Genomic DNA, 72089 nt, shown 5'->3' on the forward strand with positions numbered 1-72089 from the left:
GCTGGAAGAGAATTCAGCAACATACATACTTGTTTTTCATCTTTCATTACTTCCTCCATATCAAGCAATTTGCAAACCAATTTATTAAAGTTGCTGATGCAAGCCTTCAGATCTCCATTCTCTGTCATCTTGAAGTTATACCACTGCCACTTCAAGTGTAGGTAATTTTCAGAGAATTTTTTCGTATAGACATCCTCTAACTTCACCCATAACTTAGCCGCAGTTTTCTCCCTCATGACGTTGTAGAGAACCTCATCCGTGAGACATAAACGGATCGATGATAAAGCCTTCTTATCAAGAGTATTCCAATCATCATCAGTCATAGTAGACTTTCGCTCATCAAGAGCACCATCTTCGCCTTGCTTGATTAAGGAACTCATCATTTTGATCTTCCATAGCTCAAAATTATTTTTCCTTGAGTACTTCTCAATCTCATACCTAGTGTTTCCCATTATTACTAATCCCTCAGATTTAGATCTGTGCCCCAACGATTGCTCTGATATCACTTGTTAGCATTTTTGCTGCGAAATCATACAGATCTAAATCTAGGATAGCAGTACAATGGCACCAAGCAAACACAAGAGCATACACAGATTTAACGTGGAAAACCCTTTCGGGAAAAAACCACGGCATAAAGCGACAGAATTCCACTATGAAAGCATCAATTATAAAGAGAGAGAACTTACCTGATTCGAACAACCTCGAATCTCACCCTTGCTACACCCTTTGATAACCCTAAAACCCTTTAGAAAGCCTTAGAATGCTTTAGAATAACCCGAGGGACCTCTATTTATAGTTTAGGAAACTTCACTTTCGCACCCTTGCGAAACTGCCTTAAATTTCCGCAGCCTGCACAAGATCCGGACTCGAATCTACGTAACCTCGACTGGTCGAGGGACCCCCTCGACTAATCGAGTTATTCCCTTGACTGGTCAAGTGGCTCGGACACCAAAAATCATACAACGCTGGACTTTGAGTTGAGCAATCCTCGACTAGCCGAGATGCCCACTCGACCGATCGAGTCAGGCCCTTGATCGATCGAGAGACCCAAAACCCTTTTAAATTGAAGGCTTCTAACAACATCCTGCACACATGCTTGGTTAACTGGTTTTTTTAGCGGGCTTTCCCAACAAGCTGACCTTGTGTGCATGCACGAGCCCTACAACATAATATCACATTCTTTCAAAACGTCATTGAGTAAAATACTTTACAATCACTTCACACCCTTTCCCCTATCCAAAATAGGACAATGTTTTGTGCTATGAGTGTGAAAAAAAAAATGCATTTTTTAATATTTTCTCTTATTAAAATTTCTTTTTTCTTTAAATACTCCAACACATCTCGCATGTGCATGAATAGGTGTGATCTTCATGTACACCAAAATCATAGATTTTCATTGAAAAGTAATTTCACTTTTTTATTTAGGACACTAAATCCATGTTTGATAATCATATATACATGAAAAGTATAAATATTCATTGGTTCTAGACAACCGGAGTTGACAAACCATGAACACAGCTTTGTCAAATCCAAAACAATCTCTAAAGTAGCTGGTCCTAAAATAATGACTCCTTATTTTAGCTTTATCGATTTTCTAGGGTACTAGTCATAAAATAGTAAAATTCATAAATTTATTATTGTGGACATACCTATAAGAGAGAATACTGAATTGCACTATAGCAAGAAAAGAATAAATGAAAAGAAAATTAATACCTACATCATACAATCAAATAATGGCTAGCCAATGTTTAGATAGTGACCCAATAACATGTAGACAAAAGGTGGAGTCTCCTTGAGTCAATGGGAGGGGGGGAGGATCATCTTGCATTGTGCAACAATACCTTTTCAAGGCAAGTTGCTAACCCTATTTTTGGTAATTCATTAGGCGGTTGGTAGATAGATTCATCGGTCTAATTCATACGAATATTGCCGAGATTTTATAAACGTATTATCATGAGATTTACAAAATCTTGGCATATTTTAAAATATATCATTTTATTATGATAAATTAAGAAATTTGTTATATATATTTAAATTTTAAATTTATTTAATAATTCACAATATATATGTTGAAATTTTTTTTCACAAGATATTCTTAATAGCACCCTAAGAAAAACATCAACTTTTGAAAATCTGCCCAGAATTTTCGAAGTCGAGAAATTGTTGACAATGAGATTTGTCACTAATAATTCGTAGAGGCCAAACCGAGGGATTTAGAGAAATTAAATGCCTAGATTGGCCAATTCATTGATGGGCCCTCAATGTTTCCTATGTTTATTTTCTATAATTAATTTGAAATAGATCGAGATCATAAATGTGGAGAAAAATAGGTGGTGGTAGTTGTCCCGACATGTTACATTGATGGCTCTCGTACTCGAGAACAATTTTTGTACAATGTACAACCCATTCATAGTCGAAAGCTTGTACAAGTGGGACCCATGGTTCAATGATCCAAACTAATGGTATGTGATGGGTTCCATTATGGATGGCCCATGCATTAAAATACAACTAGATGAAAGATACAGCCATGAAGTACTTAGTCCTTTTCATGGTTGAATGTGAATCATTGATGCTTGCTTTTCATGCATGGCCTCTATTTCTTAGTCACCTATTGAAGGGTTAGGACTTTCGGACAGATGGGATTTTTAGAGTATAGACCACTCTCAATGTGATGTATAAGGTCACAGACACTTTCATGGTAAAGATGGACTAGAGAAGGCCCAATTGAAGGCGGAAACAATTCGGACCATAAGAACCTTAAAGCAGTCGTATCTCATTAACCAAGATGAGCTTTTTTATATATTATATATGATTTTAGGGTAGAAGGACCTACTTAAGCCAACCAACCCTATTGTGCTGGGTTTCCTATGCCAGATTTGTGAGATTCCATCAGATTCGATGGTCCAAGGTCCCGTTTAGTTTCATTTTTACTATAAATAGTAAGTTTTAATTCAGGTATAACTTTTGATCATTTGAGTTGTAGATGTTGTGCCCGACATAAAAAGGACTTAGAAAAGTTAGGATAATAACGTGATTGGGCCAAATTGGACACTAGTTATTTTTTGCCGAAAATCACGAAGTCTAGTAGGAAAAAAGGCAGTCTGTAAATAATAATTTTACTATTTATAGTAAGTCATGTTTTTTGGGTGTTTGAGTTGGAGTCAATGTGAAACTCCATCCTAGATTTGAGTGCGTTATTTCAAGAGTTGTAATTTCATTTTTATCATCAATCACATTATTTCAAGTTTATTAGGAATTATTCATGCTTTTAATCCCCTTGGATTCAAAAAAGCTCTACTAGGAGTCCAAAGATCTTCGTAGATTTGGGAGTAATCATCCTCTAAGGAAGATGGTATTCATCGTCCTCATCAAGTGCCTCCCTGTGCCACGATGCAATTGGTAGTTATATTGAAGGTTTGATCGACTAAACCATGAGCTACTAGCGATGACACATTGTTAAGTGATCCACACTTAGTAGTCCTTGTGCCAAAAATCTGAAATACCTACCTTTCAATAGGTAGCCAACAAAGAAATATTTAAGAAAGAAATGCAACAAAGATTCCACTAAATTAATTTAAAAAAGCCAAATACTCAAAAGCTAGGATCTTTTGTCTTTGGCGACTTTCGATGATCGTCGTCATTGATGGTGAGTTCCACCATATCAGTCTTTTAGATATAACTAAACCATGGGCGCCACTCTTACGAACCTATTTCACAGTATCTTCACTAGATTATTGTATTAATCCTCACCACAAAGTAGGGGTGGAGGGGGACATTATACAATGTTGAGCCCAAGTGGTTTTCATGTAAGTTTTGGTTTTTAAGTTCTTACAAGTGGGGTCCATTGTTCAATGATCTAAATCGTTTTGATATTGTGGGCCAACCATGAATTGTCTACGTACGAAAATTTTGGAAAAATCCGGACTCTTTGATTAAGTCACCAAAAAGTGGTTAAGAAAAGGAAATACACAAAATGGTTTCTATTCAACTAATACAATGTCTACGGTCAGGATCTTTCAATCAAAGTTATATAATTAGGTGCATGGGCCAGCCCCTAGCTCTAACCGGGTTGAAAATGCTCTGGCCCTACAGTGCGAGAAGGCCAGCTGGGATCTTAAGGTAAAGATAAAGAGTAATAAGGTGTGTCCCATATCCGTGCATGATCCTAGCCATTCCTCATATGGGTCCCAGAGTGTAGATGCAATGTTGAAAAATTCATTTTAATTTACAAAATTATATGGGCCACAGTTCATAGAACATCCAACGGATAGTGCATGTCTCAGTTTCTAGGTGGGACCATTCATCATCGGTCTGACCCCACCTGATCATCAAGTCATTCTTGAACCTCGGACTAAGTTCAGGAGCCCAAGCCCTGCCCAGTAGGATTGGGCTGCTGCCTAGCACATTGCCAGGTCTGCATATCAGATGGACCATAGTACAGGAAGCAGTTGTGATTGACTATTAAAAACTTCTTGTGAGCCACAAAAGCTTTGGATCAAGATGATATTTTGTGTGGTCTCTTTATCTAGGTATTTGTGACCTCATCAACAGGTTGGATGGCAAATAAAAATTTCAACGGAATCTACGAAGTTTTTAATGGTGGGGATTCAATCGCAACTGTTTCTTGTGGTGTGGTCCACCTAAGATTTGAGTCAGTTTCATTTTTGGGATCATATCCTAAAATGAGGTTTCAAAATGGTTGGACGGTGTGGATTTAAGGCACATACATCAGTGTGAGACACATATTCAGGGTCCCACCCATCTCGCCGCTTCGGGGGTCTTTCCTAATCCGCTCGCTATCTAAGACACACACATATATATAGTAAAAGAGGGCATTATTTACATTTGATCTTTTCTTTGGAGGAAATTGTTACGTTTGAGCTTTTTTTTTAAAGGAATGTGTTAAGAACCTAACTAATACGGCAAAAGCTTGTAAGGTTACGCTCTTAAATCCTTGGGATTGCTACATTCCACCGCGCTCCATAGCCAACATCTATTGCTACATACTCTGTAGCAGCCATTTGTAGGACATGGTGGTTGCACTCTATGATCCACACGTAGCCACTCACTCCCGTCTCTTTTTTAAGTAGCCATTTGTAGGATATGGTGGTCGCACTCTTGTGATCCACGTAGCCTTTTCATCTGGTAGCTACATTCTAATTGCCTAAGTAGTCTTTTCCATGCCATGATGGCTTTCACTCTATTTCATGATGCCTTTTCACTAGTCATTCCTTTCGTGACTTAAACACAAGACGTGCTATTAGTTTCGATACCAATTGTTAATACATTAAGGGAGCATTTGGGCCACGATATTAGATGGGATTAGGCGGGATAGAAGTGCATTTGCTCCCCTGAGCAAATTCCATCTAGCATTTGGGAAGAATATGAAACGGTAGGATTAGGTTAAATGAAATTGCATTTGTCTCTCTTAGATTATGAACAACATAGCATTGCTTCCATGTCAACAAGTTTTTTAGGTCCCGCCATGATGTATGAGCTATATTTAAACTGCCCACCTATTTTTAGATATCATTTTAGGGCATGGATGCAAAATCAGGCAAATCCAAAGCTCAAGTGGACCTCACCATAAAAAGCAGTGCGGATTGAATGCCTACCATTAAAAACTTCTTGGGGGCTAATGAAGTTTTGGTTCAAGCTTATATTTGTGTTTTCCTTTCATTCAGGTTTGTTTGACTTTATGAACAGGTTAGATAGCTAATAAACATCATGGTGGACCCTAAGAAGATTTTAACGATGGATGTCATGTCATTGTAGGCAATCCATTCAATCGTGAACAAACTAACCACCTAATGCTGCCATTACATAAACACGCTGTAGAGTTATGTTTATCTCATGGTATCCCATGGTAACGGGAGACAATCACTATCACATGTAATAATTATAATTTTTTAATCCAATGCCACCTAATTCCATCATTGCTATGCGCCAAACACCCCCTAACTAATATACCAAAAGCCTTTGGCCTGATGGAACATGGAAAGTCAGGCTTTTGAAACCCTTGGAATTGTAATAAAAAGACATATACAATGTGCACACATGACAACTAGTCACATGTCAAAGGTCACATGCTTGTTGATTGTATTAGTTGACCACTTGAGCATGTCAAAGTGTTAGCAAGTGAACTTCACTTAAATTTAAGGGTCCATTTGTTTTACTAATTAACAAGGTAACATACGAAAAATTTGCATTAATTACAAATTTATTATCTTTTGATAACATTTGTATTTTATTGTGGATTTCTGTGTTTAGTTTATCATTAATTTACTTTAATGTCAAATCATTATCAAAATACAATAATATCAGTGTTTAGATTTGAGATTTCTATAATAATACTAAAAAAAAGTATCATGATTGTAAATTTATTTATCAGTCTTCTAAATACATTTGCATTTTACCGGCAATTTTTACGTTTGTTTTAACAATGATAAAATCGTAACGTATGATCAATTACTAAGGTAGTTGGCAAAATAAATATGAACTAAGCGTTTAAGCTCACGAGGTCCAAAATAAGAAATATTAATCAATATTACTTTATTCTCTTTTTTTTTTAATCATTTAGTCAAACTTAGAACATTAGTTATGCTATATTTTGCAAATATCATTCCAATTAGAAGCAGTTTAGCTTCGCATGACCGCTTCCATCCGTTGCTTAATTTTCACGTGGTATAGCGCACGTGTAAGAGATCTAAGTCATTCATTACTTAAAGCTATTTTCATGTGGTATAGCGCACGTGTAAGAGATCTGAGTCATTCATTAATTAATGCTATTGTGACTGTTCGGAAAAGGTGCAACTCATGATTCTACACCCTCGGAAAACAAATGTGTTGTTTTATAATTCAGATGGGCTGCAGAGGAAAAGAGGGGAGGAGTCACCAACCATAGTATTGTTTTTGGAGCCAATCATGGTGTGTATACTCCATCCAAACCGTTCATCAGGAGCATCTCACTGAGATGAAAAGACACACCAAAAATCATCCAGAGCCAAAGCTTGATTATCAGAAATATACTAGCAGTTTTAAGCATGTGTTTACATTGTTTATTGTGATGTGGCCCCACCGGAGTTTTGGATTTGGTTAATAATTAAGATTTACGGTAAAAAATAAGTTCGCCAACTTAGATTTACGGTCAAAGATCCAACGGTTTCCCACAATTGGAAAGATTGCACTGGACTAGTCCAACCTTTAATCATCTGACCAGATCTACTATGGGCCATCATGATGTATCTGTTTATCTACACCGTCCATCTATTTTCTCAGCTCAAGTTAAGGCATGGACCTAAAAAATGCGGCAGATCCAACGCTCGAGTTGACCACACAGAATAATAAGCTTGGTTGCATTAAATGTAAGAGTCATCTCTTATATGGCTCACTAGGGCTTTCGATCTGCCTTATTTTTAGGCTCATTCCTTAATATGATCTAAAAAAAGGGATGAACGGTTTGGATAAACAGATACATCACAGTGGGCCCACACAAATCTGGTCGGAGGCCTAAAGATCCGACCAGGGGTCGGTTTCCCTCCGACTGCAACCACGCAAGTCGAGTAAGTAGTGTAGTTTATCTGCCCAAATGGGAACATAAAGAAACACGCTAGAGAATAATGATAGTTTACCACCATTTCCAAAGAGACAGTGATTCATCAATTATTGCCTGCATGTGAGGAATCCGACGGCTCCAAGTCCCCCAACTCGCTGATCCGAGAATCTTAGCCATTAGATATCCGACCATTATACTGTCAACTGTCCACTTGATGGCTAATTTCGATAGATCATTTGATTAGGATGCGGATTGCCTAGGACTCTCAACCGTCAGATCTCAATCAATCAGAAGCTAGGTGGGGCCCACTGTGATGATTATGGGAAATCCATCCTGTACATATGTGAAGCAGATTGGCCGGTGTGCCACATACCACTGAGCTAGTTGGTGTGTTGATGTCACCAAGTTCTATGGTCCCATCACAAGGTATATATTATAACTAAAACTGTCTAAACATTTAGCGAGCTAGTCATAAGCTTGTGCCAAAAAATAAGCCAGACCAAAAGATCAAGTGGACCACAATGTAAAAAGCAACTAAGGATTGAACATCTCCCATGGAAGCTCTTCTATGTTTACATGAGTTTTGGATCAATATGATATGTGTTCTTCTCTTCATATAGGTTAGTGTTACATTATGAATAAATGATATGGCAGGTATATAAGTGTTTTAATTATTGTCCCATTGCTATTTGTGGTGTGGTCTAATTTTTCTTTTATTTTTTGTTAACTTGTTGGTACACTCCACTATGAGTTCACAGGTCACGGTTTGCTACTCCGACTAGGGATTGAGATTTGGATATTACATGATACAAAATGATCTCAACAAATGAATAAATTTTTGTCGATATAATAAATATATCATTACAGGGCTGGGGCCATGTAACTTTGATTTCATTTGAATCATTTCTACAAGAAATAGCTTTTGGAGTGTCATCCCTTGTCTTCACATAAGATGTGCTCACACCATTTAGGGAAATCGGATTGCATACTGGGTTACACTCTTATTGTACCGAGTAAACTTAGTTGGGCCCACCTTGAATGTATGTGATTTAGCCATGTGGTCTATTCATTTTTCCAAATCATTTAAGGGGTTGATCTCAAAATTGAAGCATATACAAATATCAAGTGGATTATACCATAAGAAAAAATGGAAATAATGACTTCCACCGTTGAAACCTTGCTAGGCCCCACAGTGATGCTTATTTGTCATCCAACTTGTTTATAGGATCATACAAACATGGAGGAAGGGAAAACATAAATATAAGCTTCATCCAAAACTTCTGTGGCCCCCAAGAATTTTTCAATGGGAGGAGTTCAGTTCACACTGTTTCTTGTGTTGTGGTCCAATTGATCTTTGGATATACTTCATTTTTGGATGCAAGCCATAAAATTAGCTTATAAAATAGATAAACAGAGTGGATTAAATATATAAATAATGGTGAACTCCAAAAAGTTTACTCAGTATGCTAAGCGTACTGAGTTAGTCAGTACGCAATCCGCTTCCCTCGGTAGGTGGTATGGTAAACCAGCCAACTAACACATTAGCCTCATAAACAATGGAAAGCTTGTGTACAGCACACCACCAATATAGCTAAGGTATATATTATATCCAAACTATCAATTAAATTGGTAAGACTGTCATAAGGCTAGAGCTAAAAAATAATATAGATCCAAATATTAAGTAGACCACATTGCAAAAATGTAAGTGGGATTGAACGTCTACCATTGAAATCATGTTGGCGTCAAAGAAGTTTTGCATCAATATGATATTTGTTTTTCCTCTCCATTCATATATGTGTGACCTTATGAACAGATCGGATTGAAAATAAATATTATGTGGGCCCTATAAACGATTTAACATTGAGAATCTTCCTCCCATTGCTATTTGTGGTGTGGTCCACTTAAAATTTGGCTATGACTCATTTTTGCACTCATGAGCTGAAATGATCTCTCCAAATGGATGAACGGTGTGGATATAATAAATACATTACTATGTGGCCTGTGTAACTTTGATTTCCTTTGAACCGTTGATACAACTCAGAACTTGAGGAATGTTAGCACTCGTCTGCGCGGAAGCGGATTGGCTGGTGTGGTACGTGTCGTGCGAAGACGATCAGACGATCAGTGACGCTCCCTGAGCTGCGAGTTGTCCCAACGGTTCATAGCCGATCAAAGTTACATGGGCCCAGCACTGATGTATTTATCATATCTCCACCATTTATATATTTTTAGAGATCATTTTAAGATATTATCTAAAAAATGAAGCATATTCAAGGATCCTCTGGACCGTATCACAAATAGCAATAGAGATAATGATTTTCTCCTAAAATGAAGTTCATTGGGCCCTAGCATAACAATTATTTTCCATTCAATCTATTCACAACTTCACGTAGAGTTGAATGAAGAGAAAAATAGAAATTTATATTAATCCAAAACTTTTGTGACCTTAAAAAGGGTTTCAATGGTAGACATTTAATCTTTCACTATTTTGTGCAGTGTGGTAATTAATAGTTAGATCTGTCTTATTTTTTATCTTAGGCTTCATGACAAGGATGAAAGGGCTTTAATATAACACATAATCATGATCAAACCTAAAAAACTTGCTAACATCAATACAGCATCTACGCAGCGGATGTGAGGTACGCCAGCCAGTCCGCTTTCTGTGCACGGCATGTATCCACACCAGCCATGTAAGTGTGGTTGGTACACCAGCCAATCCTGACAAGGCATATTGGAAAGTCAACAGCTATGGCTCCGGCGACATTAAAAAAGCCAAAATCGTTAATAGGAACCGTAACATATATGATATATGATGATGTGGCTCACTTACACAGCAAACGTTATTTGATTTTCGTTTCACATGCCAAACCTAGACTCTGACACGATGAATCGGGGTCGTAGGCAATACGCGTCCGTTTGATCACGTGATTTTATGCTAGGCTATCAAAGGTCACGGTTTGAAGGGCCTGTATCTCCCTCCATGATGACACGTGTACATCAGTCTTCCTGTAAACGACAAAGAGAGCATGGACCAGTTCGACAACTCTGACGACATTCCAGCCATTGATTATATCAGAGGCACGTGATATGAGAAGAAAGACGATTTCACGTAATACGAGTTATTACAACGCAGCGGGAATTTCTCTCGATTTATCGAAACCTCATGATACATTAGTGATATTTTGACGAATTCTTACATCCGATATTTAGTTGAGATAAAGGTCTCATTCTCAAGCTATTAAATTCGTAGGTTTACTAGCTTCCAGACGCATCTTCACACGCTTTTATTTATACACCTCCATCGTACTATAATGGCATGTATAAGGAAATCTAAACCGTTAATAAGATGGGCCCAATTTTTTAAATAATATTTAAGAAATTTTATTAATTTATACCTATCCACAGGCCCACATGAATACGTCCAATTTGGACAGATGAAAAGTTAATTAGGTCTGTACACTTCTCGAATTAAAATTTGTTCATAATGTTTCATAATATCGTTTAAGATGTGGGCCCATCTTACGAACGTATCAGATTTTACATAGTTGTTTTATTCTCATACGTGTGGATATAGCGCGTGTAAGGTCAGGAAACCACTATCATTTTCATATCCGCACTAAGTCTACGGCTGCCTTTAAAGGACGCTGGGCACCTACTTTCCTCCATCTGCGACCAATGCAAACTAAGAGATTTGGTAGAATAAATGCCGATGTATTGAAAATAGCATACATCCGTACTATAGCCGTTGGATATAAAGTTCTTTTCAGCGATCCAGAATGTTCATTTCATCGTATTTACATATATAATCTCTTTTATTAAATATGAACACTGTAATATCCTCAAAGTTAGATCAATGTCCAAAAGAATATCTAAGACGACAGTTTATTTTCAAAGAAAATAGTTAATTGATAAAAGAATTTATAATATTTTATTCTCTGATTTTAATTAATTTATTTACCATATAAGTTAAGAAACATCACGTAGACGGTTTGGATTAACAAAATGATCCAAGATCCAACGGTTTCTGTCTCAGTGTATCTCACTGCTACGCGTCAGGCTGTATTCTATCAAACCTCTGTGAAATAAAGCGTCCGCTTATAAATACTCCGGACGCGTGGGCCCGCTTTCAGTCGTTTTCGATGACTTGAAGCGGAGTTTCGCTAATTGAGTCCTACACATTAGACGCGGTGACACGTGGCATAATGTGAAACGGATGTAAGATCTGACCTTTCCATCAGGTGAGATGCACTATTTAGATCTTATATAATGAAAATCAGACCATTTAGCACCGTACATGGTCACATCTTATCAAAACAAATCAACGGCCAGAAAAATAGTTACTAACCGGTAATTTATTTTGTACGCTGTGGCCCACTTGAAGAATGGATTTCCATGGTTTTTTAGTCAGATGATCTAAGCATTAGTCTAACCTTGTGGAAAGCTAAGTCTCGTACACGTGTTTCATATCTGTGAGTGTGAGCACGTGTGGATGTGTATAGGTCTACATGCGTGTGGAATCAGCAAACCTACACTTTTGGCAGACGGTCTGTCTCAGTTGCGTTGCAGTTGCCCCATCCATGGTGGGCCCATTGCGGCATGGTCTGATGATCTGGACCGTGCATCTGATGGGCCCTATTTAGATTGATTGATGACTACACTGACATCAAACTAATAGGACGACCCATCTGTTCTTTTTGTTTTCCAATGTGGATTGTTGATTGATTTAATTTCTACCGTCCATTTGGATAGTTTGATATGTCTGGGTTGACGTGTTGGATTGTTTCCCACCCATTGGGCTAACTAAATGGACGGTACGGATTAACGGAGGATGTAAGCAAATTGGAATGGACGTGGATTTACTGCAAAAGCTTTTGCAGGAAGTTCCTGTGCAATCGGATGCTAGATGGGGCCACCAAGATGGTTCTGAAAAATCCACTCCGTCCATACGTTTTTTCAGATCATTTCAGGGGATGATACAAAATAAATCAGGTGATGCGAAACTATAGGAAGTAAAAGTGAAGAAAGAATTGCCTACCGTTGAAACCTCTCGGGTCTCTACCTTCGATGTTTATATGCCATCCAAACCGTTTATAAGTTCAATACCACTGAGATGAAGTGAAAACAATAAGTTCTTAGCCACATACGAAACTTTTGTAGCCATATGAATGTTTAAACGGTGGTCACTAAATCTCCACTCTTTCCTCTCGTGCGGCCCACTAAAGTCTTGGATCCAACTTATTTTTGTATTCTTATCCTTAAATGATCTCTAAAAACGGATGGACGGTGTGGATTCTTCAAAAGCATCATGGTGGGCCCCACATACATCCCGTGCAGGAAATCTGCGTCATGATGGAATGTAATCTCAACAACCGTTGACACAGAACGACCACTACTTTGTGGTCTCTTTTGTTTGGTCAGATTCTAAGGAGAAATGACAAGGCAATGAAATCGGTTTGCGTACCGAGTTATTCGGTGTGCTCTCATGTACTTAGTAAACTCAGTTGGGCCCACCTCGAATGTATGTCATCTATCCACGCCGTCGATCCGTTTTTCCAACTAATTTAAGGGGTTGAGCCCAAAATTGAAGCATATCCAAAGATAAATGATTTCCACCGTTGAAACCTTGCTAGGCCCCAAAGTGATATTTATTTGTCATACAACCTGTTCATAAGATCATACAGGCATGGATGAACGGAAAACAAAAATATATGCTTGATCCAAAACTTCCGTGGCGCGCAAGAAATTTTTAACAGTAGATAGACACGTTCAATTCAACAGTTTCCTTCGGTGTGTTCTATTTAAACATTGTATGTGCTTTAGTTTTGATATAAGGCCCTAAAATTATCTGAGGAAATGGATGGACAGAGCGGATAAAATACATAAATCATGGTGGACCTCACAGAGTTTACTCTGTACGCTAAGCGTAGTGAATTACTCACTACGCAAGCCGCTTCCAAAGGGAATACGCGGGATGGCCCGTCACCGTACATGCGCCGTTGCAATTTGCAGGTGTGAGATCCGAGCCATTCCTCAGGCGGGGCCCACAATAAAATGGGATGGTCCACTCATCAGGTGGATGCCAGCAAATGCTGAGCATTGCTTGACAGTCGCTTTCCTTCTAAACATCCATTTCCCACGCCTGACCCACCTGTTTGGTGGACGAGTCTCATTCATGGTCATGGGCATAATAACTGTGGTCCCAGCAGATAAATGGCTTGGATCTAGCAAAGGTGTAACTAGTGTCTTATTCTAAGTTTCAAACTCTCCTACAAAGAGTCTTCTTTGAGAATTTCTCTCACGTCAGTTAGGGGTGTACATCCAGTCGAACGACTGGGTTCAGCCGGACTAGGCTCGGCTATTAGCAGACCTTGGAGCCCACTTGAGCTAAATTTAAGATCCCATTGGACAATGCGCAGTTGGAACTAGGATTACCTAGTATAGTACACAACACAAGGAAACACTCTACGATCCCATCATGATGTATGTGTTTTATTCATGCCCGTCGTCTATTCGACTGGCTAATTTTAAGCATGAACCAAAAACATGAGTCACATCTAAATTCCAAGCAGATCACATCCTCCCAAAAGATTTTAATGGTGGGTTGACGCAAGGATGAACATGATGAGGATAACTACTCCGAATATATGGAGCTTCTCTGGACTCCTCATAGAGACTTCTCGAATCCACGAGGAAAGAAAGCAGAAAATAGAAATAAATTCTAATAAATTCGAAATTGATTAATTGATGACTAAAAATGAGTTCACGACCTTTTAAATAGGGGTACCAAGCAATGGGAAAGAAATTAGAATCAAACTACAACTCAAACTCCTAGAATCCGCGACTTACTATAAATAGTAAACTTATTATTTATAGACGGTCGTGATGTCTACTAGTGTGCAAGGTTTTTGGCCAAAAATAGTAAGTGTCCTATTTGGCTTCAACAAACCGTTTTCCTAATTATTTTAAGCTCTTTTCACTTTCGGTACAACTCCTAAAGCCCGACGGATGAAGAGTTATAATCAAACTAAAACTTACTATTTATGGTAAAAACGAAATTAAAACAGGGAAACGATCGTCGATCCAGCGGTTTTTCACAATTCTAGGCTGCGCAACCCGGTATAGCAGGGTTGGTTGGCTTCAGTAGCTCGTTCTACTCTAAAATCATATATTTTACGCCAGATAACTCATTCTGGATTGCAAGATACGCCCGATTTAAGGTTCGATGGTCTGGATCATTTCTGTCATTGACCGAGCCTTTTCTGATCCATCTTAACCATGTAACTGTCTGTGACCCACTCTACATCAGTGTTTAATTAATTTATTTTTTTTATGGTGTGGCCCACATGAAATTTAGATATGCCTTATTTTTTTTAGCTCATTTTTGGGCACAGTAAAAATGGATATGTGTGTGTCAGGTGCGTGTGTTAAAAAAAAATTAAAAAAAAGAAAGAAAAAAAGGATGAACTGCCTGATTAGAACATACATGATTGTGGGGCCCTATAGTTTTCCAATAGCACACGCCCATGGTGAGTTCTACCCCATGCAATCCAAGCCCTGTGCAAGTGGCATGTCATATGTAATTGCGGTATTATGAAGAGTTTTGCTAAGCTCACATGTCGTGTGCAATAAATAAAGCTCAAATACACACCATACATGTGCCAGCATGGTATGATATGTTTGGGATCCAATCTAACCATCAGAACGGAACCATTGTATTGATGCCATAGCTGAAAGTTCAGGTTAATCCACTGGTCAAGAGGCCTCATTATTCAAAAAATACATGATTCTTAAAAATCTGGCCGAAGTTTACTGACTCATTGACTTGATTTCAGTTTTAGAAAACATGAAGAAGGTCGTAAGAGTCTGATTAACGGATTGGATCTCGTACATACGTACCATTCTATCACATGTGTGGAGTGTACATTGGCATATACACACGCGCGTGGATCTAGTGTGAATTTCTTCTTCAACAGACCAACGTCACATCCCGCGCCAACTACGGTGCTAACGGTCACAGCTCAAAAGGCCGGGAGCGGATTAGGTGCGGCCCAGGCCTCACCCAAGACGGTACGACCCTTACCGTATGGCCCACATGGATGTATATATTCTATATCCACTCAGTCCATCCGTTTTTACATATCATTTTATTAAATAGTCTTAAAAACATGAGGCAGATTCAATTCACAGCTGGAATATACCATAGAAAAGTGTTTATTGACCATTAATGAGTCAAAAAAGCTTTGAATCAAGCTGATATTTTGTTTTATCCCTTCATCCAAATTTATTTGACCTTATCAACTGGTTGGATGGAAAATAAACATTACCGAAACCTTATGGTGATCCCTAGGCATTTTTTAATGGTAGAGCTAGTTTCCTATAGTATGGTTCACCTGAGATTTGAAATTCTTCATTTTTTAGGTCTTGCCATAAAGAAAAAGATGAACGGTGTAGGTATAGATTAAATACATCAAGGTGGGCCCCACAGTAAGGGCTGCACCGTCTTCCGTAAGGTCGGGCCGCACCTAATTCACTACCCAGAAAGTCAACCCAGAACGTCGATCAACCGACTTCCCGCATTTTGAATGTTACATCCAAATCTGAGGTGGATCACATTAAACGAAACAGGGGTGAGTGAATGCCCACAGTTAAAATCTCAGGGACCTGGTTGGGCGGACGGATCCCATGGGATTAGGAGGGATGGGATGGATTTTAAGGTAACGGTGGAGGTGTCAACCAATTGGTTTAAGATCCATGGGATTGCTATATCCCAGGACACGTCCAACAAGTATGTTTGGCACGCCTTGCAGATCTCGGGATTTGACCTTTCAATCCTTCTAACCAAACACACCCTAGGTGCGATTGAATGAGATTAGGAGGATGGGATGGATTTTAAGGTGATGATGGTAATGTAGGTGGATTAGTTTTAGATCCATGGGTTTGCTATATCCCGAACAAGTTCATCGGGTCTGTTTGGCTCGTTTGGCATATCCCGTGATTTTACCTTCCCTTCCTTCCTAATCCCTTTTAATTTGCCCGGCCAAACAGGCCCCAATGGAGAACATAAAAGTTTTCAATAGAGTTCATATAGTTTTCTTACCCATGTGAGCAAATTAATATGAGGTTGGATGGCAAATAAATGTTACGGTGGAGCCTTCGGAAGTTTTTAAGGGTCGACATTCAATCATCACTTTAAAAATAAAAAATAAAAAAATTTCAGTGGCATAATCAATTTGAGATTTAGATCTATTTCAATTTTCAACTCATGCTCTAAAATAATGATTCAAAAGTGCAGGAGAACGTGACTAAAACATATACATCACAATGGGGCCCACAAAGTAGCATTTAGTAGCGGCATTGCTATTGGCAGTGAGTGTCGGTATGCAATCCATGTCCCATTTGAACGGCTGTTTTGGGATGGAACTAATTTAAGAGTTTTAGTTGATTTTCACGGAAAATCTAATCCATCAATTTGTTGCTTCATCTCATTTTACCACATAGGTTCAAAAGTAGGATTATCCAGGACTCAAACAGGCCATATCACATGAAAATGTGGGGACAGCAAAATCTACTGCTGAAACCGTCACCATATCCACCATGATATTTACATACCATATGACACATTGGTAGGGCTTGCTTGATAGCTTGAAGTTAGAAGTCATTGGTTTCTAATTTACAATTATATTGAATATGTGCGAATTGGAATGCTTAGTCATGTTTGGCAGTCTATGGAAGAAATGTGTAGACATTTCACCCAAAATGACAATAAATTACTCTTCATACTTTGGGTGGGCTTCAATAAAATCATCTTTGGATAACTCAAAATTTGTTGAAAATTCAAATTGAGCATATGGGTAGGACCCTTGGCATGTTGTGAAAGCAATCAACGATCAACGAACTTCATGGAAAGATTCAAAACCATACAAATCAAATTTTGGTTGATCATTCAGACTTTTCGAAAAACTTTCACAAAGCACTTCTTCGATAAAGTTGTTTTGGCCGGTTGAAGAAATTAAAAAATTTCCAGACAAGATAGGTCCATAAGGTTCCTGACTCCTTTCAGAAACAATTGATGGCCTCGATTAGCCAATCCCAAATGAACTTGGCCAAATATTAGACAATTATCCAGCTCCTCCAAGAAAATGGATAACCCCTATACATGATGGACCACACACACGAAAGGACAAATCAAACCCCTAGTGGCAAGCCGACAGTCTACATGGCTCCGGGATTTAGATTGTCCTGGGAATTTCCGACATACAAAGGTGCTACCCAACTCAGGAGAATAATTGAAGAGGATATAACCCACTGAAAAAGCCACCAAAGTTCATAGTGTGGTTGGAATCAGGGATATTCAACTATCCATTTTATTGAAAAATGGTATTTAATCTCTCAATTTCTTTCTCACATCTCAATCAAACTCATGTCGCATAATTCCAAGCATATCTAAAAGCTCACACTTTTATTTTCTTTTATTTGCAACATATTCTCTCTTCCACTTCTTTTTACTTAATTTACTTGCGTAAGTTTTTAAATTCCATGAAGTAAGGTTGGTACTACATTTATATCTTATTACCTACCAATTCCCAAACTATATGAAAAAAGGTTAGGATTGTATTTTATTTTATTTATTGCATTTTTACTTTATGTTACCTATCCATAGCTATTTCACTCCATAAAGAAAGTCTAAAACTTTTTTATTCTACCCATCTGACCTCTTGTGGGTTTGTAAAACACGATCAAATATGGAAGTACCGAACTTATGTTAATTTTTTTAAGAAACCCTAAAATCTTATGAAACAGGGATCACACTTTTTGTGTGCAAAAGAGGGTGCCTAACCCCATTCTCTTCTGTCTCTAAGACCAACTGCTGTAGTTAATTGAGTTGGGGAATTTTTCCCAACCTTTAAGCGTTTTTATAGCTTCTAGTCGGCTGTAAAATTTAAACTTCATTTGGTTAATAACGTCCAAATTATATGCAATTTTACATTTGAATCAATATCATACATTATATTACGCAATTGAAAGAAATAAGTTGGCGCATGCCCTATGTAGTTCACAAAACATACTAGAATTTAAAATTTGTATTAAGTGCCTATAATTAGAATGTATAGGAATTCTTCGATATATTCAAAGGATATGAATTTGATTAACTAAATTAACTTTAATATTCTTAACATATGTGATACTTGATTAAATGATTATAATAAGCCCATTGAAATAAATACTTTTATCAAAATTGAGGAAATTCTGAGCCTTGGATGGTAGCCTAATGACACATTTGTTACTCATGCAACTGTGGGAGGCAAAAAAGCTATTTCTTACCAATTGCCTTTAATTCACAATAAAACAAAGAAATCCAAAAACATATTAAAAATTAGGTTTTTACTTATTTACTTCCTATTTCATTGCCTTCAAATTTATGGTGCCAAACTCTTGATTTTGGTGGTTATTATTATTATTATTTTTAAATCTATGTAAATACTTGCAAATAAGTAATAATTACATACATAAGTAATTCCAGTGGCATTTTCAACGTTAATGCTGACAAGTTATAGTAGAAAGTTGTCCATTGATAAAACCCGAAAAGGTTTAAAAACTATGGGCCATTGTGATTTTTGGACTTATCCATGATGCGGTTCTATTTTATCAGCTCATTTTATGGCATGAGCCAAAAATAATAATGTTGCGCCATGCTGGAAATGGATCACAACATTGACAAGAGTGGAAATTGAATGCCCATCGTTGAATACTTCTCAGGGCCATAGAAATTATAGACAAAACTGCATCTTGTGTTGTACTTCTATCAGTATAAAAGATATGATCTTATGATCAGGCTCCATGACAAATAAACATCACTGTAAGCCCTAGTAAGGATTCAACTTTCAACAGTGACATCATTACTATTACTATTTTATATGGTTTAGCCCACTTGAGTTTCATATATGTTTCATTTTGGAGCTCATGCACTAGAATGATATATTAAAACAATCGGACTGCGTGGATTAGAAGCACCTATCACGGTGGAACCTACCGTATCCTCATGCAATCTCCATCCGAGTCAACATGTCTTTGAGAGGCAATAAAGGGGCAATTCAACCCATGAATCATTTTCTTTCAAACGGTGGAAAAATATAATTATTGCCAGTTTACCATTATTTACAATGGAAATGGAAATTTATCATCATTTAGAGTGGAAATTGAAAAAACGAACACCGCCACAAGCACAAAAAGACAAACAAACAATAACCTAATTCAAAACTTGTGTGGGTCCCAAAAGGATTTTAATTTAGGAAGTCCTTGTCCCCCACTTTTCCCTGGTGGGACCCACGCGAGTGCTTGATTTGTCTGGTTTTTGGAAGAAATTCTGAAATGAGCTGGCTAAGTCGATGAACATGATGGATTACACGATAATTATGGTAGGCCCCACAGTACTTTTTGTTGCACGGCTCTCTACAGCACTCTAGCGTCCGTATTGAGTCAATTGCGTGTTCTTGAAAAATGAAAATTTGAAACTTTTGAAAGAGAAAGCAGCATCAACCATAACCAGAGCTTCACACAAGTCACAAAGCATTTCCCTTTACAAAATATAAGTAGCATTGTACAAAAGGTCATCTTTAACTAATATCATATATAAAATATAGGAAGCGGCCAGGATTGTGCCGTGTGGGGCCCACCGTGGTGTATGGATTTCATCCACGCTGTCCATCTATCTTTCCTAATCATTTTAGGGTATGATCCCAAAATTGAGTTAGATCCAAAGCTTAAGTGGACCACACCATGGGAAGTAGCAGTGATAATGACACCCACGGTTGAAACCTTCCTAGGGGCCAGCGTGATGTTTCTTTTCGCCAACCAACTTATTCATAAGGTTTTATAGATCTGGATAAAGGGAAAACACAAATATCAGCTTGATCCAAAACTTCTATAACTTTTCAAAAGTTTTTATTGATGGTGGTCAATCCTTCAATGTGCAAGCTCATTTGAGTTTTGGATTTGTCTTTTTTTTTAAAAAAAAACTCATATTCTAAAATATCTTTTAAAAATGAATGAACAGTTTGAATAAAACCTATATATCACAATCGGCCCAACAGAACTCTGCCTATATGAATTAACGTCTAGGAGAGGGTAGAACACAAACTACTTTCTAAAATATACTATCGAAGAATTAATTGTATTTCATGGATTATAGCTAATATTTTATAATATCTACTAATTAATAACATTTTTGAGCCATTAAGTACATTAATATATGAAATATAAGTTGCTTATAATTATGTGGCTATAAAACAAAAATATCAAGAAAAAAAAAAATGTGGTTTGTAAAGAATTAACATTTTGGGTGGAGAAATTAACATTGTTTGGGGACGCGAGACTCATTTGGAGCCGAGTGGAGATGGAACTTGGCCGAGTTAAGGGGTGATTCACCTGAGTTAAGGGATGAAGTGAAAGCACAAATACAAGCTCGATCCAAAACTTCTGTGTCCCTCCAAAAAATTCAATTGTAGGTGTTGAGTCCCCACCACAGTCCACTTGAGCCTTGAAATTGCCTCATTTTTGGAAGCCCATTGCGTGGCCTTTGGTATGTTGATGTCATCATGTTTTGTGGGTCCCACTATGATGTATCCATTTTGCAAGAGTATTTTAGGGCATGGGCGAAAAAATGAGGCAAGTCCAAAGAACAAGTGAAGCACACCTTAGAAAGTAGTGGGGATTGGAAACCTATCATCCAAAGCTTTTTGGAGGCAATAGAAATTTTGGATTAAGCTGATATTTGTGTTTTACCTTCAAACAGGTTTGTGTGACCTTATCAACGGATTGGATGGGAAATAAACATCATAGTGAGACCTAAGAAAGTTTCAGCATTGGGCAACATTCTCAATGCTTTATGTGGTGTGGTCTACCCTTATTTTTGGATCATGATCTAGTATAATCTTACAAAATGGATGGATGGTATGGATATGACACACACATCATGGTAGGGCCTATAAAATTTGGTGACGTCAACACATCACTGAAGCCAGAGGTGTGTGCACACCATGCAACTTGCTCTCTTCATTTTTGGGTTTATATAGGAAATTCCTGTTTTTCTACATCTTGATTGGTCCACACTGCTACATTAAATGCATGCGTGATGTCTCGGCCCAATGAAATTGCAACTAGAGGTGTACATGAGTTGAACAGAGTTGAGCTTGGCACATCTTGGCTCGGCCATTAGCTGACCCCAGCTTGAACTCGGCTCAGCTCAGTTTTCGAGCCTGACTGGCCGGCTCAGCTCGGTTCGGTTCGATTAGTACATCGAGCCAGTTTGAGCCAAGATCGAGTCTTTACAACATTTTCTCAAACACATGGAGTGCACCTTCAAATTCTCACGAAATGTAAACGAGCGGTAACATCAGTTTTTAGGTATTTCATCAAACACTCAGAAGGCAACATAAAAATCAAGATACAAGGGTATTTGTTTCATATCCATACATTCCTCGCCACTAGCCGACACTTTGTTAAGTCATTCCACCAAACACTTGCTGAGCAACATCAATATCAAAATAGCCGAGTCACTGAACTGGTTCTATCCAAGTTCAATTCGAGTTGGGGTTCGATTTGAGTCAAGCTTGAACTCAGCTTGAAAATTTTTTGAGCTCAAAAAATTAGCACAACTCAACTCGAACTCAATTTTGAACCGATCCGAATCAAGCTTTTTCGAGTCAAGTCAAGCGAGCTAACTTGGTTCGTGTACAACTCTAATTGCAACCAACAATTATTTCCTATTTTCCTCGAGCAGAGGATATAGATTCTATACCATAAATGGGACACCGATTGAATAGTAACCTGCCACGTGCTAATGGCTAGTGGTCAGTGCTATGTGTTTCATCTACATGTATTTTTTCAAATCATGCTATAATTTTATAGCATGAGACCAAAAATGAAGTTGATCCAAATATCAAGTGAACCACATCAAGGATCACCCACCATTAAAAGCTTTTTGGAGCTAGGAAAGTTTTGGATCAAGCTTATATTTATTTTTTTCTCTTCCTTCAAGTTTGTATGACTTAATTAATAGGTTGAATGTCAAATAAACATTATAGTAGGCCAAATTAGATTGTGCACGGAGTAACTCAGTATGCTCTTATTATACTGAGTAAACTTTGTTGGACCCACTGTCAATGCATGTGGCTCATCCACACTCCATTCATTTTTCCAATCCTTTTAGGGGTTCAACCCAAATTTGATGCATATACAAAGCTCAATTGGACCATACCATAGGAAAAAGTGGAACTATTGATTTCCACCGTTGAAAACTTTCTAAGGCCTTCAGTGATGTTTATTTGTCATCCAACCTATTCATAAAATCAGACAGACATGGATGAATGGAAAACACAAATATCAGCTTGATCTAAAACTTTGGTTGCCCCCAAGAATTCTTCAACGGTAGATGTTCAATTCACATTGTTTCTGGTGGTGTGGTCTAGTTGAGGTTTGGGTATCCTCTATTTTTGGGATAAATCAATAAAATTATGTGTTAAAAGAGATGGACGGAGTGGATACAATGCATGAATGAAAGTGGGGTCCACAGTGTCTACTCAGTACGCAATCTGCTTCCACAGTAGGCCTAGTCCACACAGGTTGGACGTCAAATAAATATTAAAGTGGGCCACAGGAGGTCTATAACGGTGGAAATTCAATCAGTACTGTTTTCCTATGGTGTGGTCTACTAGAGATTTAGATCTGCCTCATTTTTTCGATCAAGCCCTGAAATAATCTTTAAAAAAATGAATAGAAGGCATGGATAAAACATAAACATCATTGTGGGCCCACACAGCACCGACCACTAACCACCTGGCATCACTAGCCAAACCGCATCCAAATGATGATACAGCAAAATGGATGGACGGTGTGGATAAAACCCATACATCACGGTGGTCCCTCCAAGAACCTGTCCTTTCTTAGCTGGTGACGGGCGGGCCTAGTACCCAATCCGCGTGCATAAGGCAGTCCATGGCGAAGATGGCCGTACACGACTGGTATATCCATCAGGCAAAACACACGTGTTCGTTGAACGTGGACCTGTCGAGTCTTTCAAACCGCGTGTGATCCACCTGATGACTGGACCAGTCTGATTTCTTAGCCAGAGAACGTGTCACCAGTGCACTTTTAACCAGTGGTGTCCGCAGGTTGAGGCAGCGAGGTCAACGGTCTTAAGCCGTCGCTATCTTGTGTTGGGCTCAGCTGCGAAGCCCAGATCGGTTACTGGGGTGGCATGGGCTTGGACCCGAAAATATTCAATCGGGTTGTTGTGCCGGATTCTCAGGAACGGGGTGTCTTGGGCTCGGGCCTTGCATCATTAGGTGGGCTTGGGCCGACCTCCACCTGGCCCTTGCAGGCAGTAGAGATAAGAGAATCTAGAGATGTTGTGGACCAGTGGCTCTCAAAAGGTAGTCATTGGATTCTTACTACCACATGCTTACACGTGCGAGATCGGAGCCATTCAATTGTCGGGACATGGTAGACATTGCCCAGAAGTAAAAACGGGCTTTTACATTCATCACGTGGCACATGCACGTGGCTCCAGCTGTACGGCTACTAGTATCGGGTTGGTGTGGGGCCCACGCGATGCGTAAATAAAATCTAACCCGTCCATTGTATGCATTAGTACATGTGCCACATCACTATTCAAAACAGACTGATCTGTGAATCAGGTGGGCCACACCACAGTGGATAAGTTGTGAGGGAACGTCCACCCTTGATTTATGGAGTGCCCACCGTGTTGTGTGTATGAAATCCAGGCCATTCAGACCCCTCATCTGGTCTGTATGAACTGTCAGGTCGAAAATTAAGCTGTTTCGAATTTCAGGTGGGCCACAAAAATCTTTGGATCAAGCTGATTATTGTGTTTTCCGTTCATCTGAACAGAAATATCGAACAGTGGGTGTCATTATCTCCACTATTTCTTTTGGCGTGGTCCACTTGAGCTTTGCTTCCACTTCATTTTTTGGCTCATGCCATTAAATAAATTTACAAGACGGATTGACTGCGTGGATATAAAACACATATACAGCCGTGAGCCGCAGAGCACCTGCCATCAGGAATCCACATCTGCGAAACATTTACCGTAATGTATATGTATTATCTAGGCTGTCTATCTCTTTTTCGAGCTTGCATGACCCTAAAACTGAAGTAATGCTAGACTGACATACAACAGAAAAGTAGGGAGAATTCCTACCGTAGAAAGATTCTAGGCTACGAACTTTTTGACGTCCATGTGATGTGTTGCGAATGTTTCAATGATGGGCGATGTGATCCCCCATCTCCTGTAGCGTGGCTAACATAGTTTTTGAACTTATACTCTAAAATGAGCTGAAAAAAAAAAAAGAGATAAACAATTATTTATTTACATTTTTTTTTAATTTTTTTATCACATACACTCGCACCACAATGGGTGCTTGAACCTATGACTTCCTGCCAGCATGTCATAATAGGTGTTCAAATCCATGACCTTGTGTTGAAATTCTTGTAAGGGCCTATTTGGCCGGACCAATCTCACGGTATTAGGAGGGATGAAATCGCGATATCTTGGAATATGCATGATGAGCCAAACAGACCCGGTGAACTTGTCTTGGGATATAAGTAATCCCATGGATCTTAAAACAATCCACTTACATCACCATCCTTACCTGAAACTTGATCTCATCTTTTGGTTGAATTGATTGAAAGGTAAAATCCCAGGACATGCTAGGCATGCCAAACAGACCCAGTAAACTTGTCCTGAGATATAGCAATCCCACGGATCTTAAACCACTGACACCACCATCATTACCTTAAAATCCATCCCATCCCTCCTAATCCCATGGGATTCACCCGGCCAAACAGGCCCTAAGCCTACCACTTAGCAATAGGGTCGCATGCTATTTCCTACTTGGATAAATAAAAAAAACCAAAAAATATCATGAAGATGAACACTCTTTTGGGTATAAAAATGTTTTGCATGTGGCCATTTAAGCCCCTTCCCAATGTTTGTGATAAATCCACCTCATCCATTCACTTTGCCATACATTGCTAAGAAGTTTTTAATGGTAGGCCTTTAATCCACTTTTTTGAGGGCAGCTTAGGTGTTATTCGAGAAACACATCAGCAGGTCTTACCCTTATGGTGGGCCCACCTTGATGAGTTTTTATTTTTATTTTTATTTTTTTAAAATATTCATGTTGTTCATCTATTTTCTTATATCATTAGGTGGATTTAAATTTCAAGTGGACCACATTAGGAAACAACGGTGATTGAACGCCCACCATTGAAAAACATTAATGCCCAATGGAATGCTCGTTTTCCATCCACAACCTGGTAAGTTTAACCAAACTTGCACGAAGGAAAAATATAAATATCAGATTCATCCAAAGCTTTTGAGCTCAAAAAAGTTTTTAATGGTCACTCACCACTGTTTCCAAAGGTGTAGTACACTTGAGATTTTGATCTGCTTATATTTTTGGATCACGTCGTAACGTGATACGTTAAAACGGATGGACGGTGTGGATATACAAAACAATTCATCAATGTCGGCGTATACGGTAAGGGTAACACCCACTAACGCACACAACGCAATCCACTTCCGTTTGCTAGCTCGGTTCTTCCACAACTGCCACGCCAACGCGTGTAGGAAATCCCAGCCATGCATTTAGTAGGACCCAACGTGCACACCAGATCATCTTAACCAAAGAACAGGCTGCCAAGCAGGCCACCCGTCCTCTCGAAGAGAACGGACGGTCTATAAAAACTTGCAAATTATTTTAGACTGTCTACCGTTGCTATCCACGTGTGGGCTACCCTACCGGCCAACCAGTCCGATATTTCTGATCAGATGATCTACACTGTGGTCCCCAGCTTATTCACGGTGGCGATGGCCCACACACCAGACAGCTTCCCATGCATGCCGTGTGCAGAGGTGCGATTGGGGCTCGCATTATGCACCGCGCGAGCCAGTTGGCTCGACTCGACTCCCAAAGGCTCGATTCGGCTCAATTTGAAGTTGAATTTGAGCTGGCTCAGCTCAACTCAACTCAGATTAAACCCAGCTCGAATTGAACTCGGATCAAAGTAGTTTAGTGACTCGGTTACTTAAATATTGATATTGCTCGCTAAATGTTTAATGAAATAATTCAAAGAAGTGTATGAGAGGGAAGATATGTACATTAAACCATTACTTTTTTTTTTACTTGATTTTTATGTTACTTAGAATGTGTTTGATAAAATATTTTTAAAACCGTTATTATTGTCTCAAATACAATAAGATTTTAAAGGCGCGGTGTTTGTAAACTGCTACAATGGCGAACTCAACTCAATCTTGGCTGGAATTTCGTTAGAATTGCGCCGGGGTGCTGATTGAGTTGAACCGAGCTGGCCAATCCGAGTTGACGACCGAGTCAAGCTGAGTTTAATAGTGGCGGAGCCGTGTCAAGATGAGGCCAGCTGACCCGGTTCGACTAGATGTAGACCCCGCAAAACACAAGTGCGAATGTGCACACGTGTACGAGGTCTGAGCTTTCCATCAGGTGGGCCACAAGTGTAGATCTCCACAATCTCGTCTAAAAACGAGGCCTTGTCACTCCTCTCACGTGGGGCACGGTGGTAGAAAACCGAACTATGTGGCCCATCTGATGGAAAGCTCGGACCTCCCACACGTATGTGATATTGTCACGTGGGGACGGGCTGCATGCATTCCATCGACGACACGTGTGGGCTTAACAAAAACCCTTCAAAACAAAAACCCAGGAAGCAGAACAGAGAAAGAGAAGAGAGGAGAAGAACAGCTTCAGCTCCTCTTTTCTCAGCCATGGCGGCGAAGGAGCACCAAAAGCAAGACAAGAAGAGGAAGAGAAATCTAAAAGAGGGAGAGAGAGAAAAACCCACTTCAAAGAAAACAAAGCACCTTCAGTCCAAATCCCCAAAACCTCCTTCAACGAACAAGGCCTCCAAAAAGCCTATAGAATCGTCCAAAAAGCACAAATTCAAATCCCCTTCTGAGAAATCTCTTGCCGTTCGAGAGAAAAACGAACCCAAATCGAAGAAGGAAAGCCGGTTGCTCTCAAAGGTTTTTTTTTTTTTTTTTCCCCTTTCTATTTTAGTCTTTATTGTATTTGAATTTAAATCGAGAAAGAATCGATGTGAGGCCATCTTTCAGTTTTGTGGGTGATTTTCCAATTAATTTTTTGTGGTTTTTGAGATGGGTTTTCTGGGAGATGGCTCTTTTTTTTTTTTTTGGCAGTAGTAATAAAATGGTAGTAACTCATTCACTGTATACATGTCATAGTTGTAGGGAAATCCAGACCGTCCAAATGTAGATCTAATATTGGATGGGACATCAATACAACATTAGAACTGAGCAGACGATATTAACCATCTGTTGAATTTGGAACGCCAAAAAATTATTTTTAACCATTGATTTGGCAGTCAGCAATTGGATGCACAGGATTACTTGACGAATGTGATTTCAAGCTACACTCCATCCATAGTGTTCCCAGCAAATTTGGACGGTCTGGATAGCTGAGAGTGGGTTACTACCATTTTGGAAATGGTGGTGAACTACCACCATTGGCTTGTCCTTGATTTTGTTGGTATTTGAGATGGGTTCTTGGCAATTGGATAGGTGCGATTCGGTTTCTAGTTTCTACAGGAATGCTGTTTTTTGGCCCCTTAAAAAAAACCCAAATTTCGATTGCCAATGTTGGCTCTCATTGATTTTTCTGACTCAGATGTGTTTCCTAGCAATTCGTTGCTGGACACGTTTCGATGTATTTCTTGGATGGGAAATCAAGTTTTAGAAATAATATGAGAAAAGACCTTTATGGGTTGTCTATTTCGGTGTAGGAATTGGCAGAGGTGAGGAAGAAAAAGAGGAAGCCGCATTACACTCTTCAGCATGTAAGTGCAAATTTGTTGAGTTTGGATTAGGATTTAGAGTACCTGCATTTTGTTTAGAATTTCTTGCTATCTGTTCTTTTTCTTATTATCAATGGATTATTCTTTTTTGTGGAGGCCGGATAAAAAACATTGACTGAAATATAATGGATTTATTAGGAGATAACACTCTTATAGACTCAAACTTGAAATGAGATAAAAACCTCTCTCAATAGCTGGTGGAAATCAATAATGTAGATTTGTAGAGCTCGCTTTTTGGGTCCACATGAAACATGGAGCGCAATAGTTCTTCATCTATTTCGGTGTGATATTTGCATCAATATGTGCACATGATATATTCCTCTGCAAGGCATCATCCCTTGTCAAGGTGGTTGGTGGTCTTCATGCATCTCGTCCATCCCTACTCTCAAGCATTCTGCTTTGCCTTGACCTTCAATTCATCGCTTTACGAGTTTGGAGTTGTGAATATGTTGACAATTACTTGACAGAATCTTAAATTTGTTTGTAACTTTCTGTGCACCTTTCAACGAATGGTAACGTCAGTTACAGCAATTTTCACTTTGAGGGGTTCAAAATATTGCCTTATTTGTATCTTTGTTCGATTTAACTTTCGATGCTTTCTAAAGCCTCCAAAAAAAAGAAAAAAGAAAAGAAAAGAAAAGGCTTTGTAAAGTCTCAAATGCTGAAACCTGGGCCACATTGCCATATGCTTCAGTGAGTGATGAAGTCGTATGTTTATAATGCATTAGGAGCTTGCATCGTTATGGGAAAAGATGAGACGCCGTAATATAGCCAAAGAAGACAGATCCAAGTATGTACTCTACTGACAAAAAATATTACATGTCAAATCCTTTTCTTGTCATTTGACAATATTGACATTTCCTAAAGGTTGATAAGTGAAGCTCTACAGAAGATGACCGGCAAAATTCCTGAAATTGCAGGCTCTCACATTTCTTCTCGTGTTCTGCAGGTAAGTTCTAGCTTCCACTTTGTGAGCCATTTTTCTATGTTTTTATTTCTTTTGTTCTTTTTTCAATTTTTAACCACTTGGCCAAAATATTTTGCACGCTACTACCAATATGAAGCCTGTTTCCACATCTGTTGACTTTGAAGACCTATTTGGGATCTAGGCCATTCATGATGTGGAGCCCAACATGAACATGCACTAAAAAATCAGGTTGCCTGGCTCATCAGGTGGCCATGCATGTATGAGTAAGACAAATCTGATCAATGCCTCACATTCAACATACATGTATGCCCCACCTGAAGAGTGGATCGGCCTGCTTTCTGGGCCACAACAAGCTCACGGTGGGCCCACCAGAGAAATGACCAGGATCTTGCACACCTATACATTTTGGTGGAGAGAAAAACCTCAATCTCACATGGGCAATTCCCATTCGCAGTCTTCCCATAAATATTCTGAGATAGAAACACTCAATTATGAGATAAGAAAAAAACTGGTGTCAATCTGAGATGGAAACACTCGATTATGACGTAAGTAAAAAAACTTGCATAAATCATTCATAGATGCTATTTTTTGTGAAATCACTTTATAGGTTGTTATGGCTCATTGTCATTCTTTTTTGATATCACAGACATGTGTCAAATACTGTTCACAAGCAGAAAGAGACTGTGTATTTGAGGAGCTCAGGCCCCACCTTCTTAGCCTCGCACGCAATACTTATGCAGTTCATCTTGTGAAGAAGATGTTAGATAATGGTATGCTCCATCAACTGTGAAGAATTGGAAACTGTTCAATGGTCGCTATACTTGGAATATTAGTTCTTTTGTTTTTCTTTTATTTTATTAGCATATCTAAAGGATTGTACAGAGATGGCAAGACTGGTTGTGCTTTTGTTTGGTCACCTGAACTCCTTTGTTTCTTTTTCATCTTTTTCTTGCAGCCAGCAAAAAACAGTTGGAAGGGTTCATTTCCTCTCTCCATGGGCATGTTGCCTCTCTTCTTCGACATATGGTTGGTTCAGTTGGTACGTTCAAAAATTTAAATTTAGGTGAATCAGTAGGTTTGCTCCCTATAGGTGAAGGTTTGATTCCCCTCCTTGGCTTTACCTGATACATGTGGTTGTGGGTGATTGCATGTATCCGTAGGGATTAGTCTCACTTCAAAAATGAGGTGGGGACACCTTGTGTCTTCCAAAAAAAAAATTTTAATTAAATTTATTGGAATATATATATTTTTTTCTATACACCTATTTCATACTTCTCTCTTTTTGTAGATTTTATTTGCATTCATGTTGTTTTAAGAGTAGTGCTTACAAATTTTACATTCCCATCTGTAGTCATGCAAGGACAAACATTATATTGTAGAATGGTACTGCGTATCTGGTGGAAAAACCCGCCCAAGGAAGGGGTGCACCCAACGCAATCCCCAGAACTTTTTTTTTTTGATACTCCAAAATATAGCATTTTTTTTTTCTCCAGATAGCTAAAAAACTAGTAAAACCCACCATCTACCCCCTTCATTAACTATGCAGTTGACTTTGTAATGTTATAAAAGATCAAATATATCATGCTGACATTCTTCATTGCATACGATATATTTCTCAGCTGAAATTTTATTTTGATGAGTCAGATGTTCTGATGTTTGTGGTCAGGAAGCTAAAAAGTGTCACATATGAAGGTCTTTTGTTTTTGTTTTTGTAGCTGAAGTTGTGGGCTCCAACAGCGTCTCTCCTAACCATTGTTCTTAGATGCTTGAGGGGTTCAAGCTTAGTTTAATGAGTCTGATTGATTTCACTGACATTAATAACTATACTAAAATTGTTGATTTATTTGTTCCTTCTTTTAGATCAAATATATCATGCTCTTCATTGTATATGATCTATTTCTCAGCTGAATTTTTTATTTTGATGAGTCAGATGTTCTGATGCTGCGGTCAAGCTAAAAAATGTCGCATATGAAGGTCTTTTGTTTTTGTTTTTGTAGCTGAAGTTGTGGACTCCAACAGCGTCTCTCCTAACCATTGTTCTTAGATGCCCGAGGGGTTTTAGCTTAGTTTAAGGAGTGATTGATTTCACTGACATTAATCACCGTACTAAATTTGTTGATTTATTTGTTATTTCTTTTAAGTGTATATACTTCTTGAGTTTCTGCCCCAAGACAGTACTGATTGAGGACTTGTGCGAGATTTCTTTTCCTTTCAAACATGTGGACTGATATTTCAATTTGGCTTTAGATTGCCCTTCACTTGGATTCTTTGGGTTTCAAACCTTAATTTTCGATGCTACTGTCTACTTTGCAGTTGTTGAACATGCATTTCAATTGGGAAATGGGTCTCAGAAACAAACCCTTTTGTTGGAATTATATTCTACTGAGCTTCAGTTGTTTAAGGACTTGACCACAACGAATGAAGGCAGGTATTGTGTTTAACTATTTGAACTTCTATAACACTCTACATTCTGTTTGCTTTTTCTATGGACATGCACGAACAACCCCATTTCATGGATGGTATATTATATAAAATGGGGCCTTGTTGTTTCTGCGTCCACACCTATACCCACAATGGGTTGTATGGGGCGTGGCTCAGTCGGCCTATTACATGGTCAACTATTTGAACTTCTATAACACTCTACAGGCTGTTTGCTTTCATTATGGACATGCTTGTTTGCTAGTTTCAGAGCCCTTTGGATGTACTGCAAGGCACAGATTCCAGTGTTGTGGGAATGTTTGCCCTGTCTACTGAAATGTGATGCATGGGATTGGGTTGGCACAGCCATTACAATCCACATCTTCCACGCTAATATGTGAATTCAATGTTAACCCACTCCACTCAACTCCTGCTGCAAAGGTGAAGCATCCAAACTGGCCCTAGGTCACAACATCCATGAAGTGTGGTTATACCTTGAATTTCTTTCCTTAAAATTTGACCAATATCATGAGGTTAAGATCTCTACTTCCATTCCATATCGCTTCCACGCAACCACCGGCAAATGTTCAGTGTATAGAAGCATAATGATGGTGACATGATCTGCTCACTTTGTGTATTATTTTCTGCTCTGGTTTTGGCTATTGCTGCTGGTTCCACTTTAGTCCTAGCTTTGATTATCTCTGACAACATGATCTGCCCAATCTTGTTCAATGTCCTCAAATGGCTGAGCTAGCTAATCTGTCAGCTACTTGATGTACTTCCCTTTTTATTTAATATATTTTCGCTTATAAAAGAACTGTCCTATTTTCGATCAGAAAGGGAAAAAGATTAATGCAGTTAGACTAGGTCTGGATGATTAAGTTGAATCAACTCTTGGTCTCTTACAAAAATGACAACTAGATTTTAAAGAAAACTAATTGCAAATACTATGATCATACGTACCGTATTTACAGATGTTCAAATTATCTTACCCACAAAAAAATCATACGTATGAGTTGTTTATATAGACATTTAGTACAGGTGGTTGATACTTAAACGCTAAAGCCCTGATTAGAAACCATATTGGCAAACTAAAAAAGCAATCTTCCTAAACTTTCTCTAAAAATAGCAACTGAAAGAGTCGCTCTTTTCTTATATTTCTCTATCAACTATGCATTTGAGATTGCAATTTATAAAAAATGCATATGAGATCCCACAAAACAGGAGGTGTATGCATAATTCGTATAAAATGTGGATGGCATCAATTGTAACAGGCATGTGTATCCTGATGGAAGTCAGAAGAGTAACCGAGACTATATGATAGGGAGATGTCAGAGAAACATCATAATATGTATGGGAATCCAGATGAATGACTGTACAGAGTATACGGATATCCTCTTCTTGAGGACATCTTAATGATTTGGCTCACAACTTGCCAATGGTGGAAATTTAGGGACTGGTTACACGCCATAGCTAGATAATATATATCCCGTGAAAAGTCTCGAAAAGCTTTGTGGCGGCTGGTCATGATGGGATTTTTTGGGTTCATCTGGAAAGACCGCAATGGGCTTTGCTTCCGGGACGAGAAGTCTTCAGTTGACAGGGTTATTCATTCTGTGATTTGTGCTATTCTGGATTGGGTTCCTTATGTTAAAGCAGCTAATTCTGCTGATCTTTCTTTCCTGTTTTAGCCTTTGTGCAGCATTGTATTCTTTTTCTCACCTTTGGCAGGGTTCTTGATAAATTTTCAGTTCTCTCTCATATATATATTGAGAAAAACTTGCTCTGATACCAATTTGACATTGGGGAAGGCATGAGAAAGATTGAAGAATCACTTAATAATCTCCAAGAAGTGGTTCAAGACTACTTTAGCAACAAAAGGAAACCACATTGAACCTCACCCCGTTTAGATGAAAACCCCAAGAAAGATGTGCCTAACAGAAGTGTCTGATTCATGGTGATGAAAACACGAGGAATCCACCATTGGATTCACTTATGTTTCCATGGATGGATCAACTGATGGATCTAACTCAAAAGGATCTAATGTCAGGATACAATACATGCTCCAATGCATCAAGTCCTTATAATTCCTCTTTCGTAAATATTCCGTTTCTGTGAAGTTTTTCATAATATGTGGTTGGCTTCATGATGTAACACTTATGCTCGATCTACGACTCTTCACCTCAAATTTATGGTTTGCCTTTTATCATGTCAGTATTGTAAAACTTATGTTCTACCTTTTATCAGGTTAGTAGATTTGATTTCTAAACTGGGTCTCCAAAAATCTTCGGTGCTACAGCACATGAGTTTGGTAATTCAACCAATTTTGGAGAAGGGAATTGTCGACCACTCTATTATACATAAGGCACTAATGGAGTACTTCAGCATTGCTGACAAGGTAGTGGCGACGTTCTCGTATTACTTTACATCTTCTTGAATATGCACTTCTCTTGCCAGTGGTGTTGCATAATTTTATCTGATTTGAGTCTGTTAAAAGTCATCTGCCTCAGATGTGATCCAGCAGCTGTCAGGGCCACTTCTTGTTCGGATGATTCATACGAGGGATGGGTCAAAGGTTGGCATGCTCTGTGTCAAGCATGGAAGTGCAAAGGTCAGTTTTTATTTATTTGTTTGTAGTTCTCCTTGAAACAAATCTGGTGACTTTGATTTCTTCAAATGTAACAATTCTTTAGTCCAATGTTTGATTTAAATATCATTATCATCATCATCTTGGCCTTTCTTCCAGAAATTTGGGGTTGGCTACAGGGTAGAATGTCAAAAAATTTATGAGCAGCAGACCATGGGACATCAACCTTCCTCTTTTACTCAGGCTCTGGAACTAGCCATCGAACTTTTCGAATTTAAATATCTGATGAATAATGTCTTTGAAACTTCTGGTATTCTTATACCTGCATGGTTTGATATGATTATTATGCTGAGGGTGTGTTTTGCGATTCCATTACTTCCAAGTTGGACTTTAAATGTCTGCAGCTGCAATTTGCAGGCTCTTCATTACGAATATTAGGGAACATCATTGCTATCTGGTTATTAACTCTTGTTTAAACTGACCATTAGCTATTCAATTCACTTGTGCGTCCAAATGGATCCTGAACTTTTGAAGTTCGGTTCTCTATATGTTTGATTTATTTCAGCTCTGCCATATGAATTATGACCTTAAACAGCTTGTTCCTTTTGCATTCATTTGCAAACTTTTCTTCACAAATATTTGGATTTCATTTGAGCAAAAGATTTCAATGTTTAACTGTGTTTTATGTAGCATTTTGACTCTGTGATATTGATTCATTGGCACGGTGTTGTTTGTCCATTGATAACCATATAGTTGTGTATTCATTTGATTTCAGGAAAGAAAGAAACTTATCAAAGGTATGAAGGGGCACATAGGGAAGATAGCTCACGATCAATGTGGGAACATGGTAAGAGCCTCTGTGGGGTCGCATTAAACCATCCTACTGCTTTTGTCCGTCTGAATTGGAATTGGAACTGGACACTCCCTTTTCTTAAATTTCAGATATAGCCTACATTGGTTGGTCAATTTTTCATAATTCATTTCATGAATATATATATATATATATATATATATATATATATATATATATATATATATATATATGTTGCAGTATGGAGCTCTCTCTCTCTCTCTCTCTCTCTCTCTCTCTCTCTCTCTCCATTAATTCTTTTGAATGTGAATGCTTTCCAGTTTGCTGCCTATGAGCTTAATTTATTGATTTTTTTGTTTTGTTTTGTTTTCTGTATGTTTCTTTTATTTCTGATCCTAATACCACTCATTGCTCCATTCAAACATTGTTTGAGATGCTGCAATGTGTCTATTTTTTACGGCTGTATGGAAGTCTAGCATGGACTTGTTGGGCCCCCTCCTATGGGGAACTCACAATATATTGTAGAATGAAGAATTTAGGAATTATAAGAGGGTCTTGAATCCTGATGCATCAAAATGTGTAATGTCTTGGTATGCCAGTTTGTGTGAGTGGGCCCATACTTTGTTGTTCACAACCTGAGCCCGTGTGGACTGCATGCATCGGGACATTCTAATGCAGGGGCATTTTCACACTAGGCTCGAGTGGGGTGGCCTGTAGGATGCTGGGGCACACTTGGGGTGGGCAGCCCGTGTGAGGCAGGTGGCTCGTGTGATGCAGAACCCATGTGATGTGGGGCCAGCTGATGACCTAACCCATCGGATGTGAGGCTTGGGTTATGAGATAAATGGATTGATTCACCACCAGGGTATCCCAAATCGGTTACGTATCGGCCGTAATGGCCGATACGTAATGGTAACGGTGGGACCCGTTACGCGATACGGGGTCGAAACGGCCGTTATGGAATTCTGTGACCGTAACGGCCGTTACGGGGACGTTACGGGCCATAACGGCCGTTACAGACCCGTAACGGCTGTTACGGGCCCTGAAAAACAAAAAACAAAAAAAAAAACCTTACCTTTTTTTTCCTTTCTTTTCTTCTTCTTCTTCTTCTTCTTCTTCCTCCCTCTCTCACTCTCTCTCTGTCTCTCGCTCAATCTCTTCTTTCCCGTTTCCCTCTTTTTTTCTTTTCTTTCTTTCCCTCTTTTTTTCTTTTCGTTTCCCTCTCTCTCCGTTTTTTTTTTATTTGCCGCAGCTGACTGCGGTACGTGTCACGCAAAGACGAGTGCTAACACTCCTCGAGCTCCGAGTTGTACGAACGGTTCAAAGGAGATCAAAGTTATATGGGCTCCACGGTGATGTATTTATTACATCTACACCGTTCACCTATTTTCAGAGATCATTTTAGAGCACTAGCCAAAAAATGAATTATATCTAGAGATCATCTGGACCACACCAAAAATAGCAGCAGGGATAATGATTTTCACGGTTAAATAATTTTTAGGGCGCACGTAACGTTTATTTTCCATCCAATCATATCAGACCCGAGTGGGCCTCACCATAATGTATATATTTTATCCATATCGTCCATCCATTTTGCAACGTCTTTTTAAGTCAGGATTCAAAAAATTAGTAATATCCAAATCTCAGGTGGACCACACCATAGGAAATAGTGGTTATAGAATGCTCACCATTAAAAATTTCCTAAAGTCCACTGTGATGTATATTTTCAATCTAACCTGTTAATTGGGTCACATTGACGTGGATGAAGGGAAAACACCCATGTCAGCTTGATCTAAAACTTTTCTAGCCCTCAATAAATTTTTAATGGTGAACGTTTAATTATTATTGTTTCTTACGGTGCAATCCACCCGAGCTTTGGATGTGCCTCATTTTTGGGCTCATGCCCTAAAATTATTTGGCAAAATGGATGAATGGTGTAGATATAACACATTCATCACGGGTGAGGCCCAAAAAACTTTGACACGTGTGCTGCACTTTACATCCGAGTCCCTCCTAATTCAAACCTTAAAAAATTGTACATGAGACATATATTAACTTGAAATTTGACAATTAAATTATGGACTGCAATTGCTAACTCATAATGCCAAAATCAAATTACTTGAATAGTTTTAATTGTTAATTTGTGAACTTTTATTTTTTAAAATAGGGCCTTTTGATTTTTTATTTTATTTTTTATGATTCACTATCCAATAAATGTCCACCAATTTATAAGTGGGATAATGACAATAAATGGCATGAATTTGAGGCTGATTTGGAGAATAAATTGGTCCTCCAAGTCAGCCCCAAATTGGCAACGCCATCTACCTGAATTTAATTTTATTTTTTTAAAGAACTATTGGGAGAAATGATATCAAGATGTTAAGTATATAAATTACATATTTAAAAAATTAAATATATGAATTTTGTAGTCAAATTCAAGCTACTTGGTTAAAAAATTAATCAGACAGTCCGATACAATTTCTCACCAAAGAGTGGACCGTTACACCACCATAAACATGTTCCAATTTATAAATGAATGCATATTTGGAATGCTTAGAATATTCTGGATTTAATCCATATTTTTTTATATTTTTTTGGCAAAAAAAAAAAAATTTGTGCCGTTACGGGCCGTTACGCCCCCATATCCGTATCGGTTTCGGAGGGCACCGTTACGCCAACCGATGCCGATACGGGACACCTTGTTCACCACGCTCTATTAGTTCAAGCTTTTAGAGCAAGTGATTAGTTGTCCCGCGTTTAAGTGATATTAGAGCAGGAGGTCTCACGTTCGAGAATCCTCACCAGGGTTGATTAATGCAGGGGCATTTTCACACCAGGCTTGAGCGGGGTGGCTGTGGGATGTGGGGAGTCGGGGGCACACTCGGGGTGGGCGGCCTGTATGACGTGGGTAGCTCATGTGAGGCGGGCCCCACTTGTGTGAGGTGAGTGGCTCGTGTGATGCAGAACCCATGTGATGTGGGGCCCACGAGGGGGGTTTGGCCGAGGACCTAACCCATGGGATGTGGGGCCCGGGCTATGAGATAAAGGGATTGATTCGCCACACTCTATCAGTTCGAGCTTTTAGAGCAAGTGGTTAGTTGACCTGCGTCACATTCACTGTAAACATCTTGATGTGTCCTGATTTATATGACCCTGGAGAATTTGCCATGGTCCAACATGATTTTCTTTAATGGGGTTAGAAAAGCATGGCTAAGCTCCTCTAAGCCTTAAACATAAAAAAGTGAGAAATATGTTTCATATTTGTTATTGGTGGGATGCATAATGCACCTCATTGACCTGAGCAACACCAAAGTGTTCTGTAGGCACTAAAGAATATTATAGATTACTGATGAAAAGGCTAAAGTATTATAGTTCCCCCCAAGATAGCGGTTTTTGGGTGGTTGGTGGGCAAAAACAAGGTCCTCACAGTGGACAACCTGCGAAAAGGAGGTATGTGTATCACAAATATCTGCTTGTGCTATATGGCAGATGAAGAAACGGTGGATCATCTTTTTATCTATTGCGTTTTCACATATCAGATCTGGACTCACATCCTATCCAGATTCCAGGTTTTCTAGTCCTTTCCAGCTTCAGCCTGTGACCTTCTCTTGGCTTGGTACGGTTTGAGGGTTGGAAAGCTGAGATCTAAGCTTTGGAAAATGGCTCTCTTGGCAGTTTGGTGGGCTGTGCGGGAAGAAAGGAATGGAAGATGTTTCAATGGCTCCTCTAACTCGGTCGAGTTTGTTGTGCAACGGGTGACTCATCTCATAGTGGAGTGGGCCTCTTCTGTTGATAAGCTTAATGATTATAATTTGTCTTTTTTGGGTTCTTAGTTAGTCTGCTATCTCAGCAGCCTAGTTTCCCTTTGTTGTTGTGTTTCTTTTCTTTTTCTAATAAAGTTATCGTTACCTTTCAAAAAAAGAAAAGGCTAAAGTATCATGGGCACATAACACAACATCCGTTGATGGCAATGCCAGTTTAATTATTTAATTATTTTATAGTATGAAATATTTCCATTGGATTGATTTTCGAATAAGAGTTTTGCTAGTTTCATTGGCTTTAGATTGGAACACCTCTACATGCCACCACATGTGATGAGAGATACATGGCACAAGATCCAATCTATCAGGTTGACCCCGTGTCTCAAGAATAATGATGGTTGGTCGTCTGGCAGGGCACACATAAGCTGAATGGGACCTTTGGCCAACTCATTTAAAAAATAAAAATAAAAATTAACCGTCAGTCCATCACCCACCTGATGGGTTGACAAACAGGATTTCTGGGCCAGGGCACATGTGTGGATGGGCCTGCCCTGTTGAACAGCTTGCATCTTGCAAGTGTGCCCTGTTAGCATGTGCTGTGGCATGTAGAGTGAGCAGGGATCTACAAGCATTTGGAATAAGGAAACCTCTCTGAACAATGGCATCACTGGCATATTTCAATGGGTTGCTTGGAAACAATTTGTAGAAACTTTTCCTGTTTTTTGCAGTACGGTTTTTTTAACCTCCTAAAGAATTTTGTTGTTATAATCTTGCAAGAGGCGGCCCTCTCACAGGAGCCAGTCTTCCAGTCATAAACCAAAGAGTTGTTGATTTTTGTCATTGCTATGAAAATTGCTAACCATCATCCTCGACTATCTGATAATGCCCATACCTTCTGAGATATAGTTTGCTTTCTTGCTCTCCCTTATATCTATCCATGCTTTTTAGCAATGATCTATGTTTTACATGTATGGTTCTATTATTATATGTTCCTTTTTCATATGCATGATCTGTTTTTCTTTTCAGGTACTTGTCTGCATTCTTTCTGCAGTGGATGATACAAAGCTTATAACAAAGGTTAGTCCCAAAAAGATAGCATGTTATGCAATTTTTTTCCTCCGCAATTTACTAGATTTGACCTTTGGTCAATTAACAAATTCACTTGATATCAGGTTATTGTTCGTGAGCTACAAGCGATTCTGAAGGAGCTTGTCTTAGATAAGGTGACTAGATTTCACAACGTGTATGTATTTGTATTTTGGAGACCCAATAGACAAACTTAAGGGGTATGTTTGGAAGTACCTCAGAAATTGCGGTGGGTGGCAGATTCCTTTTCAATTCTGTGTACCTCATGGTATTCAATAACAGTAATGGCCGTTGTAACGGCCAGCCTTATCGCTGTTACGATACGGGCTGAAATGGCCGTTATAGCCTTGTAACGGTCATATATATATATATATATATATATTGAGGGAAGAACATTTATTGGCCCTGTATTGGACCTGAAACGTACTGTATCGGCCCGTTATGAGCCATTATAATTTTTAGAATGGGTGTTACAGCCCGGTTTTGCATAATGGGTCCCACTGTTACCATGGTCGTTACATAACCGTTTTTGAATACCACGATATACCTGCCATGAGCTAAACTGTTGTTTCAGGAAGGAAAAGGGGAAAACTGATAACTTGCCCTTTTGGGTCTCGTCTCCATGGCACCCCAAATGCTCAGTAAGTTAAAAAAGTCACCCCGCCAACACTTTCAAGCAAATGCCGATTTCGAGGGACTACCAAATACTACCGAAATGTCAGTGGTTGTTATGACACGAATATATTTGATTCTTATATGCATTAGTAACTCTCTTTTCTGTTTGGAGCTATCAGAATGGAAGACGCCCACTGTTACAGCTGCTTCATCCAAATTGTCCACGCTATTTTGGTCCTGATGATCTAGCTTTGCTCAGTTTGTCAGTACCTTCTCTCTGCACCAAGGTAATTATGATGTAGTACAATTGAGGGAATCAGCTTGTTTAGAGGGTTGGATACTTACCACTCTTGGATATCAATTCCTCCAAATTAGTGGCACAAAAGTGATAAATAACACTTGTAATTGATATTTAGGCCCAAAATGTGGACTCTGGGACAATCCCAACAGCCTACTAGCCTCAAACTAGCAATCATAATCAAGAGATTCTTATTTTCTAAAAGAGAAATGTAAAAAATTCAATATTGATGTAGTAGTCATAGCATCGGTTCATACATACTTCTCAAGGGTTCATATAGACCTGTATACAACTAGGAATCTTCTAGAGAGAAACACAACTTTAAATCGTATTGGCCTTTTAGATTTGCCAAGTTTGATTCAAGTTATGTTTCTATAAAAGGAAAGAGACAGACCATACCAAAGTCCAACACGCTGACATAGACTATGCAATTGTATGGGGCTTTTGGCCTTGTATGGTGGTAAAGTCTCTCTATACAGTTTGTGTAAAAAGCCATAAAAGGTGCAATCGGCTGGACTATTGGCCCCACAGCCCTGCCAGTTGATGATCTAGGGCATCTGATTTGATCTGTGGGCCCCAGAGTCCATCAGATCCAGATTTTTCATCACGACTGTTGATATTGTTGATATTTTCAATCAGGTCAATCGGGACCCTTGATGTGGTCCACCTCTTCCATGTGGATGGCTGGATGAATCTGATCTGTCATATGGACATTTGGATGTGCATGAACTTAAATTTAGACCCTTCGACATGCCTGATCTGCAATTGGCCAGTAATAGGGCCCAATCTGGGTGCGGATCGGAGGGCCTGGATGCATTAAATTCTGAAGCTGTAGCTTTATGTATCATTGTGGTGGTATTTGAAGTAGCTGCAGGCTCAAATAGTCTCTGTTTCATTTCAGGGTGAAAGGTTAGAAGTTACAAACTTTGAAAAGCAAAAAGAATTTTCAGCAATCGATTCCGAGCATAAGGATGATGAGAATGATGTGGAGACCCTGAAGTTAGCAGACGGAGGCAAAAAGGATCCATCATTACGAAGATTTGAACTCTTGGTGAATAGTGGGCTTGCTGAGGTTTGTTCTCTTACCATATCCTGAGAACCTGAGTTTAACTCGATGTCCATCTGGGTCAGGCTGACTGAAGACTTGGTCAGCTAGACTTGAGGACTTGGTATTTACTTCATGAGTTTGCATGCGAATTTTGATATCCAAAAAAAAAAAAACAAACTGGGAAATAGTGATGGCAATGAAATACTGCATTGTGAAACTAACCAAGGGAAAAATTAAAAATTTTTAAAAAATACTCTTTATCTTAGAAAAAATAATCCTGAATATGGTTTTATAGCAGTTTCGGAGTGTGATTTGCCTGGGTTTAAACCGGTGTGCCCTGTTTGGTCATTCCAGAATCCAAACCCTAGCGCTCTAAACGGTTTTGATATTGCAATATTTGTATCCGACTTAGATATGAAATATCCATATCTCACCAGTATCTGACTTCTTTAGATGATATTTATCCCATAGTGAAACGGATATCCTATTGGAAGTTGGGTAATTGTTGTAATACCTATAGCAACTTCAATGGACAGAAGAAAAAGAGATTAAAAACACAGGAAAAAGAGGGGTCAACTCAAATTAGCCACACCACAGCGGGATGATGGGGATGGGATGTTGACCATAGGTTTGCATGTGGGGCCACCGTTGTGTGTATCTTTCATCAAACCTGTTAATCAGGTGCAAGCGACCAAGATGAAGTGAAAATACAAAAACCAGTCTGATCAAATTATCAGGTGGGCCACACCGTGTGAACTTAGAGATTTAGGAGCAATTTCACAATCTTCCAATTGCTATGGCCCATCAGAGTTTATTATCAGGCCGATCCTTTGTATGTAGGCTTCAACTAAGGCTTCTTACCTATGCATGGAGTGGATTTACATATAAAATATGGTGGCTACACAAAACTGCCTAAAACATGTGTGGTAGATGATTTTGGTTCCATTACCAATACCAATACAAACTGACATGATAAGCTTAATGTACAAATCAACATGTGGGGCCCACCATGATGTTTTAATGACATCCAATCCATCCATCATGTGCGCCCCCTAATGCTTCCGTTGTGGCAAAAAAAATCCAGTAGATCCAAAACTGAGGTGGGCCATACCACAGGGAACAGCTGCGATGGGAACGACCACCATTAAAAACCTTCTGCATTGCTTTATATGACATGGCCTACCAAATGATTGCATAGGCCTGATTTTTGGGGAATCCCATGATCATAGTAAGATGAAATTTATCTATGGGTTGGATGGCTTGGAAACAATACAGACCACCCCACACTGATTTATTTGGGGATTTTTTTTAATTTTTAATTTTATTTTTAAAAAATTTTTACTTTATGGTAGGTGCCCCCCATTTCTTCTATGTTGTGGTCCAGCTGTTGATCATCTCAGCCTCTTTCTTTTGGGGGTCACACTTTCATGGTGGGGCAAACCTTTTGGACGGTTTTGATGCTATTCAAAGATCACGATGGGCCCCACATGCCGCAATATTAGTACATTTGGAGGACTCCTCTGCTAGTATGGCAACATTTTAAAATTGGTGATGTCTCGTACTTGTCACATGTGGCACTCGTGTTCGGTTATCCAGATCATCCAAACTACGAGGCACATTGTGGATGGATAGTATCTCTAAGATCAGATTGATCAAGCAACCTAACCATCCAATTGGTGGCTTGCAAATGGATGGTTAAAAGTAAAATTGGAGCGTTCCAATTTTTGAGGGCAAAATCATGCGGTTACTGTCATCTCTTCTATAAAAATTTTGGGTGAAGTGCCATTCAGTTGGGTGAGGGATTTAGATGGTCCGGATGGCCATACAAGAGGCCACACGGGACAAGCATGAGACTCCACCAATTTTTAAATAGTGATAAACTTGCGTAAAGTTCATCTTAAATTCTAATTAATTGGTGTTTACTATTAATTAACAAGCTAGCATAAGAATCCATCCAAATTCAAATTAGCTACTATTTATGGCACAACTAATTAATTCAATTAGTGTTTACACATAATTAAAAACTTAGACTATCCAAATTCAAATTAATTACTAATTTACTATTTAAGATGCAATTAATCAATGTATAATATATTAGTATTTAGTATTTTAATTACCAAAATATTAGTAATTAGACTCTTCAAAAAAAAGTAATTAGCTAGGAGTATGAAAATGCTCTCGGGCAATTGGGTAAGCAGATAGAGATATGGTTATATCCGTATTTGAACTGCACAGAAGTCGGGTAATCGACTAATCAGGTAGACATGTAAAATTCCTAATCGGGGAAAAAATTATATCCTCGTCCAATTTTCTCAGGCTGGATATGTTGGGTAATTGGGTAGATGCATATCCATCGCCAGCCCTACCAGACACATGTTTTAGTCTAGTGACTTGTTCGGTCCCTGTTGGAACTGATGTGACTCGGGGAAGACTGAGAGAGATGTAGCAGAGGATTTTTTTCAACCATGTTTTAGGATAAGTCTTCTTTTTACATTTAAATCAGTTAAACAGAGTTTGCAGGGCGAATTTGAAATTCGGCCGAAAATCAACTTGATGAGTTTCTTATTGACATTTTTTATAACTATGCATCTACTGTGTCATGATGCTTATTACACTCTATAAAGTGGCATCATGCTCATTGAAGCAACTCTGTTCAATTTTCCCATGTACTTTCTATCTCCCTTCAAATCTCAACTAATGCTAAAAAGGATCCAAAGATATTTCTTATAGGGAGGTAAAGGAGAAAATGTATATTCAATCTTATGTAGGTTCGGAAAAAGGAATATGCACACTATATGCACACACAAGCAGAAAGAATAGGATCCACCGTCAATAAGGGTGGATATAGATAATGGTTGCGATATGTTAATTCACTCAAAGGGACCATTTAGCTTTTGGTTTCAGACCATAACTTCAACTTGACTGCATATCCAAGCTTATATGTGTTTCTTTTGATAATGTTTTTCAAGATAAAACTAAGGGGTTTCTGGTATTCCTTTGTAGAGTCTCATTGACACGTGCATTGAGAGTGCGGGAGAATTGCTTCGATCAAATTTCGGCAAAGAAGTTGTATATGAGGTGATTCATTTGTTTTCCAGGACATGGTTGATGCATTTCCTATACTTATGATTCTACTTTTGTCCTTGAAATTTTGCCTACTGTGGTGTTATGTTTGTGTTATAATTTCTCACAATTTTGCTTATGATTCAACTTTTATCCTTGAATTTTTGCCATTCAATTTATAATTTCTTTCAAGCAAGTGAAAGAAGCGTCTGGTTAACTAGGGTTGATGTTCTTTGAGAATATTTTAGACCTGATTTCAACTTTCACTACATTCTTATGATGAGAAACTGATAGAATATTGATTTCTTCTGCATGCAGCTTCTTATGTCTCTTTGTTCATACATACATAAAGTTGTATTTCTTAAGAGGTAAAGAGAATTTTATTAAAAAGAACACCAAAGGCTCAAAACAACAAAATAAAACAAAATGTCCAACCACTTTGGTCAATATCATTAGAACATGCCCTGCGCGCACCCCGTCCCCCCCAAAAAAAAAAAAAAAAAAAAAAAAAATTACATCCAATTTACAGCCTCTTCCGCCCATTTTTTATTTTGAAAGTCATACATACACATATTTGATTGGTAACTGATATATATATATATATATATATATATATATATAGGAAGAAGAGAAAATATGCAGCATCATAATACATGGTGGAAAAGTGGTCCCATTCTACATATAAGTCCTTCCAACTCCAGTAAGCAAGTCTTCCTCAGTATTGGCTTCTCTAAAGAGAATCATATGATCCTTCAGCCAATATTGTATAGTATGATCATATCCTTCTGTCTCCAGTAAGTATAAGTGGGGTCCCCGATTCCACGGTTTGATCGAGAATGTTGTTCTGATGTGCCAGTGGTACCATTCCCAAAAGTTGTGCCAATGAGAGAATCCCATTATTTTGATTGGTTCCTGCAAATGGATGGTTATAAAAAGTTTTCACATCAACTGAAAAAAGGTAAATGATTGGATGCCTAGAATCTTCCATTAATGGAGATTTTTGGGGAGTGGTCCATCCACCATGGGACCCATCAGCTGATGGTCCAGATAACGACGTATGGGCCCCACTTGCACAAACTCTGGATCACTAACCTTCTCCAAAGATTGGGACAAAGGAATTTGGATATCCATAATCTCCTCAATTAGGTTTTGCTAGCTTCTAGGGGAAACTCACAGAGGGCAGGTATGAGCACTATAGCACATAAAATGTTCAGGTATTCAATGCAGTTGCAAAATTGTTTGAGGGAAAGAAGTTGTCTAATTTTGTCAGGACCAATTGCCCTTACATCTTCATTCAAAACAAAACCAGTAGCTCATGTGCAATTAGAAATTTTAATTGGATATGCCCTCAGTAAGATATTTAATCCATGCATTACTTTAGTAGGGAACATCCTCCTGGAAGATAAATATTTTTTTTTTTTCCTTAAATTTTTTCCCTTTATTTTTTTTGTCAGGGATTTGTATGTTTATTTCATAGTGGACAGCTGTGGAGGTTTGGATGTGGTATGACACTCCATGACCATTCATTTGTAGCAAAAGGGATGGTAGTGCAAAATGGTCCTATTGTCCATTTCAAAGGCCTGTTAATCAGATGGCTGTGATCATCTGCTCAGGGTAATTTTGGGGCCATGTATGCAGCATAAGTGGGGCCCCTTCTATCCAGTGGTCCATCACATGGGCTCACCTGGGTCTTGCAGAGGAATTTGCACGACTGCCCATTTGAAGAACTCTTACCAGATCATTGCATGCATCCCATATTGGGGTTGAGAAAAAACTTCTCGTATACACACGTGAGCCGATTCTCTTCAGCTGGGTTGAAGTTGCTTGTAATTTAAGAAGTGAAATGCCTGCAATGATGTGCTTATATTATCATACGATCATTTTTGTTACTGCCTTTTTGTTCTCTACATCTTACCCTTTCCCATCTGTATCTATAAATAGACAGCTCTTGCAGTAATTATTACCATTGTTATGTTCCAGTGCATAACCAATGCAATGATAGCCTATGTGGGTTCCATTACGTCCTTAATAGCTATCATTTTTACTGGCGATGGTTTTCTCATCATGCTACCCCAAATTTCAATTACCCATCAAATTACTAACCCGAGTTGTTATTATGTACATAGGTGGCTACTGGTGGGGCTGGCGGTATTCTTCATGAGACTTTGTCTGACAAAATAGGAACCTTACATGAAGCTATAGCCACCCTTGCATCCCTTCCCAAGGCGGAGAAATCCGATGAACATCTGTTTGAGAACTTCCATTCCAGCAGGACAATCAGAAAACTGGTCTTGGACAGCCCCAGCTTTGCTGCCACCCTATGGAAGTCAGCTCTGGAAGGGAAGTGCGATGTGTGGGCCGAAGGCCATAGGTTAGTGATTGCACCAGCCCTACAAGTTTTGAGCAAGGACGCATTGAGAGAAATGCTGCTGTATATGCGACAAACATGTATGGCAGTTGGGACCTTTGATTTAGTGGGACACCATGTGGGCTGTTTCTCACTTTTCTAGTTAACAGTCTGCTTTTCACCACACTGATTGGGTGGCTACACAGCCCAACTGCCGTACATTTTTGCGATATTGCCCATCCATGTGGTGCCCCACCAAATCAGTTGTGCTGATCATCATGCACAAGTGCTACATGTGCAAATGTTTTGGTGTGCGCTCGATGGAACTTCATGAAGTGCGTACATTGTAATAGCAATCAATAGCAATCATCACACATTAGTGTTGAAGCATAACTTGTTTTTTTTTTTTCTTCTTTCCCCTGGGTTGTCTCTACTGCTGTAACAGTTGTAAGGTGGTTTCTGCATTCTTGGAATCATCTGATTCCATGGTGAGAGATCTTGCGAAACGTGAGTTGCAGCCCCTGATAGATCGTGGCGTTCTCAAAGCTCCAGAGACCAAGCAAGCGGAAAAAGAAGGTTGAGGCCCTCTTCATATGTGATGATTTTTCTTCCCTGCTTTCCATCCATGCACCTTTTAAGAATGTGTTTTGTTAACTTATATTCTGGATCGTAAACGCCCAGAATCAGACCCAAGATTTTGTTGTTCAATCCAAAAAAAGAAAAAAGAAAAAAAGAGAAGGGAAGAAGAAGAGGGTATTGTTGCAGCCTCTGCAAAGCCTTTTTTCCTTTTGTTTTTTTAATCTTTTCCTTTTTTTTTAAAAAAAAGTTTCTCATTTTGAATCATCCTACAAAAAAAACATTGGAGATGTAAACACAAAGACCCAAATGAGAGGCCAGCCACTCACGAATCATCTAAGATTGTGTGCTGCTTTTCATTGTCATATCCATGTACTGGCAGAATCAGGATCTGCATGTGGTGGGCCTGGTCCGGGCCGATCGGTTTCCTGATCTGATCTCATAAACTGGGGATTCACACTTCCCTCTTTTGTAGTCATGCATTCGAATATTTCCAGTATGTGGGACCCCCCGAAAGTCCTTGTTGGGATTAATGAAAATCTGAGACCGGTGGTGTGGGTAATTCGGAAAGAATAGATAGTCTGATGGATCAAAAAGTGGAAATTCTTTCTTGGAAGCTTCATGGGCTCTCAAGCAGTTCTCTATCACCTTGGCTTCCTCCTTGAGTCTCTCTCTGAGTTTCAGAGTCTGTAAAACTCTATTTGATCTTGCCCTTTCTGCAGAATAGCATTGCTTCAGTTTTTCAGTGTTTGGAAAGTTGGCCGGATTGTGGTTTTCAGACTGGAATCTTGCGTCGCATTCATTGCAGAAGCTGTTCTGTCTCTCACAGTTGAAGGCTTTTCTTTTTACTTTGTCGGAAAGACATGCATATGCCTGTGAATGATCTTGTTTATTAATGGAAGATCATGTGCAACATTCCCAAAATGCTTTGCATTAGTTATATATCAAAACCAGTATATAGAACCATCTCTACCATTAAACCAATGCAAATTTACTCCTTTTTTGATGGGCCATGGGGCCCTGAAATTGTATTGATCCAATGATCCAAGGGGATGTTTGGATGCAAGTAAAGATATGTCCGTCACAAGCTATCTAGTATGGATAGCTTGTCGTTGTTTGTCAAACTCATTTGTGTATGAGAATCGAGGAAAAAAAGAATACTTGTGAAGTAGCTGCACAGAACATTGTGTTCCCGCGAACCAAACACCTCATATGTCTACATGCACTACCATGCACTACCATCAGTCTTCTCGTGTCTAATATGTTGCACATGCCAACATGAATATGAGATAGAAATGTTATATGTGCTACTAACTTAAGTTATGAGATATAAATGTTACATGTGCCACTAACTTAAGTTTTATGCATCTGTTACATTCCATCTTTATGCTACAAGTGTTTGTCAATCAGGGAATAAAATTGCCTGCTCAAGATAGCATGACATGCGTAACCTGTTCAAGACAGCCAATGTAGATCCTAGGGCTTATTTGGAAAGTAGGATTAGGTGGTATGGAATTTTGCAGCCGGTTCAATGTAAAATCTGTCCGGTTAGATTAATCCAGGTATTATGTCATCTAGTCCTACAGGAGATACCGCAAGATTTATGGTGAATTTTGAAATCTGTGGGCCTCACGACATTGATGCATGTCTATTCATACTCATATGCACTCTTTACATGTGATAATCAAGTTAAATATGTATACACGTGACCGGCATTAATTGTGAAATTTGGTCCGATGTTTACAATTCCACGGTCTACCAAACACAGATTGGACTGTCAAAATACTATGGTATTTTCATGCATATAATCATTGTGTAGTAATGGTATTAATTCCAGCTAATGCAATTCAATACCATTTAATCCGAAGTTCCAAACAGGCACTAAACGTGTGATTAATACCCATATTTGCTAACCATTCAAAATTATCCCTTGGTTATGGCCCAGGGAAAGGAGGCTGATAGAGATGGTTATATGCATCTGTTGGATGATACAGATTGATTTAATACACTGAGCTTTTTTAGTTTATAGATTGTACACAGAAATCCTTTTTCTTTTTTTCTTTTTTAGGTAGGAGGAAGTGTCTAGACTTAGGTAGATGAAGGGAGGGAAAATCTCAAGCCCTATTTTTACTTGGACAAATCCAAGCCGTTAATTTTTAAGCAGGTAGATTTTCAAATTTTCATAAATTCCCTTTTACTGTTTTTAATATCATTTAGTGTCCCATGACATCTCAAAGGCCACCCCTATCTTAAAACTAATTGGATGTGCAGAAATGTCCATTTGCTCTTGGAGATGGTTTCTGATAGCATGCATGGTTTCTACATGCCATGCTATATATACAATATCAATGAAATATCATGATTCATGATTATGATATTTGGTGCAACCAAACGACCCTTAATCAATATTCTGGACAACGGGTCATTGTTGATTTAGCCAAAAAAGGGAAAAAAGATTGTGTTTGATCAGTGTGCATGGAGAGTTTGTGGCACATCTCCACCATCTGATTATCATGGGTGGGAGGAATCTCAACAGAGTCGAAAATGGATTTTTTTATTTTTTTTTATTTTTTAATAAATGCTTATAGATTCCCACCGAATGATGGAAGGAGAAAATCATACCTCTGAGATGAGCTTGAATGCAACCTCAGCCTTTGGATGCCTGTTCTTATCTGGATGAAGTTGTAAAGCTGCAAAATATATGCACACTTCAAGCAAGTCGGAGAAATGATAAAAAGAAGATCATAACCGATAAGAAATAAAAAGATTCTCATTTTCATTTTCATTTCTTCAATGTAAAATCAGTTGCAGGGGTCCCACACCCAATTGACGATATTGCTTCCTGATGGCGTCGATTCCAGCATCTTCTTTGATCTGTGACCGTGAGATACATAGACTAAAAAATCACGAATAAACCCAAAAACCAATAATGGAAAGGATGGAAAATTGTCGATTAGATGGCTTAGAAAATTTCAATAATATTCAAAAACCAATATCTAAGAACTTTTAAAGAACAAAAATATCCAAAAAGAAGAAAAAAAAATTCATTGGCAATTACTAGAAGTTGAAAAGATAATAAATCAACCGAAAAAACCAACAAAGAGAGGGATCTAAACTCAACAATTATATGGACTAGAAATCTCAAAAAACTCAAAAAACAATAATAAAAATGATTCAAAATTCAGAAGAAGAAGAAAAAAAATACATGGACTAGAGAATCTGAACAAAAACCCACAAACCGATAACGAAAGGGATCGGAAATCAGCAGAAGGATGTGGTGGAAACCTACTCGAAGAAGAAGATACCAATCTATGAAAGCAGGTTTTCTTGGGTGTCGGCGACGGTGCGGGCAGGAAGTAAATCTGGATGCTATGAAGCAGATGTCAGTCACTAGCTGTGATTTGAGATTAGCCTCTTCTTCTTCTTCTTCTATCTTTCCCATTTTGAGAGAGAGAGAGAGAGAGAGAGAGAGAGATCTGTCTTTGAAGAATTAGAAGAAGATGGAGCGGTTGGGATCCAAGAGAGAAGACCGGAGAGATTTGAAAGTGGATGAGTTTGGTGGGAAAAAGAGTGCGAGAAGGAGAGGTTACCGTTAGTAATGACACGTGGCAGCGTTACGAGATGGTTTCGGACCTTCGGTTTCTTCCCCATTTTGAATTTTTTTTTTTTAATTTATTTAACGGCTCTCCTTAAAACATGGGTGTTATTTCAATGCAATGTAAAATGCATGCATTGAATACTTGTGGGTTGGTCCCTACATGAGACCACAGCATGATCTGGACTGTTCATCCATTGAACTCTACTGGATGGATGGCGTTGATAATATTGAGTTATTGGTGTAATCCTTTGATTTTCCATCACATGAGTTGAACCAAAGAAACGATGAATCTAAAATAAATTCCAATCAAACTTTAGGTATTAGAAATTCGTATCTAACACCAGTGTTAATATGTATGCTTTGTGAAAATATGATAAGCAAAGATAGAATAATATGATAAAGTAGATAATCAAACCAAAAACAATTAACCCATAACAGAAAACACTTGTCTAGTACAAGCCTTGATTCAAAATCAGGCTTAAATACTCTTTACTCATGCAAAAACATATAAAACGTCGGTTACACCTTTGATTAATCAAGCTTTCACCATAGACTCTCGATCGACCAGTGAGAACATCACAATGAGCCATCCTATACAATAATCTCTACATTGATTTGTATTTTGCCAAGTCACCTTACAGATCTCCTATATAATTTCTACCTTGAAAGTAAATCATTCCCTACATTCTCCACCTGCAACGTAACTCCACCGCATCCCTGAGCAAGGGTTCCCAATCTCGTTAGTGATTAGTAAGATTGACCAAGTCTAAGTAATGCTTGAACTTCTATGTAGTCGTCAACTTTGCCAACATGTTCATGACATTCTTATCCCTATTCATATAAAAGGGATTGGAGTTATATCGTTTATCTTCGGCAGCACATTTGGAGCCTGTCTCCTGGTTTATATTATCTATCTTCCATATTATGAATCATTTCTTCCTTGTTAAATCTTTTAGCCTTTTAGATAGATTATCTAACTAGATGAGTACTAAACTTATAGTTATGATGAATCCAAGCCACTCATCAGGCAAGCCTCAACATGAGTGTGTTATAGAATCAAAAAGTAGTATTGGGTAAACAAATCCTAACTACTGAGTTTGATGGGAAAAAAAAAAAAGAAGCTGTTTCGAGAAGGTTGACCAATGGTTCACGTTCAATGGCCAGGTTCATCGATTTGTTTGTCCAAGTGCCTCACTTTTTGGATGAATGCTTGGGTGTGGAGTTTGTATAGTAAATTTGGGTTTTCATTTCATGCAAATGGGCTTCATGGTTCATTGGTTCAAACCATTTATGAGATGGGCCCCACTGTGGTGACTGATGACCCATCCACGATCAACTGAATAAGATTGAAAGATCCTGGCCATTGAATGTGTTTCGTTTTTTCTGCTTGAAGAGAACCCGCTCTTTTTTATTTTTCATTTTTTGCTCTTTTTTTTTGAAGATTGAAAGTGGATCCACCCTGTGTTTTCTTTCTGAATTACTCATTTGCTTGGTACCACCTGAGCAATGTATGGCTACTCTTTTAGGGTTTTTCATAAGTGGAGATTGCTTTTCTCAATCTCTCATCCCAGATCCCCATCAATGAAAAATATTGGGATTCGGTCAGGCCATGACCGTGGGGCCACCTTGATATATGTGTTGTATATTCATACCGTCCATCCATTTTGCGAGCTCATTTTAATGTCAAGGTCCAAAAAATGAAGTAGATCCAAATCGCATGTGGACCACACCACAAGAAACAATGGTGATTGAATGCCCACCATTAAAACTTCTTATGGGCCGCAAAAGTTTTGGATCAAGTTAGTATTTGTGTTTTCCCACCACCCAATCTGGCATGATCTTATCAACAGGTTGGATGACAAATAAACATTGGCCAGGCCCTAGGAAGTTTTTAATAGTGAGCGTTCAATCACCCCTGTTTTTCGTGTGATGTGGTCTACTTTATTTTTGGTTCCATGCCCTAAAATGAGCTGAAAAATAGATTGACAGAAAGGATATACAACACCTATGTCAAGGTTGCAAAGTAACAATCCCAAAATTAAATTGGTTGAACAACTCCTAAGTTTGACTAATGCATGCTCTTTTGCTGAAACAGGGCCATTGAATATGATAAAATGATTTTTATTTTTGGTGCATCATACATTTAAATTGGGACCCATAATTTAGACGGTTTAATTTCATTTATTTATATGAAATGTATGCAAAATTTTAATTAAATTCCGAGTGCCTGTGTGTCATTGTCATCTGTATCACTCTACAAGAGCATTGAAGCTTTTCCTTTACTCGAAATCCAATTGATGCATCTCAATTACCTGCTTGGGAAAAGCAAGGCGCACTCACCCCACGTATGGAGATTAGGAACAAGTGACGTAGAAGCGGTACCAGAAAACCTAACAAATTGATGGAATGGCTAAAGAATTAGGCCTGATATTGTCATCACGTTCTACACACATTTACATAGCTAATGAAGGGTTGGGTGAAATTGACACACCGTCCAATTTTTATTTTATTTTTTTTATTTGTGGCCCACCTAACATAAGACTGGCCTATGTTGAATCTACATAGTATGGACACCTGACTAGCGGTTCTGATCTCATTTTTTATGTTCAAAGTGTTGGGTGCGGCTTGGGTCAATCCCTCACTGTGGAGCCTACTGTGGTGTATGTGCATTACATCCATGCCATCCATCCTTTTTGAAAGATCATTCTAGAGCATGATCCAAAAAATGAAGCAGATCCAAATGTTAGGTGGACCACATCACTAGAAAAAGTGATTATTTAATCCCCGCCATTGAAAGCTTCTTGGGGGCAACTGGAATGTTTATTTGACATCCAGCCTGTGGATAGGGTTACAAAGACCTGGATGAAGGGACCACACAAATATCAGCTTGATATAAAACTTTTGTGACCCACAAGAAGTTTTTAATTGCCAGTCGCCACTATTTCCTGTGGTGTGATCTACTTGAGATTTTGATATACTTCATTTTTAAAACCATGCCCTAAAATGAAATGGAAAAATGGATGGACGGTGTGGATGTAAGGGGTGAGCCCCACAGTGAGGGATCCACCGAAGCCCGCGTCCCGGAGTGCAGTCCAGCGCTAAGCATTTGTTGCTGCGATATGTGGGCCCTTTGGGAAAGGACGACCCAACTGAGGTTGTTGGCTACAGTTTCGAAAGGGTCCAAAACGGACAGCAGCCGGTCTTGAATGACTCCATCTTTTCTAGAAGTTGGAAAATCTAAAACGAAAATGACCAATTTATCCTTACAACTCCTCTATCAGATCAGCTTTTTGTAAGTTTGAGGGATGATACCTGGAAGGTGGCATGGCCGCTAAACTTGGACTAGTGGCTGAGCCAGAGCTTGAAATCTAGGTCTGGTGTTTGGGGCCCAGCCAATGATAGATGGCCTGATTTGACCCATTAGCACGGTCCAATCCAATTGGGAAACTTTTATACCAAAAGAAAGGACGGTTTAAATGAGAAATTCTCTTTCATCCTACATGTATAATTTTAAAATGATCATTTTGGAATTTATATTTCCTAGCCCTTAAAAAAATGTCATGTAAGTATGAATTCACTGTCTCTCTGTTGATTAGGCATGCAAGCAAATGGGTTGGCTGCAAATTGATATTAATTAATATTGATTCCCTAGTGGGGGTGGCTAACAGTGGAGTGTGCACTGACAGTAGGTGTGTGCTAACAAGCTAATAAGAAGAAAAAGAAAAAATAAAAATGGGTTGGCTGCTTGGGTCGGCCCCACCGGATGTAACTCCACTTAACTACCCATTGCATCACCTCATGTTAAGCCAAGGGTCCAAAAATCACCCCATTCATGATTTAAGTGGGCCACATATTTGGAAATAGTATACACGGCAACAATGGCCTTCTAAATTGTTTCTTGTATTATGGCCATCTTGAATAGTTTCCCTTGATATGATCCTCTTAAATTATAGATGAGCTTGATTTTTTAAAATCTCATTCCTAAATAATGGTTGGAGTGCATGCCTTTTTTCTTGACAACTTTTATTTTTAGTGTGGTGCATCTAAATCATAAGTCAACCTACTTTTTTGACTCTAGGCTTAAAATAGGATTATGCATCTAATGGCATACACATCCTCGTTAAGATAGATTACTGAGAAGAAGGAATTGACCTTTGATGCAATTCTCAATTTTGACAGTCCACTGTGTTTATGTAAGATCCGCTCTAACCATTAGATATTTGGTCTTATATTAGATCAAGAAATAAAAAATTAATTTGATTTGTGATTTAGGTGGGGCCACACCAAAGGAAATAGTTGGAAAAGAGATATCTACCCTTGATTTGTACAGGGCACACCATGATAATAATAAATTGACTCAAACTATTAGAATTCATATAAAATTTTTGTCATGTGGTCCAAAACTCATATCTATCTACTATTCACATTGGCCACACTAATGTAAATTATTTGGAGAGCAAGTGTTGTCATGTACACTATTTCTAATCATATGATCATCCTAAATCATGTATGGAATTGATTTTTGAGCCTTTAGCCTAAAATGGAATAAGACACTTGATACTTTATGTGGATTTTACATCAACATCACGATGGATCCCACCAGAATCACCCACCTCCTTACAAGGTGTCACTGGCATACTGGTAAAGAAGGTAGTGGAAATGATAATTATATAGATTAAGAGGTTTTTTTTTTTTTTTTTAAATAAAAAATAAAAAATTAAGGCATTGCAGTGTAAATTTCATATTAATGAGTTAGTTTTTTGAAAAAAAGTAATAGCATATAAATTTTATATTAATTAATTTGTTTTTAAACCCTAAGATTGACATATTTCAAACCGTTGATCACTTAGCTAGCCCTAGCATACCCTAGACCTATGTGGCCTGAGCCAGATCAAAATCTAAGACCAGGCCACAACATAGATACTAGGGTGGAGCTAGGGCCAACCATGTCGCGGCCCATCGCCAACCCCCATCACATAGAATAGAGCCGGGCACGAACTGACTCGACCCGAACCGAATGGGTGAGTCAGTTTAAACTGAGTAACCTTCGCCAAATTTGAACTCAAACTGAGTTGAGTTCAAATCAAAACTCAATTCGGTCAGACTTGACTCGTTCCGAAGCCGTATATATATAATAAAAAACTTTAAATTTAAATATCTCTAATCCTATGTGCCGGACCTCACCCACCCAACCCAATCCCAAACTCTCTCTTCCTCCCTCATCCTCTTCTTCCAAGTCCGGCAACCATCCACCCTCTCTCCTTTCCACTCTCACCCACCCTCCTCTTCGAAGCCCGACAGCTACACGACAGCCACCCTCCACCATCACCGGATTCACTACCATCGTCCTCTCTCTCCCATCCACGCCCTCCCTCCCTCATCTCTCGATCCGAATCAATGCTAACTCAAACCGACTTTACCGGGTCAGACTCGGTTCAGATTAGCCCAGGCCAGACCCAGATTCGGATCAGTTCAGGCATGCTGGACTCGGTACCAAGTCGAGTCTAGTTCGGGTCAGGCCTATTTCAAAAACGGATCAAGTCAGGTTAGCCCTAACTCGGTCCGACTCAGACTCGATGCCTAGCTCTAATACAGAAGCATTTTCCTTGTAAAAAAACTCGTTCGTATTGTTACAATGAGAAAAGAAGCCACTGGAAATAATATACTATCGATGAATAAAATGATCCTCATAACCAAAAAAACACTTGTGCTTATTGTTCCAATAACAAAAGAAGCCACGAGTGATGAATAAAATGATACTTGGCCCAAGGATGTTTTTCGCATCCTTGGCCCTATGTCTCTCGAGCCAGCTGCTCCGATTGGTGATCTCGATCCGATGGGTCCCCATCATGAATGGACCATGCCAAAACAATGTTCCAGATCATATCACGCTAGACATCGAACCGTTGGTCTTTATCCATTGTAAATCTAAGTTGGTGCTTAAGTGTTTACAAAAATGACCAAATCAATTTTCGATTTGTACAAGTGGTCCATGGTTTAGTGGTCTAAAACGTTCTATGAAGATGGTCCATGCACCAACAAATCCCAACCATCGGTGTCGCTTGTGTAGCACATGGAGCCGTTCAAAAGGCCTATGACTTTGAGTAGCCACCTTGATGTATGGGTTTTATCCACACCATCCATCCATTTTTTTCATATTATTTTAAGCCCTAGAACAAAAAATGAGGCACATCAAAGGCTCAAGTGGACTACACACTGGGAATTAAACTCTTACCGTTGGAAACTTTTCGGGGACTACATAAGTTTTGGATGGAGTATTTGTGTTTTCTCTTCATCTAGGTCTATGTACTTTATGAATAGATTGGATGACAAATAAAAATCACGATGGACCCTTAGAAAAGTTTCAACGGTGAGAATCATTATTGTTATGGGAAGATCCGAGCCCTTCAACTCCGAGGTCCGACGTCATGCTAATCGAATTGGATACATAAGAGTAAAACAAGACCGATCTGAAGGATGATGCTCGGCTCGGCCTCAACAGAACTTTAGCACTGAAATTGTCAGTTCGGAGTAATCCAAGACCAAGATAGTCGGTACGAAGATCGTATCAGAATCCATTTTTGAGATCTTGGACCACTCCACTACTGCCCGATCAAAGACTAATCGTTCGAACATTCACGTCTGTGTTATTCGCTGCGAAGAAACTCAACCCGACGGGTCAAGTCCATTGCCCACCTCAAAGCCCTGGGGGGAGATCTCCGGAATATCCGACAGACATGTAAGGCCGAGTCCGCCATAGGGCCGGGTCAGAGATCGGCTCAGACTTAGGACACGGTCCTTACTTAATAACCCGACAATGAGAGCCCATGCGCACACTAGTCTGTGGCCGAGGGTCAGGGTCAGGGTCTCTTTGGCCTAGAGTTTCGAGCCGAGGCCTAGGCGGGACGTGGACGCTCCATGCACTGAACTAAGAAACTACCTTAAGCAGACATGATCGATTGTTTTACCTGCAGATACGCATGATACGCTACACGATCCCCGGATTATAGATAATATCTCCACGATTACAGTGTCCCACTGATTGAGTGAATCGTGCCGAGATTAATGGACCCATACTGTCTGATAGTCAGGTATAAATACAATGAGACTCCATTGCAACAGGTATGCAACATTTCACACCCTCTCTCTACATTCAACTCAGACCTGGATTCCCTTGACCTGACTTAGGCATCGGAGAGTCCCCCGGCCTAGCCAGGGTCTCCTTTGCTCACTCTTTGTGTAGGACCAGGGTTCATCGTAGGTTCGCTGTGTCGAGTATAGGGTGGTCCAGATTTTAACCTCAACAATTATCACCGATGCTTCCTGTGGTGTGGTCACCTTTAGCCTTGGATCTGATCATTTTTTTGCATGCAACATAAAATGATAAAAAAAAAAACAAAGGATGAACAGTGTGGACAATACCCATACATCATAGTGGCGACTCAAAGCTCCTGCCCGTTCCTGCTAGAGAAAGGCGGGGGTAGGACGCAGTGGGCGTCCTACATAGGTAGACTAAACGAGCGCGGATTAGGTAAAACCCCTGCTTGTTCAGAGCTCGGGACAGCGGATGACCCTCAAGGCCACTGTGGTATATGAACTTTATCCATACCGTCTATTCATTTTTTCATATTATTTTAGGATATTATGAAAAAAATAACGAATATCAAAGTCTTAAATGGATCACAAGGTGGGGGTTAAATTCCTACAGTTGAAAATTTTTTAGGGACCACGGGTGTTTTGAAAGAGATATCTGTTTTTTTACTTCATCTAGGAGTATATGACCATACCAAGGGGTTGGATGGAAAGTAAACGACAAAGTGGGCCCTAAGAAGGTTTCAACGGTGGGCGTCCTTAACACGGCTGCTCCCTACGGTGTGGTCCATTTGAGATTGGATATTGGTTATATTTTGGATAAGATTCTAAAATAATATGAAAAAATGAATGGACGGTGTGGATAAAGTTCATATATCAATGGTGGCCCCTCAATGATCGTCGGAGCATCCGCCTGTACCGAGCTCCGAAGAGGCGGGGGCAGTACCTAATTCGAGCCCGCTAAATGACGGCGAGTGTGACCATATTGCGGGCGGTTCCATCACAGCGGCTCATGGTTGTTTCTACTTGCTGGCGCTGAGTCAGGACTCGCTGGGAAACATGTAGAGTTGGTGGGAACCTACGAGCGTTTCATGGTTTGAATTTTGAAAAGTCCATTTTCAGATGCGTGTTGAGATTCCCCACAAGCCTTGGTGGATGGTCAGAAATTCGTGTGTGTACGGACTCGCCATCCACGCAGACCGCATGGAGTCTTTTCAGTCAAACGATAGGGCATTATTCACTAAACCAACGGTCACGATTACAACATATCCAGGAACTCAGAGCCCGAGCTTATTCTAGCCGAGGATCATAGTATTCTTCCTCTCCTCCAACTCTTCGATTTCCCTTTTCTCATTTTCTCTTCTCTCTCTCCGGCGAACTTTCCCGGTGAAAGGCACAAGTCCTGTGAGATTTCCGGCCTTTCTTTCAAAAATCCCGCAGGTAGTCCTGCAAGACTCTGTCTCTCCAATCTCGATCTGATACTTACTTTTACCTGATTTTCACTTTCTCAATCTCTGCCCTTTTAAAAAAAAAGATTTTTTAAATGCATTTTCTCACTCCTGATCGAATCAACTGCTGACTCTCTCTCTCTCTCTCTCTCTCTCTCTCTGTCTCCGATTCTTATGGTTGATTTCTGTAATCAGATCACGATAATTAGATCTTGTTATTTTTTAATTTGTTCTGCAGGGTTTTTAGAAGATGGCGATGTTTATGGCGTCGCGGCGCCTGTCATCTCTATCAACTTCATCTCTGCTAGTAGGGACGTTGCGTTTGAGTTATAGCAGGTTGATGTCGACGTCGTTCAGGGAGGAGAAAGATACATTCGGCCCGATACGCGTCCCCTCTGACAAGTTCGTCTCTCTCTCTCTCTCTCTCTCTCTCTCTCTCTCTCTATTGATTGAAGTTTTCATCTACTGTTTTAAAGAGATTATATAGCTATAGAGAGAAGTATATTGACCACAAGAGTATATTCAGTGATGTGGATCATTGGTCTGTTGGGCCTCCTCGTGGGTGTACCATGATCCAGAGATATTCTCAATGGGACAATCCCGACCATTCAATTTTTGGCCTGAAAATAAACCACCAAGAAGAGAAATAGAGCAGCAGTCTTCATTACAAAAAAGGTCCAATATTGATGGTTAGGATCTTCCAATTTGTTTTTTTTTTTTTTGGTGGTGGAGGATTATGAGCTATGGTCCATCCATGGTGTGGAATAGAAGACCAATGGTTTGTATCATGGAACCATGGGCCCCACTTGTCAAAACTAAAAACATGAGTACGTCGTGCATATCTTCACCTCAAGTATTTTTGTCACATATCTTCACCTCAAGTATTTTTGTCTATTCAAATTTTTGAATGTTCATGAGGTTTTATACGTGCAGAATGAAACCAAAGAAAAATAATAAAATGATCAGATGATTTTTAGGCTGCTTGTGGATGCACAGTTGATTTAGATTCCAAGAATAAAGTTGCGACACCAAGGCATTCCTGGAATTGGATTAATCCCACATTATCCAGAGTGTCTGGAATCAAAGTGTGATAAAATTCTTTTAAGTTGGACTTGAAAGAAAAAAAATGCAATAATGATGGGGGACTGCTAATAATTCTCCTTGGGAAAGAATTCATGGGATTTAATTTGAGATCCAAACACAACCCTCCTAGAGTAACTTCTTTTTTCCTTTTCATATCATGATTCAAGAAAGATAATTACGAGAGATTCTTGATGAATTCAAATGCCTGTACCTTTTTGCCTCAAGGAACTGAAGCCAAATGTCACAAATGTTATCTCATAATTGACAGATTGAGATATTTTTGCCATTTGAATTATTGTTTTTTTCAAGTATTTGTCAGCAAGTTTCAACCTTGAGACTCCTTTCTTTAAATCAAACACCATTATTTGAAATGCTTGCCAAGTTTGCAAAATATGGTGAAACATGTGGAAGTTTGGTTGGTATGGTCCACTTAGATTTGAGTGCTGTGAGGTGGATTTCTCAACTGGATGTTGATCTTTGTGTCATTCCCTACTTCTTACTCCCTCTAAAGAAAGACCCTCTAAAGAAAGAAATGACTATGGGGTTGTGTTTTGGGTATTGAGAGACCCTATTTTGTTCGAGAAAAATGCTGTGGTGTCTTTTGGTGTTCTCTTGATGGATGTAAAAAGAAGAATAACTAAGAAGTTGAAATCGTTTCAATCACACAGGTGACAGTTCTTCACCTTGCAACTCAAGAGTTGATGTGACTCCATACCTGGATTACGAATTCTGTCTTGTGACCTTTTCCAATTTCTGCATCCGTCCTGTGTTAGGGAGGATGGATTTGATGGTACGAAGGTTACAATATGTTGTTTCTGTGTGCATAATTCGTGTATCTCCTATAACATTAAATACATTTGTGATTGAAATCAATTATTGATAAAAAAAGGTATTTATTTGTAGATATTGAGCTTATGCGCATCAATATTGTCATATTGCAACTTGAAATCTTATGTCGGGAACTGTCATACCTTAGGAAGTGATGTGATATTAAGGGCCCGTGGGGGGTGGGCGCCCCTGAAGCATAAAATATATGCTATGGTACAGTGTAAAAATTACAATTTATTTGTTTAATATGCATCATTCTAATCGATATATTGCCATTATAAACATGACTATCAAATGAGTTCCTCTCTGCTTGGGTTCATCAAATCACACTCTCTTGTGTTTTGATATTCCAAATGAGCTTCGATCTAGTAAAATATGGGTTTCTAGACTTCCTCTACATTTTAAATGAAGATAATATATGGAAATTTTGAGAAAAAAGGGTGAAAAAAATATATTTAAAAATGGCCTCTGATGGGTGTATTGCTGGTATGGCCCAATATGGCCACCAATTTGAGGGGCTGGGTGATATGGATCCTATAAAGCTGTCTTGGCCGATCTGAAACTGATTTTTGAATCCCTGCTTATCACTTTCCTAGTTCAAATAAAAGTCCAACTATTGCTTGCTAAACAAGTTTGATTCTAAAATGGTGGCTTATTTATATTGAACTAAATAAGAAACTAATTAAGACTAGCCATAGTTTAACTGAGGATATGCTCCGTGAGAGAGTGGTGGTGTAACAAGATTCATGTAGCTGAACCCAATTAGTTGGGATAAAACTTTGATGATGATGATGACGATGAATCAAGATGTGGAACTATCAATGCAACTAGAGCTCGGCAAAATCCGACCCGATCCGGTGGATCCGACTTGATCCGAACCGAACCGAAGGCCTGGATCGGTGCGGATCGAGTAGGACCACTCAGATCCGATCGTACATCGGATCGAGTTCGGATCGTGGTCAATCTGGATCGATCCGATCCGAAATTCGAACGAACCCTAACCCCTCTTTCTCTACCCGAAGGAGGCGCCACACCCACCGATCTCTCCTCCTTTCTCTCCCTCTCTCCCGATTTCCCTCCTCTCCTTCCTTCTCTCCTCCTTTCTCTCCTCCTTTCTCTCCCGCTTTTCCACATCTCCTTCTTTCTCTCCTCCTTTCTCTCCCTCTCTCTCCCTAGATTCAACTCGATCCGACTTGATTCGGTTTCTCAGACTGAGTCGGACTCGGTTGGGGTCAAGCCAGCAAGGATTCGGATTGGATTGAGTTCGGGTCAGGTTCTTGAAAAATCGGATCGAGTCGAGTTGGACCCAATCCGTTCTGACCCGACTCGATGCCCACCTCTAAATGCAACCATGTGTTCATCTAGATCAAGTGGGTCCAATGGTTCATCAGTTCGCCCAACTGGTTGGTCTTGTGGTCTCCACTATCCTATTTACCACAATGGCCTCCAAAACCAATCAGACAGTTTGGGAGATTATTTTTATGGATTGGCCAGCTTCTGGGGCCCGTTACATACACAAATGCACATGATCATTGGCTCATCACTCAGTTATATCAGTTTACTCTAGTTTTATGTACCTTGCCGATCATCTTCTCATCCTAATCATCATGAAAGCATGTTCTGTTTCTGCCTTATCTACTGCGTCCAATAAGTGTTGACTTTAGTGATTTGTCATATCTCTTTCAGGCTGTGGGGGGCGCAGACTCAAAGGTCATTGCAGAACTTTGATATCGGTGGAGAGCATGAACGGATGCCTGAACCAATCATCCGTGCCTTTGGCATCCTTAAGAAATGTGCCGCCAAGGTTGATTTTTTTTTTTTTTTTGGTTCTAAATTAGTGATGTTTCAACTCTTCAGGGTTTTATTTTTTACTTTTGCCACTGTCTGCTTTGAAATGCTGCTTAATTGATTCCAAGTTCAGGTTCTTGAATGAACTAATTTACAGGATTGATTTGGCAAATTCTTTCTTATAAAGCTCTCACATATATTGATCTTGCACATTGGATATATTGGGCTCCACCGCCAGTATAAAGAGGGAGGTGACTTGCCTAGTATTGGGTTCTATGAAGAGTGAAGAGACTAACAAATGGGTTGACCTTAAAACATGCATGGTTCAATACTAGGTTTATTACTTCCATAGATTTTTGCTTTTTTTTGTTTTTTTGTTTTTTTGTTTTTTTTTTCGTTTTATTTTAAATTCAGGAATCATGATTGTCAATGGCAATGGTATTAGTAATCTTATTGGTCTTTGTTGGTTGAATTATGCTCAAAAGTATCTTTCTAGGAAATTAGGTTCTTTGGATTGGGTAATGGGTGTGTCAAATTCAGTTGTTTTCATCTAGACCTAATTAATGCAGCCTATATTAGCTTAGCTATTAGAAGATCAAGCACTAGGGAGTTGAGTTTATATATATATATATATATATATATATATATATATATATATATATATATATATATATATATATATATATATATATATATATATATATATATATGATAATCTTATCATCATCGCAAAATTTTCCAGCTATTTGGGGTTGGCTTTACGAATCTTGTTTTGGTAATCATTACCATCTAGGGTCTGATCCTCTGTAGGTGAGCAAGCATTTTCACCACCTCAATCAAGTTCTTAAATATTCCCAACATGAATCTCTGAGATATAGAAACTTTGATTCAGGATTATAGTGCCATCTACTGTTATTTGTTTGTCAGTGTAATAGAAATGATTTTCCCTGCATCTACTGTTATTTGCATGTTGTGTCAGTGTGGTAGCTGATTATTTTCTTAAGTGATGCTCTAATAAATAAGAAGCCCATATGTACAACTCATTTGTTACTTCCTTTATTGAGGACCACATGGGTCCTTTGAAATCTGTTTGCGTAATGTTTTCATATGGTTTAGTATGGAAATATACACAACCTTTAAAGATTAGAATTTTGTTAGCATTGCCCGCACTTTGTTGCTTCCCCATCTTGCTTGCCCCCTGTGCTTCGCACTATGTGGTGATCTAGGACTGTTAATCTTGTGGGACCAACCATGGGTGGGTCTGGTGGGAAAAATCCAACTGATTTGCATTGCATCTCTGCTGGAGCAGTTTGGGGTAGATCCTTTGATCTTTTTCAGAGCTGCTGGCTGATGCCTCCATCAGTTTGACACATTCTTCTTAGTGTGGCATAGGGGAGGAATATGCCATAAAGGAGAATTCTGTGGAGACTTCCCGTGGGACGATTTGGACTGAGCATGTTAACAAATTCTTTTGTAATCATCATCGTTATCCTATGAGGTGTTTAGAAAGGCCAAATTGGATGTGGTTGCTTGGGTTTTGATCCTCAAGCTGTTTGTCAATTGCACTATTCGGCCTTTTGATCCTTTTTGGTCTTGAAATATTTCTGACCCTCATCTTTGCCCTGTTTTCTTTTTCTTAGTAAAATTTGTGTTACCTCGAGAGAGGGGGGTCCCCATATGCAAAGAACAAAGGCCGAGCAACATTGTGAGAACAACAAGCAGGAACAATGCTAGCAACCTTTGTTATGAGTATAAAATAGTACCCCTTGGCTATTGCCTTTAATAACTTAAAAGGAATTTTTATTAGGTTTTTCTTGAAATCTGTCAGATATTTGGTTATTGCGTTTTCACATAAATCTTGATTTTGGCTATCCTTATTAGCTGCTGTGAGGTTCATCTAGTAACTTTTCTGTTGCAGGTGAACATGGAATATGGTCTCGATCCATCTATTGGGAAAGCAATAATGGAAGCTGCCCAAGAAGTTTCTGAGGGAAAACTGAATGAGCATTTCCCACTCGTCATATGGCAGACTGGCAGTGGGACTCAGAGCAACATGAATGCCAATGAGGTTAGTACGTTATACAAACAGCATATATGGACGCTACAGTCAACATTTTCTACAATACTCTGGCTATGGCCTCATTAATTTTCAGGGGAGTTCTTTGTCTGACGTGTTTATAGCTTTTAGAAGTTACAGAAAAGATTGTGTGCTTCTTTAGTTGGGATATCAATTTGACTTCTCAGTCTACTACCCATGATACTTGAAGCCTGAGGGCATGGAGATATTTCTGTGCTAGTTTATTTTCAGTTTTTGAAATCTCAGCATCTACAATATCTTTGAACCATCTGTCACAAATATTAACCTTTGATGATGCTCAAAGTTGGGAAAGCAGATTTAGGAGGTTCAATGGGTGGGGAGAGCTTTCTTAAGGTTGAATCAAGTCTAGAGATCCTGGACCTGGAGGTTTTAGGGTGAAGGGAATATTATCATGCACTTACAAAGTAAGAACTAGATTAAGTCTGATTTGTATCCTAGAGTTTGTACCATGAACATGCATAAGAGTAGAACCTCTAAATTAAATTGACTGTGCTGAGAATACATTCAAGAGATATTGATTAAACGTGAGCATAATTTGTAGGTGCCTTCCAAGTTCCTATTTCTTCAAATATTCCTCTCATAGTTGCTTCATTGAAAAAACCAATGAATGTAGAAATGGTAGCTCAGAGTAAAACTTTGCTATTATAGTGGGCTTGTTCAGGAGTAAAAAGGATAAGCCATTTTTGGGCTCAAACACCAAGAGTCTTATGTTTGATATGAGGACATCACCTGAAATAGAAGCTTCCAGTCACTACGGGGAGGAATCTGCCGATGCTTTCGGTTAAAGGTCCAGTTGGTGATTCTTGGTATTTCATACTTCTCTCTGCCCTGCTAGAAGCCATTGGGCCTCACAGGCTTTGCTATTAAGCGTTTAGCTCCAATGGAATCCATCCATTGGAACTAAGGGAGAAGCCTGCAAAATGAAATTTCTGTGCATGCTAAGAGGTGTTTTTTGGCTGTCCCATTAAACCATGAGGCAAGGGCAAGACGCCATCTCACCTATCTGGATGGTTCAAATTCCTCTTAGTTTTTCATCGCTGTGTTGATTTCATGTGGTTATTGATATACTTGTACTTGTTTTTTTCATTAGAAATATTTATTTTGTGGTTATTGAACTAAGTTTTTCTTCATTCTTCTCACCTCTAGCTGTTCAAAAAGTTTCCATCACATCTTTTAAAGGCCATGACCTTGCACAAATATTGCCTTTTTGAGCAAGGTATTCAAAATCGGTTACGTAACGGCCGTTACGTAATGGTAACGGTCATAACTGTTATGCGTTACAGGGTCAAAACGGCCGTAATTGCTATAAAGGCCCTGTAACGGTCCCGTAATAGCCTTGTAACGGCATCATAACGGTCCTATAACGGTTTTTTTTTTTTCAAAAAAATAAAAAAGGGCCATAATGGCCGATACGGGGGCCGTAATGGCCATTACGACCCGTATCATAACGGTAATGGTGGTGGCCGCTACGGCCACCGTTACCGTTTTGGAACACTTTGTCTTTGAGTGATACATTGGAAGTTTTTCAATGGCCTACCAGCAGTTGTCTGTGTAAAATGACTCAAACATACTATCAGAAGTGAATCATCATCATGCCTTTGAAAAAATCTTCCAATGTCATCTAATTGGTGTCAACTAACATTGGGAGTTTTTCAATTGGGTTCAACTATATGAAACATATTTCGCCATCCACTCTTGTTGAAGTGTTAGTAATGCAGGGGCATTTTCACACTGGGCTTGAGTGGGGTGGCCTGTGTGAAATGGGGGTACACTTGAGGTGGGCGGCCTATGTGAGGCGAGACCCATGTGAAGCGGGGCTTGGGCTATGAGATAAAGGGATTGATTCACCACACTCAATTAGTTCGAGCTTTTAGAGCAAGTGGTTAGTTGTCCTACATCAAAGTAGTATTAGAGCGGGAGGTCTCGTGTTCGGGATTCTTTACCGGGGGTTAAAGGTGGGCATGGGACTACTCAATCCGGCTAACTCGACTCGTTCAACTCGAGTTGAACCGAATGAGTGAGTTGGTCTGAATCGAGTAAGCTTCGTCCAATCCGAACTCAAACCGAGTCGAGTTCGAGTTACCTAGTAACTTGACCCGACTCGACCTGAAACTCGATCCGGTTAGACTTGACTTGATCCAAAACCCGACTCGACCCGACTCTCTAACCCCGCCCCAACCTGATCCCAACCTCTCTCTCTCTCTCTCCCTCCCTCCCTCATCTCCTCCTCTTCCAAGCTCGGCAACCACCCACCACCATCACCCTCCTCCTCCTCCTCTCTCTCCTCTCCACTCTCTCCCTCCCTCATCTCTCAATCCGACTCAGTGCCAACTCGACCCAACTCGGTACTTTTGACCGGATCTGACTCAGTCTGGATCAGTCCAGGCCAAACCGAACTCAGATCGAGTCAGGCATGGTGGACTCGGTATTGAGTCGGATGGAGTTTGGGTCTGGCATATTTCAAAATTGGATCAAGTATCCAATCACATTGTCTCCCTTTATTTGTCTTAGCTTTCATTTAAGAATTGGTCAAGCCCAAATGGTGCAGGACAATTAACCACTTGCTCTAAAAGCTCGAACTGTTAGAGTATGGCGAATTAATCCCTTTATCTCATAGCCCAGGCCCCACATCTCACGAGTTTTAAGACCTCGGCCAAACCCCCTTCGTGGGCCCCAAATCAAATGGGTCGCCCACCCCGAGTGTGTCCCTGCATCCCACGGGCTACCCCACTCGAGCCCGGTGTGAAATGCGCATTAGTCACCCCTGGTAAGGAGTCTCGAACACGAGACCTCCCTCGTGGGCCCCAAATCGCATGGGTCACCCACCCTGAGTGTGCCCCTGCATCCAACAAGCGACCCCACTTGAGCCCAGTGTGAAAATGCCCTTGCATTAATCACCCCTGGTGAGGAGTTTCGAACAGGAGACCTCCCGCTCTGACACCAATTTGATGCAGGACAATTAACCACTTGCTCTAAAAGCTCGAACTGTTAGAGTATGACGAATTAATCCCTTTATCTCATAGCCCAGGCCCCACATCTCATGGATTTTAAGACCTCGGCCGAACCCCCTTTGTGGGCCCCAAATCACATGGGCCGCCCACCCAGAGTGTGTCCCCTCATTCCACGGGCTACCCCACTCGAGCCCAGTGTGAAATGCGCATTAATCACCCCTGGTAAGGAGTCTCGAACACGAGACCTCCCCCGTGAGCCCCAAATCGCATGGGTCACCCACCCCGAGTGTGCCCTTGCATCCAACAAGCGACCCCACTCGAGCCCAGTGTGAAAATGCCCCTGCATTAGTGCACTTGGGGTGGGCGGCCTATGTGAGGTGGTGGCTCGTGTGAGGCGAGACGCATGTGAAGGGGGTCCATGTGAAGTGGGGCCCACGAGGGGGGTTCATCCGAGGGTCTGACTCATGTGAAGTGGGGCCTGGGATATGACACTAAAGGATTGATTCGCCACGCTTTATCAGTTCGAGCTTTTAGAGCAAGTTGTTAGTTGTCCTGCATCAGTCAGATTGTCAAGATCCATGACAAAGTTCTGGTCAGAGTTGACGCTGGCTGCCATCCTGTCACAACCTCCTCCTTTGTCTAGGCTTGGGATCGGCAATGAGAGCTCAAAACTCCCATGGTGATGAATATCACTGCAATTTAACATGCACACACATACAAATCATCATCATCTTTATCTTTACCTCTCTCAACAATTTGGGGTTGGCTTTTAATGGTAGATTTGCAAAAGTTTTGTGATTGGATGCTCACTAGACAATACCTACCTCTTTTACGGTTTTACCTAGGCTGCTGGAACTGGCCATTGTAGAGGCTGGCATGGACAACACCCATATGCCAGCATTGTTCCACCAGTATTCACTCCCAGGCCAGCTATTACATGCAAGCCCCAAAGGGTGGGCAAGCAAAGTAGGGTCACGGAGGGGCTTTTGCCCCGACAAATTGCTAAGAATGAAGTGCCTAAACACATGAAGGGTCATGCTTGAATAGGTGGCTGCACAAAATAGTAGGGAACCTGTTGAAACATGATTATCAGCACCACTCACATGCCAACACGGTTTGGCTCCACCCTGCACCCTGGCACAACCACTGCGTACCCACAAAGGAGAATTTGTGGACAATTCATTACTAGAGCATGCAGGGCTAGAAAAGCCTGAAGAGAGTAACTATTGTACCAACATTGTACCAAAGTGTTTCTTGTCTTTCATAAATCTAAGAATTTCACTGCTGACTATGAAATATAATACTTTCAAAAAAGAAAAGAAAAAAAATAAAAAAGAAGAGACTATGAAATATACATGTCCCTATTTGTTCCTCTTAATAATTCTGTAGATCATGAAGGCCAACCATTATAGGGGACATAAGTCCTGTAGTGTCATACAATGTTAATACAGGGTTTGGGCTTTGCGTTGAGCACTCTAATTTCTTTAAAGTAACAACACTGCAGGCACAACCTGACAAAGTAAGGCTAGGATTATATTGCTAGTAGACGGACAAGATGATCAGTGCACACCCAGTGGCTGGTTGTTAGGCCATCAGCCATCCTAAGGTCAAACTACAAGCTTTATAACTCCAACAACTTAAATGCACACATGCAACTCTATTTTTATTTTTTATTTTTTAAAGTACACATGTCAATGCATGTATGTGTGTGTGTGTGTGTGTGTGTGTGTGTGTATTTGGTGAGTTCACATTTGTTGATGTGACTATTTTATTTCACATGACCTCATTGAATGATGTATTTGTGGTTCAGAAAGGCATTTTTTTGAATGTGATCCATCGTATCATCTCCTTTCGAATGCTTATTGAGTTGCTCTTTATTTCTGCATTTATTCTATATACATATTGCTTTGTTATACAGGTGATTGCAAATAGAGCATCTGAGATTCTTGGCCATAAACGTGGTGAAAAGTTTGTGCATCCAAATGACCATGTGAATAGGGCACAATCTTCAAATGATACATTTCCAACTGTAAGCCTTTTCACTCATTTACAACCTATGTTCCTTTTTATATATGTATATGATCTTTAGGTAACGTAGGTTAGTCTTCTTAAATCAAAATTTGTAGTGAATGCATGAGCATAATGTTTACGGCCCCTTAACAAGTTTTGTGTTGTTTTATAACCATCAACCCATCCACTATCTTTTGCTGCTCAATCGACATTCTGTCCATTGTGTTTGCTACTCACTGTGCTTTCTGCTGTTAATCATCATTACCTTTTTGAAGGCACTCAACATTCAGAACTATATATTGCCTTAGTGGTCATAGTTTAGTGACATGACATGGAATCTAATTCCAGAGATTATATTGACTTTCTCTCCCCTCTCTCTTGCAACAATACATGTCATGGAAAGTTTCAATGAAATTGTGAAGAGAGTTGCTTGTAAATTGATTGTGGCTGGTTTTCAACTTGCTTCGCTGGAATGCTAGATACTTGGTGTGTTTTAATAATTCTATCTTGTATCCAATGTCTTGACAGGAGAATTTGCAGAATGCTTATTGCATCTTTTTAGTGCAGTAATCGTGGATCCTATATTCGCACATGGGAATGTGGATTCTACGCTGTTATTTCTGACGTCTCGTTGATGGGAGAGTATCATGCTGCTATGTATGCACTTAACTATGAGACTTAGATATTTCTGTTGGCATAAAAAGGGAACTGTGGGGAGCTCAACATGCTAACATGTATGTATCATTATTCGATACAGTTGGATGGCTACTATTGTCTAAATATTAGCTCAAGAAAGCATTATGACAGTAAATATATGTAGATTAACTGAAATGCATTTGTGCTGTATAAGTAGTCTGGAAACGACAGAAATAAGCAATTTAGAAGAGGGAGGAAGGAAGGAGGGAAGATATTCACAAAAAAAGGTTAATTAATATTGTTCCTAACAGTCCAATCGACATTTGTTTGACGCATGTCCGAGTCTGCATTTTCTCGGAAAGCGAAATGCTGTTGTTATTTGGTACTAATTAGTGATTGCAAGTTAGGGGAAATAGGCATTCATAACAAAAAGGTAAACTAATGTTATTTCCAACAGTTAAATTGACATTTGTTTAATGCATGGCCAAGTCTGCATTTTCTTGGAAAGCGGATTGTCCTTATTGCTTGTTACTTTT

At 39.4% G+C, this 72089-nt stretch overlaps 3 protein-coding genes across 5 annotated transcripts in view; 2 read left to right on the forward strand and 1 right to left on the reverse strand.

Moving 5' to 3' along the window:
* Nucleotides 1–27316: 27316 nt before the first annotated feature.
* On the forward strand, nt 27317–48495 carry LOC131224796 (pumilio homolog 24). Of its 2 annotated transcripts, XM_058220183.1 has the most exons (17): nt 27318–27635; nt 28412–28465; nt 29212–29273; nt 29351–29432; nt 30058–30181; nt 30367–30450; nt 31725–31839; nt 34077–34227; nt 34327–34440; nt 35192–35263; nt 40015–40065; nt 40161–40211; nt 40869–40976; nt 41889–42059; nt 45039–45113; nt 47225–47469; nt 47891–48495. In XM_058220183.1, the coding sequence occupies exons 1-17, from the start codon at nt 27378–27380 to the stop codon at nt 48024–48026; spliced, it is 1953 nt and encodes a 650-aa protein (XP_058076166.1). In that variant the 5' UTR covers nt 27318–27377; the 3' UTR covers nt 48027–48495. The 2 variants fall into 2 exon arrangements, with proteins under 2 accessions (XP_058076167.1, XP_058076166.1); XM_058220184.1 differs by lacking the exon at nt 40869–40976 and having other exon boundaries at nt 27317–27635.
* Nucleotides 48269–51499, reverse strand: LOC131224797 (uncharacterized). The gene is made up of 4 exons (XM_058220185.1): nt 51311–51499; nt 50844–50895; nt 50644–50711; nt 48269–48894 (listed from the first exon to the last, which is right to left on the reverse strand). The coding sequence occupies exons 1-4, from the start codon at nt 51461–51463 to the stop codon at nt 48406–48408; spliced, it is 762 nt and encodes a 253-aa protein (XP_058076168.1). The 5' UTR covers nt 51464–51499; the 3' UTR covers nt 48269–48405.
* Nucleotides 51500–59780: 8281 nt separating this feature from the next.
* LOC131225214 (fumarate hydratase 1, mitochondrial) overlaps nt 59781–72089 on the forward strand; it is a 19189-nt gene continuing 6880 nt past the window's right edge. Inside the window, exons 1-5 of one of the 2 annotated variants that reach the window (XR_009161251.1) lie at nt 59781–60151; nt 60398–60561; nt 63757–63874; nt 65777–65926; nt 70826–70936. Coding sequence is in view for 1 of the 2 variants with exons in the window: in XM_058220694.1 (XP_058076677.1) it covers nt 60410–60561; nt 63757–63874; nt 65777–65926; nt 70826–70936 (531 nt within the window). In the remaining variant the exon portion in view is untranslated. The remainder of the gene's footprint in view (nt 60152–60397; nt 60562–63756; nt 63875–65776; nt 65927–70825; nt 70937–72089) is intronic. The other variant, XM_058220694.1, reaches the window with a different exon arrangement.

Source organism: Magnolia sinica, chromosome 14, assembly GCF_029962835.1.
Source record: "Magnolia sinica isolate HGM2019 chromosome 14, MsV1, whole genome shotgun sequence".
Taxonomy (NCBI): domain Eukaryota; kingdom Viridiplantae; phylum Streptophyta; class Magnoliopsida; order Magnoliales; family Magnoliaceae; genus Magnolia; species Magnolia sinica.

Bases quoted from the DNA above. Each gene is read 5' to 3' on its own strand.
- LOC131224796 (XM_058220183.1), top strand. From the start codon at position 27,378: ATGGCGGCGAAGGAGCACCAAAAGCAAGACAAGAAGAGGAAGAGAAAT. The intron at 29,274-29,350 runs GTATGTACTCTA...CATTTCCTAAAG, and splicing joins GCCAAAGAAGACAGATCCAA to GTTGATAAGTGAAGCTCTAC. The intron at 34,228-34,326 runs GTAGTGGCGACG...GTCTGTTAAAAG, and splicing joins ACTTCAGCATTGCTGACAAG to TCATCTGCCTCAGATGTGAT.
- LOC131224797 (XM_058220185.1), bottom strand. From the start codon at position 51,463: ATGGGAAAGATAGAAGAAGAAGAAGAAGAGGCTAATCTCAAATCACAG. The intron at 50,896-51,310 runs GTAGGTTTCCAC...TCACGGTCACAG, and splicing joins ATTGGTATCTTCTTCTTCGA to ATCAAAGAAGATGCTGGAAT. The intron at 50,712-50,843 runs GTGTGGGACCCC...TATATTTTGCAG, and splicing joins GAAGCAATATCGTCAATTGG to CTTTACAACTTCATCCAGAT.